Source organism: Mytilus galloprovincialis, chromosome 9 (assembly GCF_965363235.1).
Source record: "Mytilus galloprovincialis chromosome 9, xbMytGall1.hap1.1, whole genome shotgun sequence".
Lineage (NCBI taxonomy): Eukaryota > Metazoa > Mollusca > Bivalvia > Mytilida > Mytilidae > Mytilus > Mytilus galloprovincialis.
In genome coordinates this window covers 26046808-26118896 of record NC_134846.1, presented here as the reverse complement: position 1 = coordinate 26118896, position 72089 = coordinate 26046808, and the positions used below count along the sequence as shown (strand labels likewise).

At 32.8% G+C, this 72089-nt stretch overlaps 1 protein-coding gene across 1 annotated transcript; it reads right to left on the bottom strand.

Annotated features, from left to right (window-relative positions):
• Positions 1-34993: 34993 nt before the first annotated feature.
• LOC143044705 (uncharacterized) lies at positions 34994-57430 on the bottom strand. Its single transcript, XM_076216787.1, has 4 exons — positions 55803-57430; positions 54316-54404; positions 47049-47143; positions 34994-35331 (listed from the first exon to the last, which is right to left on the bottom strand). The coding sequence occupies exons 1-4, from the start codon at positions 57338-57340 to the stop codon at positions 35293-35295; spliced, it is 1761 nt and encodes a 586-aa protein (XP_076072902.1). The 5' UTR covers positions 57341-57430; the 3' UTR covers positions 34994-35292.
• Between the last annotated feature and the right edge of the window lie 14659 nt (positions 57431-72089).

Here is a 72089-nt window from a genome sequence, read left to right as displayed (position 1 = left end):
AGAAATTGACAATGAGGGTCGATTGAAAACATAAATTTACGACAAAAGAAATGATTTCAGCTTTCCAAGTGAACTTTCCATTTCTAAGTAGCAACATTCCATCAGCACCTGCATACGGGGTATATATCTCCCAATTGATTTGATATTCCCGTGCTTGCATTTCCTATCATGATTTTCATGATAAGCTCTTAAACCAAGAGTTCTAAATAGTTAAGTTGAAATCATCCCTTCGTAAATTTTACGGACGCCATCACGAGTTGGTTGACCGTTATGGAATAACCGTTTCACAAATGATATCGGATATGTTCCTTACGTCGTAAATACAATCCTCTTTCCTTTCGTGAATGTGACCCACCGAATTAAACTATTTAATGGATTTGTAATAATATAAGCAACACGACGGGTGCCACATGTGGAACAGGACCTGCTTACCCTTCCGAAGCACCTGAGATCACCCCCAGTTTTTGGTGGGGTTAGTGTTGCTTATTCTTTAGTTTTCTATGTTGTGTCATGTGTTCTATTGTTTGTCTTCTTTCCTTTGTAGCCAGAAGTTGACAGTTTATTTTCGATTTATGAGTTTGACTGTCCCTCTGGTATCTTTCGTCCCTCTTTTACATGCATGAGCTTTTGCATAATAAACGTTCGAGATAGAAGGCTTTAATTGAAAACAACATTTATCATTTATTGCTTAGGTTGGATGTCACCCGGCAAGGTAACTACTGTAACTTTAACAGAATTGATTTTGTATAATAGAACAAGTGTTTAAAAACGCCGATTTTCAGAATTAATCAATTACTGAGTATTAAGTTCCTTTTTTTTTTTTACATTATCGAGATAATTCAAAATCGATTGATTTAAAATTTAACACAAAATGCTGCTGATATCTTTCAATTTTGAAAATATAGAAAGAAAAAAAGAAAACAGTATGTTGATCTTTGACCTTAATTTATGCAAAACTGTTACCATATTTCTTGTTGACGACATCGATATTCCAAAAGTACTCATTTTTCCGAATCCAATGATATATAATATAGCCATATAGTATGTTTGACAATTAAATTTTTAAAATATTGGGTCTGGTCACCGTACTAAGATTGTTAACATCACGGATATATACTGTACATGCAATTTATAAGATGTGAGAAAAATAATATATACAAATGAACGATACTTGTTTCATGATAAAATTCAAGTGTTGATACACCATGTGCCTTGAAAGTACTTAATTTGAGTCTTTATTTTATCATGAGTTTTTAAACGTAAACACATATAACATTTTTAGCTATAAGAAATGAGTATAATCACTCGATAAAAAAAGGACACACTCGAAAAAGCCCGGACTGCTCTCGAAAAAGCCTGTACATGAAAAACTGAATTTAGTCTCAAAATGCCGTTTTCAATGCTATAACAATAGTTTTTGTGAAGTGTCTGTATATCTAAGGTATGCATTTCCGTCGACATTTGTATTTGTAAGAAAATGGCTTTATTCGGTATTTTGGAATAAAAGCATTTTAAGGCTAAATTTAACTTTTTAAACGAAAAGCAATGTTAGAATGATACTATCTTTATATCTCAAATATTAACATATCATGTATAACCTTGTATATCAAACTCAAGCTTATATATCACGTCTTGTTAGAAAAGAAGTCTGTTTGTTTACATTTTTGATCATATTCACTCGAAAAAAAGAGGCCACACTCGAAAAAGGCCGATCAAATCACTCGAAAAACCACGATCCTAGCCAGACACTATACCTACCGTGCAATTAATGTCTCTTCAGTGATGTTAGGAATCGAAAGTATTTGGATTGCCATTTAATTTACCTCAATTTAGGATAGACTCTTGAATTTTAAAGAGTCAAAATAGAATGTACGGATTATATAAACCGGAGGGAAAATATAATACAAGCCCAAACGATATAAATATAAAAATATTACACCAAACAGTGTAAAAATTAGATTTTTCTGCTCACAATTTTTTTCCCCGTCACTCAGCGGGATTCGAACTTTATTATTATGCTATTGAATGAGAAGACCTCCTTTTGTATGTCTCTTCTCTTCCTTCCATTGTAAATTAATCATCATGCCTCTGTGTCTTATAGGTACCATGCATAGTCACATTTGTTATCCTCTCTTATGCCTATTCCCTTTGTGATATGTTGGGAGATAACGAAATTTACGGTGTCAGACCACAATTTAAATATCCCTATCTGTTCAACCAAACTTTGCAATTTTCACAGCTTTCTAAATATTTTACCTTAATTTTAACTTCATAGAAACCGGGTATATCCTGAATTGTACATGTATCACATATCTGCATGCCAATTTTCAACATACATTCAAAGCCTTCTAAGAAAAAAAATGACCTTAAAAAGAGGTACTCCAAAAATAACCCCTGGTTTTCTGGAAATCTTAATTAGTATACTAGTGCATTAATCCTCTCAATTTTTAATGCAAACTCATAGAAAAGTAAATTTTGGCTCAAAATGGTTTAAATATATTTCTCTTTCACCAAAAGTTTCATTACTGCAAATTTGTTGGTTAGTTTAAGTAAACAAGGACATCAACAGCACTATTTTGTGTCAGAGTAGGACTACTTTTACGTTCTAAATTGGAGGGAGTAATTGGTGGTCTGACACCTAAAGTCCGGATATTGTTTCCGTCATCGGCCGGACTTTAAAGTCATAGACAAGACTTCCGTTTACATGGTTATAGGGAAAACGGTACTATTTATTCTGTCATAGGCGACAATATTAACATTTTCTAAATTTACCACTTTTTAAGATAAAAACCTGGATAAAACAGTTATATGTTGTGTTAGTACTTATTATTGTGTTTTAAAAATTAAAGCCAAATAGTATCATGACCAACTTCCAACGGAGCTTGTGTATGTTATCCATGCCCACCGTCATTTTGCACCAAATTTACGAAATTTTGCAAGTCTTTTCGAATAATTCTCTAGAAAATATTTCAATAGGTTTTAAAATTTAAATTGTAAATATACACACTGCAGTTATTCATAGATAAATAAAAATATATTGTACCCTTACATCCAATCACAGCGCTCCTAATTTGACTTCCTTCACCTGCCTTGGGTACACAAAAGGCCAACCTAATGCTGGGAAAATTAAATACTACCTTTTCCCTATACTGTGACATAAAGATATAAAGAATTCTTATGACATTATTAATGCAATACTGAGCTATTGTGAAAACCTTGGCTATAATAAATACTTGTATGTCCCCAGTACTTAAAGAAACATAGATCATTTTATGTCCCCGTCCCTACATGCTGGTTTACCTCATTCTCTACTTCTTTCAGAAAAGCCTTAATATACAACCTGTATCCAATCATATCTTATCTTATTTAAAAGAATGATAAATAGTTCCATTTAAACAGATAAAATGGACAGTTCCATTCAATTTGTATTTATTTTATCAAAAATTTACAACAAATGCACAAATTCAAGATTTTTCATACTAATCTCCATTCCATGCTTTCGTTTTTGCCATATTGTGGTTAAAAATTTCCGAGCTTGTTATAAAATCTATTATTCTGTCTTGAGTTGATGAAAACAAAGATATTAGACACTTTAAACATTAAATATGCAAAATACTCAGCTTTAAAGTTGCCTTTGTTGCCTGTATTAATCAATGAAAAAGCTGAATTATGTCCCTTGGGAGTATTAATTTCCACCAAAAGTCCTTTCAAACAGTAGGAAATGAAAATTATTTATGTCTGATATAATAAAAGAAAGAAACTACAAAATGAAGCACTTTTGAAATATTTGCTGCATGAATTATCAAGAATGTGAACAATTCTTTACACAGGAGAGTATAAAATCTATGTAAATTTAGCCTCAAGTGGGCCTCTTTTTTTCTTAGATGAACAATTCTAACACTGAAAATGCCTCCAATGTGACCAAATATTGCCTAATTCCATAAACAGTACAAACTAAACCAGACAATTTCCCAGTCTAATAGATTATGTTTACAGAAATACCCAAGTGATACATTTAGTGAATCACACAGCAAAAAAGGCAAACATTTCAGTAAAAAATATTTGTCGCGACTTGAATTCTGGTGTTTCCAATTGAAATAATCATTGCGAAAGGTGAAATCAAATACAAAAGAACTATAATATGGTACATTTTACACAATATAGTTAGTATTGACATCCTAGAATAAAGTTTTATATCATTACCAATCAATTTGACCTATCATGATGACTCAGCACTTTTCTCAACACAGTATTGTTCTCAGTGAAAAATTTCTATTCTTTGTGATAAAAATCAAATGTACTAATCAAAAGCTTCAAAATAGTATAAAAGAATTGAAGTCTGAGTGATTTTGATTTCCCTTTCTATCTTCAGTATACGGAAAACGGTACTATTTATTCTGCCATAGGCGACAATATTAACATTTTCTAAATTTACCACTTTTTAAGATAAAAACCTGGATAATACAGTTATATGTTGTGTTAGTACTTTATTATTGTGTTTTAAAAATTAAAGCCAAATAGTATCTTCTTCTTCTATATTCTTCCCTCCACTATCTGGAGTACCACTACTTTTGTAGTGTTTCACTGATAAGCAACTGATTGACTGTAAGCAACTGTGTGCATGTGCAGGAATATTATACAGTGCATATGATCGGTGCACAAACCAGTATTATTTCGCCTAAATATATTGTTCTAGATACTGGTATAATGGATGTCAACACAGCCTGGCGTACCCACCACCAATTTACAACGCAACGGCAGTTGGTCTTATCCAAATTGAGCTAAGGCTGCGATCCCAGCTGGGAGCTCAATTCAAACATAAAACTTTAAAATAACTTAATGTCAAATCACTTTTGTAAACGTGCAGGAAACTGTTCCATCACCATCCTATATACATTTGAACTCCATATAAATCACACATGTTATATCAATTATACACTAATCACTGTCCATCACTTTAAAAGTTCATGCAATGTGGCATATACTAAAATCTAAAATTACTTCGTGTACCACCAAATTATCAATGTTACTGTGGCAGTTTGTTACTCAGCATATAACTCAATTTTTTATTGTTCATTCTAAGTTAAACCAATATGCACAACTTTATTGGTACTTCACTCAAGTTTCCTTACACTGCACTAGTAGCCTTATATCTCCTACTTCACTAGAAAAAAACACACAACAAGTAAGTTAGGGAGAAAATCAGTAGCTTACGTAATAGTTACTTTATCACCTATTTGGGACAAAATTTTGATTATCCTAGTATAATTTCCTTATACCTTAATAGAAAAATAATTGCTTAACTTAATAGAACAACTTAGCCATTTTTAACAACCCTTAAGTTTCCTTTACAAACTTAAATATAAGTATTGCAAAAACAATATCAGAACACAAGGCTTACTTAACATTAAATTGTCATATTAAACCTTAAACTTTTGATTAATAGTAACTTAATAAATTTATTTATTTATTTTAAACTATTTTATGATTTCAAATGACTTTAAATGACTTTGCCATCCTAACTGCCAACTAAATCCAGTATAGAGCATCTTTTATGGTGTAGAGCATATACCATTCCTCTTGTTATGGCCTCAATTTTCTCCATAAATGAGAAAGTCTGTATTAATATTGGAACTTGTGGGCTAGAAACATCCAAAATCACTCTCAATAGCATTGAATTGTTTGAGAAGACAAGATTTCCTATTTCATGATTAAAGTCATAAAGCAGAGTTCTTAGCTTTGGAATAAATTGATTCCTCACAGTATCTGTACTAGCACATTGCAGCAAGAAATGTTCAGTATCTTCGATCTCATCCATACACAACGGACATATCGCACTTACTTCGTACTTGTTAAATCTACTACGATTTGATTGCAGTGTATACACTCCTGTAAGTAGTCTAGCTTTTACATTAGCTTTCATAATAGAAATAGAGTCAAGTCCTGTGTTGGCCCAAACGTTATGAACAGTTTCACAATTCATTTACATGGTGTAGAGGCATGGTGCAATGATAACAATATGTTCATCAATAAAAATAAAACAAAATATATGATTATTGGAACGAAGCAAAGAGCAATGCCACATTACAATGAGAGTTGTTTAACTATTAACAATCAAGTGATACAATCTTCCACATGCGAAAGTCTTTTAGGCATTAAAATTGACCCTTCCCTCACATGGACAACCCAAATTGACTTGATCTGCTCAAAAATATCATCTAGACTATATCTACTATTAAAGATTAAAAAATTTCTAAATCTAGACTGCAGAAAATTATTCTATAATGGTTATATCTTGCCACTTATTGATTATTGTTGTATAGTGTGGAGTAGTTGTAGCAGTGAGGGTTTAAAAAGGATATTAAAATTACAAAAGAGGGCTGCTAGATTAATACTAGAAACAGACCCATTCGCTCCTTCTGCACCCTTATTCAAACACTTAAACTGGATGACAGTTGAACAGAGAATAAAATATCATAAGTTAGTGATGACATTTAAGTGTATTAATAATGATGCCCCATCATATCTTACTAACAAGTTTCATTATGTTTCAGACAGAAATCCGTACCCCTTGAGAAATGCTGTTCAAGGAAACCTCATACTCCCTAAACCAAAAACAGAATTATTCAAAAAATCTTTTATGTATTCTGGACCATTCTTGTGGAATAATTTGCCAATACCGTTAAGAAATATTACAAATATTAATTCTTTCAAATACAAAATAACAGATCATTTATTGAAATCAACCTAGCTGTATAAATAATATAAAAAACTGATCATGTCATCATGTTTATTTTTTCATCACATTTTATCAAGTTGTATTGAACATTATTATCACACTTGACTTTTTATGCTAATGTATGTATGCAATGTACTAGTATATGTTTGTGTTTTGTTTGATTTTTCATTACGAGGGCCTCAGGGAAGATTAGTTACATAGCTAACTGTGTAACCCTCTTAAAATAAAGTATTGTTGTTGTTGTTGATGCAAAAAGCGAAGAGTAGACTTTCCTTTTGCCATATTCGTTATCTTCTGTCTCCAGAATGTTTCTATTGTCTTTTCACATAGTTTTTACAACTTAAATTTGTCTATGTAAAAACGCTTCTATTGGCATCTGGCCAGACAGAATATATATTGCTGCATCAGCGGTTCGTTCTGGCAAGTTTTGAAGAATTTTAAGTTGTGATTTGTGAAAAAAAGTTCAATTCATCCAATTCCTTTCTGGTAAGTGTTACACAGTCTAGTTCAAAAATTAATCGTGGGCGAACATATGTATTCCATAATTTGATGACTATATTTGGGTTGACTCCATTATATCCGTGCATACCTGCACCCATTAGCGAATAGCAGGTTCGTCTAGCTAATTTAATTCTTTCTGATACCAAACATTTTTCTACTGAATTTCGATTAATTCCAACATGAGTATATGAAACAACATGTTCTATAGGTTTTTCGTGTAAATAAAATTCATCCACACATTTTTCATTTCTTTTACTATTGAAAGTCATAATTTCACTTTTAGCTTCACTAATAAAATATCTATCTTTATTTGCAAAAGTTTCTTGTAAATTTAACATTGTCTGTAACGAAATAGCATCTTCCGCTAATAATACAATATCATCTGCGCATGCTGGTGAGGCAATATGTATCGTTCCAATACGGAAGCCCAAATATTTGTTTTGATACCAATCTAATAATGGATTGATATAAAGTTTATACAGAGTAGGAGACAAGATACCACCTTGCCTAACTCCCTGTTGCTCATCAAAAGCTCTTGAGAAATGTCCATCCCACTTAACCTTTGATCTCATTTACTGATACCATTTATATACTACAAACCAATCCTCATCCTTAACTCCAGACTGAAAAAGTTTTAACATTAAATAATCATGCCACACAACATCAAATGCTTTAGAAGCATCAATAAAGGCTACACATACTTTCTTTTTACGATCCTTTCCATCAGCTAGCGCCTCAGTAAGTAGTAAAGCTGCATTTGTTGGAGATACCCGTTTAGTAAAACCACGTTGCAATTTATTTTGAAGTCTATCTAAGTCTGGTGAAATTTAAGACAAATGTATAGTCTCAAAAACTTTTCCTATACTACATACTGTAATTCGCCTATAAGAATTTGGATCCTGCAAGGGTTTACCATGACTCTTGTGTATTGGAGTAATAATTCCAGACTGAAAAATTTCAGGTACATCTCTTTCTTGTAAAACACGATCAAAAAGAGCTTTTAATATTATAGGTACAATTTGTCCATCACATTTCAAATGTTCACTCATTAGATTTAACTCGTCAGGTGACTTTCCATTTTTCATTTTGCTAATAGCTGCTGTAACTTCATCTAAAGTTGCATATTGCATTCCCTTATTCCCTGAATTTTGTAGTGTCAAAATATTTTGTATATTACGCTTCACAATTTGATGCTGATGATCACAAAATGATGAACTTGTAGATAATGTACTTAATTTTTCAAAATACGATGCCCAGCCATCCCTTATTTCTTCTGAGGACTCAAGATTTATGCCATCAATAACTAATTTAGTCAGTTTCTTAACTTGCCCAGTTCTTTGTATATTAATAAGTTTGTAAAAGAGCTTCTGATTTGAAGTATATGAGTCCATTATTTCATAATACAGTTTATATCTATTATTGGCATCCAACTGCCTCTGAGCTTGTCGGAGTTTCTTTTTAGCCAATTTACAATTCACCCATAGAATGTTAGTTTCACATTTATTTCCCCCATCTTGTTTGAAAATATTATATCCTTGTTTACTGTCATGACAAAGACTTCTCAAATTCATAGGCTACGGCTTTAACTTTCGAACCCTACGTTTTTTAACCTCCTCTGATGCTTCCTCTGCACTTGTTTTAAAAATATCAGCCACATTTTGAAATTGTTCATCTAAAGTTCCAGATGCTATATCTAAGGAACTAATTTTTTTATCAAGTAACCTTTGGTACTTCAACGTATCACATTTCTCCCAATTCTATTCATCGTAGCAGTATTGACAGTTTTTTCCGTAGCATGTAAATTACATATAAAATTGGCAGTCACTGGCACATGAGATTACAAATTTAACGGCGACATACAATATATATCTGTCTTAATAAAAAAGTTACTATCATTAAAAGCTAAAATATAGTCTATTTGTGACGAAGCTTTGTCATTATGGTGAAAAAACGTATGACTAGAAGGATAATTCCTTGGTACACATAAATTTATTTCCAGTATTGATGTTAAAAACACTTTGTCTCTTGTAGTTTTCTGTTTACGAATCAATGAGGCATTTAAGTCACCTAGCACTATTATGGTGTGGTCTGCAAATTTAATAGTTAATTCACTTATCTCATCAAAACATTGCTCATATTTTCGGTCATACTCCTTACTACCAGTACAGGGCATATATACGGCCACAATACAAATTGGTTTCGGCTTAGTGTCTAAAGTTATAACACAAATACGTTCATTATCATCATCATGAATTTTCACAAATTGGTCTAGGTGTGCTCTCCATAAAATACCACAACCACCCCATCCCCGCATGCGCTGTCTATTTCTAATAGGATCATATTCGTCAGTACATTTTATAGTAGTACAAAAATCGCGTTCAGCTGCAAAAGTTTCTAATTTTGATTTTTCGAAAGACCATAACCAATGTTCCTGTATAGCTAGAATATCTACATTCCCGAGTAGCTCTGATAGGTATACGGCATTTGTTGTGAAGTTCTCAACATTGAAGGATGAAATAACGGTTGCCTTACCATTGTTGCTGGTATTTGCTGACTCACATAGTGATTGGCTAGTATGTTCAAATTTTGACTGTGAGGATACACTGGTAACCTTGCATATACTTGACTCGGTAATGTTTGTTGCATTGGCCATTGAGGTTGAAGACTGTTTACAACATGCTGTTGTTGTTTACGGGGTTTTCTCCTGTACCTTGGAGGCCTTTTTTTCTTCACAGTTTTTTCTAAAAAAGATGTATCTGATTTTGCGGTATTGTCCTGCTCAGAAATGTTACATGATGTATTTATCAAGTTGGTATCTACTGAGACCCCACTATTGACTAGATTTTGTGAAACAGTGTCCTGAGAACTAGAAATACACTCGGTCGCCTGTACGTTATATACTGGGGTATCGGACCCTTCTTGAGACAGTGCATGACGATTATTAGAGCCATAATTGTTATTATTTATAACTATACTTTTATCACTATTTAGAAATTGTCCTACTTTGCTTTCTAACAGATTAAACCTGTGTTCAAGAATTTTGAGCTATTCTTCAATTTTCTTTTCCAAAGTATATATATACGATTGTGCTGCAGCTAATTTCTTACTAGTATCATTTAATGTTCGTTCTTTTACTTTGAGAGCTGATTCTTTATTAGCTATTCACGCTCTTTAGCTTTTTTTTTTTAAATTTTGAAAGCCTTTTCGAATAATTCTCTAGAAAATATTTCAATAGGTTTTAAAATTCATATTGTAAATTTACACAATGCAGTTATTCAAAGATAATTGAACAAATATATTGCACCCTTACATCCAATCACAGCGCTACTAATTTGACTTCCTTCACATGCCTTGGATACACAAAAGGCCAACCTAATGCTTGGAAAATGTAATACCGGCTTCCAAAATTTCAAAAATTTGTTGTAAAATGACGGTGGGCATGGATAACATAAACAAGCTCCGTTGGAAATTGGTCATGATACTATTTGGCTTTAATTTTTAAAATAGAATGATAAAGTACTAACACCACACATTACTGTTTTATCCAGGTTTTTATTATAAAAAGTGGTAAATTTAGGAATTGTTAGTATTGTCGCCTATGGCAGAATAAATAGTACCGTTTTCCCTATACTCAAGATAGCAAGGGAAATCAAAATCAACCAGACTTCAGTCATATTATACTATTTTGAAGCATTTGATAAGTACTTTGAATTTTATCATAAAGAATAGAAATTTCTAACTGAGAACAATACTGTGTTGAAAAAAGTGCTGAGTCATCATAATAAGTCAAATTGATGGGTACAGATATAGAACTCTATACTAGGATTTCAATATTAAGTGTTTTGTATAAATTGAACCAAACTATTGTTCTTTTGTATTTGATTTCACCTTTCGCAATGATTTTTTCAATTGGAAACACCAGAATTCAAGTCGCGACAAATATTTTTTACTGAAATGTTTGCCTTTTTTGCTGCGTAATTCACTAAATGTTTCACTTGGGTATTTCTGTAAACATTATCTATTAAAATGGGAAATTGTCTGGTTTAGTTTGTACTGTTTATGGAATTAGGCAATATTTGGTCACACTAGAAGCATTTTCAGTGTTAGAATTGTTCATCTAAGAAAAAAGAGGCCCACTTGAGGCTAAATTTACATAGAATTTATACTCTCCTGTGTAAAGATTTGTTTACATTCTTGAAAATTCATGCAGCAAATATTGCAATAGTGCTTCATTTTGTAGTTTCTTTCTTTATTATATCAGACATAAATAATTTTTCATTTCCTACTGTTTGAAAGGACTTTTGTTGGAAATTAAAACTGCCAAGGGACATAATTCAGCTTTTTCATAGATTAATACAGGCAACAAAGGCAACTTTACAGCTGAGTATTTTGCATATTTAATGTTTAAAGTGTCTAATATCTTTGTTTTCATTATCTCAAGACAGAATAATTGATCTTATAACAAGCTCTGAAATTTTTAACCACAATATGGCATATACTAAAGCATGGAATGGAGATTAGTATGAAAAATCTTGAATTTGTGCATTTGTTGTAAATTTTTTATTTAAATGAATACAAATTGAATGGAACTGTCAATGCTATCTGTTTAAATGGAACTATTTATAATTCTTTTTATATAAGATAAGATACAGGTTGTTTATTAAGGCTTTTCTGAAAGAAGTAGAGAATGAGGTAAACCAGCAAGTAGGGGTGGGGACACAAAATGATCTATGTTTCTTTAAGTAATGGGGACATAAAAGTTTTTATTATAGCCAAGGTTTTAACAATAGCCCAGTATTGCATTAATGGTGTCATAAGAATTCTTTATATCTTTATGTCACAGTATAGGGAAAACGGTAGTATTACATTTTCCCAGCATTAGGTTGGCCTTTTGTGTACCCAAGGCAGGTGAAGGAAGTCAAATTAGGAGCGCTGTGATTGGATGTAAGGGTACAATATATTTTTTCAATTATCTATGAATAACTGCAGTGTGTAAATTTACAATATGAATTTTAAAACCTATTGAAATATTTTCTAGAGAATTATTCGAAAAGGCTTCCAAAATTTCAAAAATTTGTTGTAAAATGACGGTGGGCATGGATAACATAAACAAGCTCCGTTGAAAATTGGTCATGATACTATTTGGCTTTAATTTTTAAAATAGAATAATAAAGTACTAACACCACACATAACTGTTTTATCCAGGTTTTTATTATAAAAAGTGGTAAATTTAGGAATTGTTAGTATTGTCGCCTATGGCAGAATAAATAGTACCGTTTTCCCTATACTCAAGATAGCAAGGGAACGATTGTTTTTGTTAAAATGGTTTATTTTTGGTACCCACGACAATGCGTTTATCGAACGACAGTCGCACGACTGTGGTAAGAGACTCTCACGACAGCTACAAGACAGTGACACGACAAAAAATAGTAGAGCAAAAAAGGTCCATGTCCAATTTTCGTCCCACGACACACGACAGCGCCAAGATGCTTACAATGTCGTGCATCTGTCGTACGACGATCACAGATGAGCCACGATTCGACAAAATTTCATGTCGTGGCGCTGCATAGATGTGTCGTGGGTTCGTTGTGACCAGGGCTTTACAAATAGTTGACGCAAGCATTCGGTCTTTTGTTTCGCATATTTCTGTCATATTTTCACATCTACATGATACAGACTAATACTGAGCTGAGCATCGATACAAAAACATTAGTAGACCACACAAAGACTTTTTATGGATATTGATATGTTATAAGGAGAAAAATAAAATTAGTATTTAAACATTTAGATCTCCTCATTTCCAGGTTGAGGATAAGGAGAACAGCACGTCTAGATGTTAGGTTGAAATATATAAATGGGAATTTAAAACATTAAACTGGTACATTTAAGTAGAATGAAATTCAAAACAGTGTGGCTGTGGCCATTGATTGACACATTAAATTCATCCATTGACCGGGACAATTTACGTGAACGTTTTTCTGTAACGACCACTGTTAACGACGTACCTACGATAGACATTTAAACTGTGGGGTCACCAAAGGTTTCTTAACGCCTTTAATTATAAAATAATTCGAAAAAATAATCAGGAATAACCTTTATGTTTTGATTTATATAATTGATATAAATCAAAACATCGTGTTATTTCTGATTAATTTTTCGAATTACTTTATTAAGGTGTTGAGAACCTTTGGTGACCCCATAGTTTAAGTGTCTTTAAAAAGTACATAGTGAGCAGTGGTCGTTACATACAAACGTTCACCTAAATTGTCCCAGTCAATGGATGAATTTAATGTGTCAATCAATGGCCACAGCCACACTGTTTTGAGTTTCATTCTAGATAAACCTGTATCACCTTGTGCAAGATAAACAAAAACAAAAACAAAATGATAACTTTTACAAAAACCCTGTGCATTTTAATTTGTACAAACTTACATCTTGTTTACAATATACATATAATATATATGTTGTGTGCAAAATTAGAAAATTCATACGCATCGTTAATACAAATGTTTCCCGCTATTCGTTGAAACGCGGGAAAATGTAAGTATTACCTTAACCTTTTTTCCCCTGAATACATAGGCTATAATAAAACAAAACAATATATTCATATTGCCGATAACCCAGACAGCTAGAAAACATACAAAGAAAGGGTTGAAATATGAGTAAAAAATCTATAATCCAAGACTTTGAGATACAGAAAGTCTCTTTTCTAAAGTGTCAGCAATATAGCCGTCTTTGCTACTGTCAGACTTCCATCTGCCATGCCATTTAATGCATCGTTCATTAACTTCTGAACTAGCAGCAGCGGTCGCCCCGCCGGCACGCAAGGAATGTAAACCCAAATTCAACGTAGGTGCGATTAATTTCAGTCTTTTCAATATATTTTCTCTAGCTGCTGTGTAACTTATTTTCTCATTTTTGTAAATAAGTTTAGCTATAGACTTGTGCCTAAATATAGGTCGAAATATGTAAAAATCTGAATTCAGTTTCAATTTAGCCAAATCAATATAATTCTTGAAAATACTGACTGGACATGCTATATAGTTTTCCCTTTTGCAATCAAAATTTCATTACCCTGTCTATATTGGTCCGTTCTGCTGTGAGAAATAAATAATTTCAAAAATTCATCATACACAGTTACGTCTTTACATTTTAAAGAACTAAGCTCGTCGGAACGGAGAAATCCTGAAAAACTTAACACTATCATTGCTAAATCTCTTACAATTAATAAATCATTAGAATCTTTGAATTTTGTACATAGTTCAATAATAATGTCGATACTAACAGGTTCTTTCTTGTTGACAGGTTTTCCGTTTAACCTCTTGGCTGATTCTTGTAATGATTTAACGAAAGAATTTTCAGTAGGGTCAGCAAAACCATTCAGCTCATGTACCCATTTCAAAGAATAATTGCACTATTAATAACGTTGGGAGAACAGTTTTTGTCTATCAAATTAGTTATGTACAATGCGACGTGAATAGGAGCAGCAGGTAACGTATTAAAACCATGTTCTTTGATAAATGCGCTCCATCTGTTGAAACTTGAAAAGTATGTCTTGTTCGTATTGTTACTCCTTGAGTTGAGAAGAAATGACGACATCTTTCCGGTTAAATCATAAAGAATATGGTCTTTAGAAACTCCGCTTGCTTCCACAGCTGCTCCGACATTCTGCTTCAATCCTATTCCTGCAAAATAGAATTACCAAATCAAAAGGCTAGCCTCATAGCTATCAATCTGAATTTCAGCAACCCTGTCTTGAAAACACCATTTTTTCCTGCCCCCTTGACGATACAATTATTCTGTGGTAAATAATAAAAATTTCTCACAAAATCGAAAAATTCACCATCTCTATGTAAAATAGGCCAATAAGGGGCAGAAGTCCACTCGGGAACGATCAGTGTTCCTTTTGCACTATCTTGTTTTAATTTATTCAGAGTTTTAGTAATTAAGATAGGTGGCGGTACAAGCCAGTTTACATCATTACCCCAAAACTGAGTGAAAGCATCCACAGCTTCTGTCCCTGGACACCATACTTTTGAATTAAATCTGTCACACTGAGAGTTATAGTGTGTAGCAAATCTGTCTACCGTACAAATGTCCCATAAATGATGAATTGAGGTTTCTATTCCCCAATCGTCATGATCCATGACTCTGCTCAGATAATCTGCATCATTATTTTCAGTTCTTGGTATCCAATTAGGTGTTAAGTTAATCTTTTGAACTTCGCAAAAATCAATAATAGAAGTAGCAATTGATTGTAATTTCAATTTCTTGCTACCTACTTTCAAAATATGCTCAACATTCTTGTTATCGGAATTAATTATAATTTGTTTGTTTTCAGTGACATTTTTAAATGTCTTTAATACCCTTCTAACAGGGCCGTAACTAGGGTTCGAATTCAGGGGAGTCAGGGGTTTGGGGGCCACCGATTGAGGCCCATAAGAGAGGGTATAGGGAGCGCAGCCCCCGCCGATTTTTTTTCTCGCAGTTAAATGGCTAAAAATTACCCGTTTTCCTTAGATTTACTTACTTTAAGAAACATCAGTATTGCCGCACCCTGGAAGCAATTTTTATGCAATCAATTGTTATCTGTATTTAAAGATATTTTTGTTAGAAATCAAACTGGTAAGTTAAAAAAAAACATATAAAGCAAGATCATAGAAAGCAAGATATTTTTTTTGTCGAGGACCTGGAATTTCAATATGGTTGAAAGCTGAATAGACATGTATATAACTACAACCAGGGACTTTCAAAACTAGTATATACTTAGTTTAGAAAGTATCTGTTTCAACGAATGGGAGGGGCATTGACCATTATGTTCTCGTACGATCGGCAGGGAGACGTTAAAAAATGACCCAACAGCTGATTCAGCCGGTAACGAATTTCCGATATCAAAAGATTCACAATACAAAGGGAACTTCCTCTGCTTAATGGAGCCCCTAAATAAATGTGAATAGTTAAGTTTTATTCAAAGTTGTCAAAAGCAAAGTTTCATATGTGTTCTCGTACGAATACTGAATAACCGACGGACGGCAACACGAACAAAAAATATACTGAAACGGTTCACTTTCGATCAAAAATCCGGAAAATGACAGATATATCACCGTCACGTGTCATGATAACACTGTTAAAACTGTAAGTTTTTGTTGTTTATAATATAAATTCAAGTTCTTCGTGTACATATTGTCTATATTTCATTTTATTACTTCAAAAAAAATTTTGGTGTAGAAAATTCAGGGGAGGCAACTCCCCTGCCTCATAGGTAGTTACGGCCCTGTCTAACATATTCTAATTCTCTCCATGTAGAACTTTCACCCATTTCCGATTTAGACCAATTACCAAATGTTTCAAAATTCTCAAAATGAGACTCAGCAAAAGGTGTAATATAACCACCAAAGCCCACATCTGAAGCGTCACAAAAAATCTCACAGTCAAACAAAGTATTGACTGTGACCGTGCTTATCTTAGCACCTACTGTATTTATATTTCTACAGTGAAGATTCCATTACATTAATTCGCTTAAAGCTTCGTGTGTTATTCTTACACAAGCTTGCCAACTGGCTTTAGACATAACACAATCATAAAGAAATCTAGTATTTCTACGTACTACATTGCCAAAAACGGCGTGCATGGAAATAAGCTGACCAACAATACTTGCTATAAATCTAGCTCTGAATAAAATCTTTCCATTAGTCACTTGAAACAAAACAAAATTCAAATATTTTTCTAATATCTCTATCCTTTCTTCCTTGACAAATATGTTACCATTTTTGGTATCCCACGTGAAACCGAGCCAATCTAGTTTTTGACAAGGAAACCAGTGCGATTTTTCATGCGCTATTAAAAATCCCAAATCTTCTAATTGAAGTTTAACTTGTTTACTACACTGTAAAGCAGTGGCAAAATCTTTATCGCCCGCAAGACCATCATCTAAAAATATTATTATTCTCTTGCCTTGAGATCTGAAATCTTTAAGGTTCATGTGGACCCTATGGCTAAAATGGACGTATTTTCACCTCAAAATTTACTCCGAGTACAGACAAACCTGCGCATCTGTAAACAATTTCAGGCATAGCATGCCCTAGATAAATAAATTTCAAATATGTTTTATGTTTTAGAAAAATAAAAACTTACCAGGATTTTGCCGTGCACTTTTTTTCATTCCTCCAGAAGGTGCCAAAATAAACTAAGTTGGGAAACAGGTTTGAGAACTTCCCCACAGGTAATAATTGAAGTGAGCTGTATTGCTTGACATGGACATGAGATGGACAATAGATACCTGACAATAATTGGTTATTTAAACTGTGTACCTGAGTGGACCATATCAAGGTAAACTCAACTGTTTGTTAATTTTATCATCTTCTGCAGGGACGAAAAAAAGTGTACGGCAAAATCCAGTAAAGTTATGACTTTTCTAAATCATACAATGCATTTGAATTCTATTTATCTAGGGCATGGTATGCCTTAAAACCTTTCCAGATGCACAGGTTTGCCAAAACGAATTCGATTACGCTCTCCAATGAAACACTCACTGGCATCTTTATCATCAAATTACAGTACAGCTTAAAGGAGACCTGAAGACGATGACACTACTATTCTTAACGATTGTAAAATAGTAATTCAAAATCTCAAAAATCTTAATCTGGCTGCTGATTTACTATCTTTTATCCAATGCCATGAGAAAATAATTTTCCTTTAGACAATGTTTCTCTTCTTTTTTTCTTAGAGACGGTCAGATTTATGTCAAAAAGAATACCGGTAACATCGGAAATGTGGTATCGGGAAACAACAAAGAGGTTTTGGAAAACTTGCTACAGACTTTTTTACGTTTTTTTTTTATATTTAATGGATGGACCAATATGTATTGGACACATTACAGAAAACTTGTGTGAGCGTGAAATGGCCGATCCATGACAATGAAGTCTGATAGTATCTTTTGGCTTGGAACTGCAAAATTAATTGCTGCGTCTTCGGGATCGGCCATTCCGCGCTCACACAAGTTTTCTGTAATGTGTCCAATACATATATAATGGTCCACCCATAAAATATAAAAAAAAAAATACCGTGAAAAAGTCTAGCCAGTTTTCCAAAACCTTTTGTTGTTTCCCGATACCACTTTTCCGATGTTATCGGTATTCTTTTTGACATAAATCTGACCGTCTCTAGGAAAAGAAGAAGAGAAATATTGTCTAAAGGAAAATTATTTTCTTTTAGCATTTGGATAAAAGATAGAACATTAGCAGCCAGATTAAGTTTTTTTAAGACTTTGAATCGCTATTTTAAAATCGTTAAGAATAGCAGTGTCATCGTCTTCAGGTCTCCTTAAGCTGTCTTGTCATTTGATGATAAAGATGCCAGTGAGTGTTTCATTGGAGAGAGTGCTTTTTGCGGCGTGCACGAGTGCTTTTGAAAGGAACCTGGTGATGAACTTTGATGGAGTTTGACTGTTGATGGCTTCGGCCAAATCTTATATGGAGGTCTGCTCTGTGATTTTCCTCCATGTTTCGGTGCTTTGAGCCACAGCCGTGACTTTTTTTATTATGATAGTTATGGAAAAGGAAGAGAAATCCTTTTGCAGCTGTAAAACAAAATATTTTGAGTAATTTTTTACTTTTTATGCATTCAAAAGTATATGTCTTATAAGACTTAAAAACCGGCAAAATGAAGTTCCCTCAGTTTGATATGTGTTATTATTATATATAGTATAGTAGATGTGTTTGAATTAAAAAGTATCAGTTAAAGACCGATTTATTTGCAAATCTATTCTTTACCTATCAGAAGCCTCTACCCCTTGAGATGCAAAATCTGACACCCCGAGCGACACTTTAAATTTTGATGAAAAACTAGTTTTAAAACCAATAATTTTAACTAAGAAGCTGGTATTTGGTTAAATTCCATGATAGGAATTCAATTCTATATAAATGATACGGGGGGGGGGGGGGGGGGGGTAGTTTAAAGTAGTTTTTTTTTCCAGAAATTGCATATGAAGTCTCAAAATCTGCAACACGGAAAACTAGGGAGAGGTGTTTGAGAAGATAGAGCACTGAAAACGACTTCTTCTGCTTGCAGGAAATAGATTATGTTTCAGTTCCTTCCTTGCAGTACATGATATGGTACTAAGAATTCTAAAAAAGGAATTTTGATAGTTTTTCTTCGCTTCGAAATTGCCACCCCGTGTCAAACATAGCCGACACCCCGCATGTGGTGTTCTACACGGTGTACTTGGTTGTAGGACATTCTGGTCCACGAATTTAAGTAAGAGCAACTAGATAAAGTAAAATCAAGCTTACAATTGGTTGAAAAATTAAATAAATTGTTTTATGTTTTATGTTCTCTTCTAATTATTCGGGATTCACACGAGTAAGATACATGAGAGAATATTTGTAATGTAAAGGAAGTCAAATTAAGTTAAAAAAAAAAAAAAGACAGCACTTCAAAGATATTTCTTACGGCAGGCTGGTGTTTTGAAAGTAGCAAAAATTGAAAAAACTTATTCGCAAAGGAGATGAAATAATTTATTATTGTACAGTTGATGAACTTTACCTTTTGATAAGAACAGCAAATTCCAAAAGATGATTAAAAGATTTAGAAATTTGAGACAATGTTAATACCAGTGCAAAGAGTAGACTGAGGTCTGATGGACTGTAGAAATATTAAAGAGTTTTGCCGAAAATCGATACCAAATAGGAAAAAAAATTGTAATCATGGTTGGTTTAATGAATCGAAATCAAATCGAAAAGATTCAGAGACAATGTTAGACATACCAGAGAACACTGAGGTTAATGTCATGAAAGCAGTACAATTGATTTTCTTAACCCTCTTGATGCCAAAAAGCGACATATATGTCGTTTCAGTGTTGATGCCAAAGCGACATATACGTCGTTTGGGGGTTTGATGCCAAGGCGACATATATGTCGTTTCAACAATAGTATATATTATAAATCAAAATTTTGCAACCTATACCACACTAAATGATTAAAGCCTTATAACATTGTTGACCATAGGTCATCTAAGTGTATTTTGAAGCTATGACGTCATATCCATCAGTGGCGGATCCAGAGGGGGGGTTCCGGGGGTCCGCACCCCCCCTTTATTTTGGCCGATCAATGCATTTGAATCGGGACATATGTTTGCACCCCCCCCCTGCACCCCCCCCTTTGCCCTGGGCTAGCACCCCCCCTTTCGAAAATTCCTGCATCCGCCACTGTCCATAACGTCATTATGACGTTATAATTATGGCAGAAGTATTAAAATTGAATTTTCTTTCTCTGAAAAAAAAAACCGTCTTCCAGCGGCATACAACGACGTTGGCTTTTATATTTGCAGATCTTTGCAAACACATGACATTGGTGTTGAAGATTAAAATCTTGACATAAGAGCAAAGAGAAAAGACAAGATAATTGAACAAGAACGGCCCACCCCTTTTTTGGCATCGTAATTTATCAGAATAATAGAATTAAAAAAAACACTTTATTGACCGCGTTTCCGACATATTCGTCAGACTGTGTGCTGAAAATGCTTTAGAAAGTTTCGCATATTACGAATGTTCGAATATAAATGTTTATGTGTTAACCCTCTCAGTCCAAAATGGGAAACCGGTCCACCCATGACGAAATAATTGCCCAAGAGGACTCGGTAATTAATAAAAAAAATGTTGAGATTTGGAGTTATGAAAATTTATTTATAACGATTTTAAGCATGGAAATCAACAGAAATCCCCTAAAATTGTCGATAAAATACACACTGCCAATGCCCACATTTTCTTTTCTAAATTGAGTTCCTTTTATCCAAATTGTGTTTGATTGATAAGCGACAAATTTTATAAACACAATTTTATATTAATTAGTTTTCGCATTTAACCTACATGTTATATAATCTTTTTGGTGTTTTAAAGTGTTCTTTGTTATTGCTAGCTGAGTTCCTGCCATGAAGGAGGAAAGTGTTAATTACATTTTTTACAAACATAGGGGAAATATTTTATAAACATTTTAGGAATGAAATCGTGTCATTAAACATTATATGGTGCATTTTTGACGGACACTTTCAGTCGGCTTCACATAGTTGATAGACGAAATATTTAATTTAAATTTTAAAGCTATTTTAAATATTAACGATTTATTAATTGCATGTCATTTAGTTCAGCGACAAATATTTTATACTTATAATATACAAATAAGGGGATGTGGTTTAACTGCAAATGAGTATGATGAGACAGCAATCAACTAGATAGAAATGAAGTGGATGTTAGCAATATTGCAGGCAATAGTACAGCCTTCAACAATGAGAAAAAAACAACAAACATACCAACATACAGAAGACCCCGAAATGTAAAATGTGAAACAATTCAATTGAGAAAGTGAATGGCCTAATTCATAATAATATATTTGGCTTATTCATACTCGTGTACAAGTATACCAAATAAGTTTAATCATTTAATTGAGAAACAAAATGAAAAATTACTGAATTCAACCTTTACGAAGATGCAACGGGTTCTGTATTTCTATTTCCAATATATGATTTCAAGGAGATGGTATTGCTAGGTTATGAGCAGGGTTTATTCAACTATATTCAGCATTAGCTCAATTAACGTCCATATACAGATCCATTTTTTTACATACCGGTTCATGAAATTATTTTGGTATTTTTGGCCATGTATGCACCATCTGTATCTCCCTTGAAATTTTAAAGAGATCAGTCTTTTTTTTTTTGAAGTCTGACTGTTTCGGATTAAACAGAAGCTAGGGATTTGAATTTCACTAAACGGATACATGTACTACAGATCAGATCATAAAATATTCATTATCAAATTATAGAGAATAAACTGATGAAACAATATGTTCTCCGAGTGTTCGACATTCATTTTTGTAATTTAACTGAAAAGGATCATGTCGATAAAAGTATTTTCTATTTCTCTGTGCGATGATTCACATTAAAAAATCCAAAATGAACACACATTTTTTTGGCATTCGTAAGAAGAGAAATGAAAAGAGACATAAGAGGAGACACCTTCTACTGGCATACTTTTTATTACACAAAACCAGCAGCGATTATTACGGCCTCTAAAATCTGGATCTATTTGTAATCTATTGATTCGGTTAATGATGTAACATATACCATTTAGTAATAATATATTAAGTTGTTTTGCACGTGAAGAATACAAGGAGTATAGATACTAAAATTATTTTCGATAATAGTTACGGGCAATACTTCCTTTCATATACTGTTTTATATTTGCTATGTTTTTGAAACTGATGTGGTTCTACAGAAATTTTCACAAAAGGAATCTGGTGACCTTCAATTTAAAACAAATTGATATTGGCCTACATCAAAAGACGCAATCAATTTAAAAAAAAAAAAAAATACACGTAGAGGTCGACAAACATTCAATAAGCAATCACATCTATACGAAATGTATATAACTTCATAAGGTAAATAGTCCCGTTCATGTCGAGACGAGTTAGGACAAATCTAAGCCAGTCTTCTGAATTTATCCCTAAATATTAAATGCAAGAAATAAATGTTCTTACATGTACATTTAATACACAAAAAAAATACTGCTCACATGGTTCATGTATTCAGACAGCATAGGATAATGATGCAAGATTAAAATATCGCGACATTACTCGCCTCCTTTTGTATATTCAGTAATTGTAATATCAAAGTGTTACTTATAGAAAAAATAAAAGTTCTTGAACATGGGAAAACACATGATTATAAATGACCTTTCATTACCCTTTTAGAGAAATTATTTACGAATCCAGTGGCAGGCAGTATTTTTTACGAAATTTGGGCTATATATTACATTTTTAAAATATTTTATGAAGTTATTTCTAATTGGATTTCAATCAACCAATAGATTTTTTAACACGCATCTCTGTGTTTATCAGGTTATATTTATCATTGAACAACTATCTGTTGCTGGATATTTAAAAACACATTTTTTATCCTGAAATTTGGCATATATTTTACCAAAATTGGTTTGCAAAATATTATTATAAATGTTTACATCAGTAGAAAACAAAAACAATCGAAGATAAAATTGTGACCAAATAAACAAATGTACCTCCGACAATTCCGTGCCTTTCAAAACATGGTTTGGTAAAATCCGCCCATAAATACTCTAAAATATCTTTTTAAAAACTGTTATGATATAAAAATATATAGCCAAAAATTGTAGGCGGCAAATACGTATTGCATAATACTTTACAATATTATCTTGCAATTCAAAAAAGAACTTTTTATAATTGCACGAATTCGACAGCATCTAAAAAAAATATCAGTTAACTTTACATTTATGAATCTCATTGGTACATGTACGTTAAGATGCAAATTTGTATAAAAAGATTTTAATCAGCAAATATAGCATTATCAAAATGTTCACCAGGTCACCGCCCTTGTGAATACCGTTTGCATAGAAAAACTACTGTATAAATCAACATGAAAAAAATAACGCCAAAAAGACGACGTCAAAAGAATTCGGCATTGGTCAAATTGTTATTGCTGATTTGCAACGTCGAAACGTTGATTTTTTTAAATCTGGCATCAACAGTTATAATAATAATAATAAATTCTTTATTTAAAGAGGGTAACTCAATTAGAAATAGTCTAATTTTCATTGAGGCCCTCAAACAAAATACATGCATACAGTTAACATTCATACATTCATACATTAAATTACAATATATATTACTAGTATATACACAATTCAAACATTGAAGTATACAAAGGGTAATAAATGACATTATTTCTTATGCAGCAAAAATACTGCAATCTGATTGGTTAATTACCCCGGTGTAAATAACACCCCACCCTGGTTCACCCCGGGATAAATAAAATTTTGCCAAAAATTTCCGAATTTTTTAATTTTTTTTTTGCCAAGAAAAAAAAAAAAAAAAAAAATAAAAAATAATCAAAATAAAATGTTTTAAAAAATTTAAAAAAAAAAAAAAAAAAATTCAAAAATTTTTAAATAAAAAATATTTAAAAAAAATTTTTTTCCGGAAAACTCAAAGAACACAAAATTTTTCTGATTTTTTCCAAAAATTAAGTAAAAAGTATTTTACAATGGGCAGCAACATAGACATTGAAAAAAACGTTACACTGTAAATTTTTCATTACCATTTTTTCAATTTTACATCCTGGTTTCAAAATGAGTTAAGGAAATGTTCATAAGAAATAAATTCGTTATCTTGGTGTAATCAGGGGTGTACAGAATTTTACACCGTTGTTGAAAATTCATACACCCATTCGGCTGCGCCTCAGGGTGTATGAATTTTCAACAACGGTGTAAAATTCTGTACACCCCTGATTACACCAAGATAACTAATATTATTTCTTATGCAGCAAAAATACTGCAATCTGATTGGTTAATTACCCCGGTGTAAATAACACCCCACCCTGGTTCACCCCGGGATAAATAAAATTTTGCCAAAAATTTCCGAATTTTTTAATTTTTTTTTTGCCAAGAAAAAAAAAAAAAAAAAAAATAAAAAATAATCAAAATAAAATGTTTTAAAAAATTTAAAAAAAAAAAAAAAAAAAATTCAAAAATTTTTAAATAAAAAATATTTTAAAAAAATTTTTTTCCGGAAAACTCAAAGAACACAAAATTTTTCTGATTTTTTCCAAAAATTAAGTAAAAAGTATTTTACAATGGGCAGCAACATAGACATTGAAAAAAACGTTACACTGTAAATTTTTCATTACCATTTTTTCAATTTTACATCCTGGTTTCAAAATGAGTTAAGGAAATGTTCATAAGAAATAAATTCGTTATCTTGGTGTAATCAGGGGTGTACAGAATTTTACACCGTTGTTGAAAATTCATACACCCATTCGGCTGCGCCTCAGGGTGTATGAATTTTCAACAACGGTGTAAAATTCTGTACACCCCTGATTACACCAAGATAACTAATAATATTTGATATAGTTTTGTTAGAGGAAAACAAATTATTTGACTTGCATATAATTTTCAAGAAAATGATTATAACTATGTTTCTTGAATAATACCACATTAGGACATTTTTTTATTTCGAGTGGTAAATTATTCCATACTTTGGTTGCAGAATAATGAAAAGATTTTTTATAAAAATTTGTATTTGGTCTTGGAACAAAAAGATCATTATTAGAGACAGATCGTAAGTTGTGGCGTTGCACATCATCAATATTTAGTATTGCTAAGTAATCAGGTGTTAGCCCATTTACAAATTTATACATTAGAATTGATTGTTGGTATTTTATTCTTTTGGTAAAAGATAGCCATTTTAAAGAAGAAAACATGAAATTAGATGGAATAGAAACATCGCATTCCAGTATAATTCTTGCTACTCTTTTTTGAAGTTTTATGATTCTATCTGAATCTTTTTGTAATAAATTTCCCCAAACTGAACTACAATAGTCTATATATGGTAGAATATATGCATTATAAAATAGTTGCCTTGTGTGTATTGGCAAATATACTTTAATTTTATATAAAAGTGATACTTTAGATGAGATAATTTTACATATACGATCAACATGATCTTCCCAGCTTAAATTTTCATCAATGTCTATTCCAAGTAATTTGAAAGAATGGACATTCTCAATACATGTTTCGTTGACGGTAATACATAATTTTGATAGTTGTTTAAGTTTTTGTTTTGAACCCAATTTCATACACTTAGTTTTTTGTGCATTGATTTTCATACTCTTATTGTTACACCAAGATTGTATAGCATTTAAACCATTTTGCAATGTGCTGTTTATTTTTTCAATGTTTTTATCATGAAAATGCAATTTGAATCATCAGCATATAAATCCATATTGGCCGGATTGTTTAACATGAAGTGGTAAATCATTTATATATATTAAAAATTACAGTGGACCTAAAATAGAACCTTGATGCACTCCATACTTTACAAACGATTTATCAGATTTAATGTTAGCGTATTGGACTTCTTGTTGTCTGTCAGACAAATATGATTTTATCCAATCTATTATATGTTTTCCGATATGATAAAATTTTAACTTTTCTAAAAGTATGGCATGGTTAATAAGGTCAAAAGCCTTACTGAAATCTAAAAACACTGTACCAACTATTTCTCCATTATCTAAATATTTTAACCATTTGTCAATTAGTTTAGTTAGCGCTGTTTGGCAGGAATTACCTTGTCTGAAACCTGACTGGGCGATATGTAACAATTTTTTATTGTTAAGGAATTCATATAACTGTGTACATACATGTCTTTCGAAAATTTTAGATATGGTATTCAAAATAGAAATTGGACGATAATTTGAGGGAATATCTCTTGGTCCTCATTTATGTATAGCAGTTACTCTTGCAAGTTTTAATTTTTGCGGAAAACGATGTGAAGTTATACTTTTGTTTATTAAAAAAGTTAATGATGGGGATATTATTTCTGCACTTAGCTTTAAAAATTTGGGACCTATTCCATCTAAACTTGCGGATTTATTAATATTAAGATGTTTTAGTTGAGAACACACCTCTCCAATGGAAATGAGTTTTAAATGAAAATTTTCAGTTTTTCTTTAATTTTTCACTAGTAAAATTTTGTAGCATAGAAAAATCCATATCTGAAGTATTATTTCCAATAAGTTTTTCAGCTACGGATGAAAAATGAACATTAAGAGTATTTACAATATCTTGGTTGTTATAAACCGTTTGATTTTCATACTGCATTTTAGGTGGAAAAATATTATCCTCTTAAGGATTTAACTCTTTAATATGATTCCAAAGTTTTTTTTACTATTTTTGGAACTAGTTATGGCGTTTTGGTAATATTCCTTTTTTTTTGTCATTAAATATTAACGACGTTGTTTTATTACGCCACTTTTTAAAGTTTACCCAATCTTTTTTTGAATGATAAATATTCCTAAATTGAATGGAGTTTTTAATTTCTTCATTAAACCATTCGGCTTGTTTTTAAGTACAGCTCCATGTAAGAATCATGCAGGGGTGATTCACTGGGGTCATCAGAATTGGATAAAATTTCACCTGAAGTTGTCATGTCCCAACATGAAGCATATTTAGTTTTGAAAAATTGAATGTCAGTACCATGGTAACCATAGCAACCAAAACAGTAAAAAAGTCAATTTCTGAAATTTCATGACAATAAAACACCAAAACCGCCATTTTGGGGCCCTAATTTTGGATGATTTGTAACAATAATGACATAAAGTAAAAACATTTTTTAATAAATGTTTTAGTAAGTTTAAATTAAAATGATGGTAGGATAATTCAGTGGAAGCCGGTTTGATAGAGAAAGCAATTCAAAAAGGGGAGATAATTCATTTTGTTGATTTCTCTAAATTTTCCTATTTTTAACATTTTCAGTGGGTAAAAAATGGTAAAACCCAAAAGGAAAAATGCAAAGCTTTACTTTTAAGACAAAGTCCTATACAATTTCTTATTTTTGAGTTAAAAACATTTTTGTGTAAATATTTTCAAAATTTCCTGTTGGCCGCCTAATATTACTGACTTTTGGCTATCAAGATTTATTTAAAAATATATTATATTTAAAATAAAGTAAAATTAGACAAGTAAAGGAAGCCATATTATAGTGCTACACATATGTTATAAAGTATAACACATAGAATGCAAAGAACTGGTGGTATATTAACTTAAATGTTATATTTCATGGCAAAAGGGGAGATAATTCAATGTTTTGATGGAAAAAAAACCTTTAGTTGCGATTGGTTTTTTTTGGTATATGTGTTTTTATAAGTTTTGTGGTTTTTTTTGGAAATGTAGTAATTGATCTGAAAAACAATTTTGATATGTGTATTCCACAATCATATAGTCTAATGGAAATATTAAGAGTATCAACAAAAATGCCCCATTCTGTATGTGCCTTCCCAAGAAACGGCCCATTATTTTCGGCAGTTGTCTCATGTCAGTCATGTGAACTCTTTGTTATAAGTTATCTGTTTATAATTGGAATTACTATGTGTATTCTGAGATTTGTTGCAACTTTTTTAAATGAATAACGTTTGTTTTGGTTCCATTTAGTGCTAATGTGGTAAGGGAAGTTGGTCGTTTTGTGAAGGCAACAAGGTGACCTCTGTGTGCTGGTGTTTCCGGCCATTTTGTTTTTAATTTATTTGTCTCATTGGTACGTACTTCACATCCTTTTTTATTGATATATAGAAAAAACAAAAACAAATGGTGTTTCTATTAATATTGTATTGTATATATACATGTAATAATACATGTATTATATTTTTTTCAACTGTCCTAATGGTCTAAAGTAAGTAACATTTTCATACAATATGAATTAATTTGTAAAACATTCTGTCTTTTAAATAAGTACTGTACATGTATGATCATGTAAAGAATATAATCATAAATGAACCACATAAATATTCATGTATATGCCGGTTTCGAAAACGGCTCTGATAAATATACTCCATTTATGATGCATAGCAGTGGCGAGCAGTGGCGGATGCAGGAATTTTCGAAAGGGGGGGGGGTGCTAGCCCAGGGCAAAGGGGGGTGCAGGGGGGGTGCAAACATATGTCCCGATTCAAATGCATTGATCGGCCAAAATAAAGGGGGGGTGCGGACCCCCGGAACCCCCCCTCTGGATCCGCCACTGCATAGTTAATTTCATTTCAATGTATTCAGTATTAGAAAAAAATGTACGGTTTTGACTTTGTTTATATTGTACTTTAATTTGTAACTGTTCACACAGAAAAAAATTGGCCCATAGAACTACTTGACAAAAGAATATGAGTATACTATTCAAATATACTGAACTTAACTGCAACTTAATTCCAAAAAAAAATCTAGTTAAGAAAAAACTTGCATTAAAAAGTACTTATTAATTCAGAGTGGCAGTAAATTTCGTAGCAATCTATCAAGCCTCAAAATGAATATTGAAATGTACTGTTACTCAACATTTAGCATCCACATACAACGTTTTATTTCTGTGAACCACCTGGCATTTATTTTCAACAAATTGAAGGAAACATAAAACCATAACTTTAAACATGTTTTGTCTCATCCGTTTTTTTACTGAATTTTCACGGTCACGTGACTCTATTGTTGTTGATAAACTTGGGGTCAAACCGTGACCTGCTTTCCAACTGTTGATGCCAGATTTTAAAAAATCAACGTTTCGACGTCGCCAGTGCCGAATTCTTTTGACGTCGTCTTTTTGGCGTTATTTTTTTCATGTTGATTTATACAGTAGTTTTTTCTACGCAAACGGCATTCATAAGGGCGGTGACCTGGTGAACATTTTGATAATGCTATATTTGCTGATTAAAATCTTTTTATACAAATTTGCATCTTAACGTACATGTACCAATGAGATTCATAAATGTAAAGTTAACTGATATTTTTTTTAGATGCTGTCGAATTCGTGCAATTATAAAAAGTTCTTTTTTGAATTGCAAGATAATATTGTAAAGTATTATGCAATACGTATTTGCCGCCTACAATTTTTGGCTATATATTTTTATATCATAACAGTTTTTAAAAAGATATTTTAGAGTATTTATGGGCTGAATTTACCAAACCATGTTTTGAAAGGCACGGAATTGTCCGAAGTACATTTGTTTATTTGGTCACAATTTTATCTTCGATTTTTTTTGTTTTCTACTGATGTAAACATTTATAATAATATTTTGCAAACCAATTTTGGTAAAATATATGCCAAATTTCAGGATAAAAAATGTGTGTTTAAATATCCAGCAACAGATAGTTGTTCAATGATAATATAATCTGATAAACACAGAGATACGTGTTAAAAAAATCTATTGGTTGATTGAAAACCAATTAGAAATAACTTCATAAAATATTTTAAAAATGTAATATATAGCCCAAAGTTCGTAAAAAATACTGCCTGCCACTGGATTCGTAAATAATTTCTCTAAAAGGGTAATGAAAGGTCAGTTATAATCATGTGTTTTCCCATGTTCAAGAACTGTAAGTAACACTTTGATATTACAATTACTGAATATACAAAAGGAGGCGAGTAATGTCGCGATATTTTAACCTTGCATCATTGCTATGCTATCTGAATACATTAACCATGTGAGCAGTATTTTTTTTGTGTATTAAATGCACATGTAAGAACATTTATTTCTTGCATTTAATATTTAGGGATAAATTCAGAAGACTGGCTTAGATTTGTCCTAACTCGTCTCGACATGAACGGGACTATTTACCTTATGAAGTTATATACATTTCGTATAGATGTGATTGCTTATTGAATGTTTGTCGACCTCTACGTGTATTTTGTTTTTTTTTAAATTTATTGCGTCTTTTGATGTAGGCCAATATCAATTTGTTTTAAATTGAAGGTCACCAGATTCCTTTTGTGAAAATTTCTGTAGAACCACATCAGATTCAAAAACATAGCATATACAAAACAGTATATGAAAGGAAGTATTGCCCGTAACTATTATCGAAAATAATTTTAGTATCTATACTCCTTGTATTCTTCACGTGCAAAACAACTTAATATATTATTACTAAATGGTATATGTTACATCATTATCCGAATCAATAGATTACAAATAGATCCAGATTTTAGAGGCCGTAATAATCGCTGCTGGTTTTGTGTAATAAAAAGTATGCCAGTAGAAGGTGTCTCAGTCCTCTTATGTCTCTTGTCGTTTCTCTTTTTACGAATGCCAAAAAAATGTGTGTTCATTTTGGATTTTTTAATGTGAATTATCGCACAGAGAAATAGAGAATACTTTTATCGACATGATCCTTTTCAGTTAAATTACAAAAATGAATGTCGAACACTCGGAGAACATATTGTTTCATCAGTTTATTCTCTATAATTTGATAATGAATATTTTATGATCTGATCTGTGGTACATGTATCCGTTTAGTGAAATTCAAATCCCTAGGTTCTGTTAAATCCGAAACAGTCAGACTTCAAAAAAAAAAAAAAAAAAAAAAGACTGATCTCTTTAAAATTTCAAGGGAGATACAGATGGTGCATACATGGCCAAAAATACCAAATAATTTCATGAACCGGTATGTAAAAAAATGGATCTGTATATGGACGTTAATTGAGCTAATGCTGAATATAGTTGAATAAACCCTGCTCATAACCTAGCAATACCATCTCCTTGAAACATATTGAAAATAGAAATACAGAACCCGTTGCATCTCCGTAAAGGTTAAAATTCAGTATTTTTCATTTTGTTTCTCAATTAAATGATTAAACTAATTTTGTATACTTGTACGCGAGTATAAATAAGCCAAATATATTATTATGAATTATGCCATTCACTTTCTCAATTGAATTGTTTCACATTTTACATTTCGGGGTCTTCTGTAGGCGACTATTGTTGTTTTTTCTCATTGTTGAAGGCTGTACTATTGCCTGCAATATTGCTAACATCCACTTCATTTCTATCTAGTTGATTGCTGTCTCATCATACTCATTTGCAGTTAAACCACATCCCCTTATTTGTATATTATAAGTATTAAATATTTGTCACTGAACTAAATGACATGCAATTAATAAATCGTTAATTCAGTTTTAAAATAGCTTTAAAATTTAAATCAAATATTTCGTCTATCAACTATGTGAAGCCGACTGAAAGTGTCCGTCAAAAATGCACCATATAATGTTTAATGACACGATTTCATTCCTAAAATGTTTATAAAATATTCCCCTATGTTTGTAAAAAATGTAATTAACACTTTCCTCCTTCATGGCAGGAACTCAGCTAGCAATAATAAAGAACACTTTAAAACACCAAAAGGATTATATAACATGTAGGTTAAATGCGAAAACTAATAAATATAAAATTGTGTTTATATGGGGACGAAGTCCCCTATTACAGTAGAAAATTCAATAAAAAAAATCAAAAAAAAAATCGGGAAAATTTCCCTAATTTTTCATTGTACTAATGTACTAATGCAACTTCCAAGCAAGGACCGAAGCTCATAAACTCGGCAATCAAACGCAGGACTTCGGGAATGTCCGGAGAGCCGACAACCTTGCTTCGGAAGTTGGTACTAATGAACTCAAAATCGTTCAATTTTTTTTTGTCGTGTTTTTTAATTTCCGGATCTGCGCAGAACACATAACTCAACTTCCTTCTTCCGGTCTTGTTGTCGTGAGACTTTGATTAGTCTAGTAAAATATAGGAACTCAAGGAACACAATACAAATATTTCATTTTTAATCATTCTTTGTCTTTGGTATGAATACGCCTACCTGATGCATTGCGTTTCTTTGTTTACATTGAACATGACGTCATAACTTAAATAACGTCACAAGTAAAATCCCTAACAACAGAACCAAAATCGGAAACGTTGCGGTATTTCCGTATCTTTTTTTTTAACAAATATTTAAAATACAAAAAAATAATTTAAACAAACTTCGTCCCCATTCACAGGTAATGCCTGCCTCATAATATGAGGCAGGCATTACCAGTAAATGGGGACGAAGTCTGTATGAATTATTTTTTTGTAACTTGAATATTTGTTAAAAAAAAGAAACGGAAATACCGTAACGTTTCCGATTTTGGTTCTGTTGTTAGGGATTTTAGTATGTACGTAAATTTCTCGACCTCATCAGATATATATGAAGCTTAAAATGGGCGTATTCAATTCATATTGTAGAAAAGAATCAGTTGTAAGTCACCAATCAAATTTATTTCACTATGTAAACGACACAATTCAAACATAAGCGTAGATGATAAAATCCACACAAAAGTACCATGAGTTGTAATTCATATAACATTTTATGATATTTTAAGTTAAATTAGTTAATTAAACATCACAATTGTTCAACACTGAATTATTTCACGTGCAAAATACACGTTGTGACAGTAATAAAAACTGCATATTCAGAACAAATAAAATGCTCCTCAGGGTGCAGCTTGGTACGACCGCAGAGGTCGAACACTGAACAGTTTGGACAAGTACATGTATGGACACAACATTCAAGCTTGATACAGCTCTGAATTTGGATTGTGATTAAATGTTTGACACAACATAAGTTTCTGACACAGAATGAATGTGGTCTAAGAACTTGAAATTTTCAAATCGGACATTTACCTTTTATGGTCCAATATCCAAAATCAACATACATGGTTATATTCAGTTTTGACCTCAATGTGGACCAATTAAAATTTGAAAACGGGGCCAAAAGATCTAAATAAATGGTTCGATTCAGCATATTAAAGAACCCCATATATTCATTTTTTTTTTAAACCAAACAAAGTTAAATTTTGGACTCCGATTTGGACGAACTTGAAAACTGGACCCATTATCAAAACTCTAAATACATGTTTAGATTCAGCAAATGAAAAAAAAACCCAAGAATTCATTTGTTTTGTTAAAATCAAAATAAGTTTAATTTTGGACCTCAATCTTGACCGATTTAAAAACTGGGCCCAAAATCCAAAAACGTATTACACGGTTAAGTTAAATTTTGTAACCTTTAAACCTTAATGTAGACCATTTTGAAAACGGAACAAAAATTAAAATCTAACTTATTAGAGTTGGCATATCAAAGAACCCCAATAATTCAAATTTTGATGAAATCAAACAAAATAAAATTTGAACCCTTTGGACCTCAATGTGGACCAATTTAAAACGGGGCCAAAAACCCAAAAACTTAATACACGGTTAGATTCAGCATATCAAAGAACCCAATGTATTCAATTTTTGTTGAAATCAAACAAAGTTTAATTTTGGACCCCGATTTGAAACAACTTGAAAACTGGGCCTATAATCAAAAATCTTAATGCATGTTTAATTTCAGCTTATCAAAGAACCCCATGAGTTCAGTTGTTAATGAAATCATTTAAAGTTTAATTTTGGACCCTTTAGACCTTTTAAATGTAAACCAATTTGAAAACGGTATCAAAAATTAAAAATCTAAATACACTACTAGATTCGGAATATCAAAGAACCCCAATAATTTAATTTTCGATGAAATTAAACCAAGTTAAATTTTGGAACCTTTGGACCTCAATGTGGAATTAATTAAAAACTGGGCCCAAAATCCAAAAACTTCATACACGGTTAGATTCAGCATATCATACATGTAAAACCTTATCTATTTATTTTTTTGTTGAAATCAAACAAAGTTTAATTTTGGACCCCGATTTGGACCAACTTGAAAACTGGGCCCAAAATCGAAAATCTGAGTGCATGTTTAAATTCAGCATTTCAAAGAACCGCAAGAATTCAATTTTTATAAAAATCAAACTAAGTTTAATTCTGACGTCAATGACTGATGTGGACCAATTTAAAAAATGGGCCTTAAATCCAAAAACTTTTAAAATACACGGTTAGATTCATATCATAAAACCCCATCTATTTAATTTTTGTTGAAATCGAACAAAGTTCAATTTTGGACCCTCTGGACCTCAATGTGGACCAATGTAAAAACTGGGCCCAAAATCCAATAACTTTATACAAGGTTAGATTCGGCATATCATAAAACCCCATCTATTCAATTTTTGATGAAAACCTTGTGGTACAATTTCAGAAAGATCCATACACTTACACACAAGTTATTATCTGGAAACTAGAAAAATGCTTATTTGGACCCCTTTTAAGGTCCTTAATACCTAAACTGTTGGAACCATAACCTCCATAATCAATCCCAACCTTCCTTTTGTGGTTTCACTAAAGTTATTGTCCGGAAACTAAGTGTCTTCGGACGATGCGGACGACGCCGACGACGACGTGATACCAATATACGATCGCAAAATTATTTGCGGTCGTATAAAAAAGAGAGCGACAGACTCTATAAAAAACGCTGATGTATACAGACTAGGAAAATATAGTTTTATTAATAGATATCATATGTACAAATCAATGTTTCAAATGAATGTCTTAAAACGACAGTTGAATGAATTATAATGACAAAATAATGAATTGGTTATATTAACATTCCCACAATATCTCCAAAGAAACAAATAGCTGTAATCCAATGATGAAAGACATATTTATTTGGTTTTCTTCTGATTGCATTCACTCTGCAGATGTTGATGTTTCGTTGAAAAAACAAATGAAACGCTTATTTCTTTGTCCCCGATTAACTTTGTCCGTTGTTAATCACGTAATTAGGCGGCGTTCGGACATTTTATCTTCGTACAAGTTGCCTGAAAAAAGAAGATGTATAATCTTAAAATGTATATCTTTTCGGACTAACATCAACCATGTAATTATTTACTTTCTTTGTCTCGTTGATGTTTTCGACACATCTCTCTTTTTCGTCTTTTTAATATTAAGCTAGTTGATTTCCGTTCTCTAACTTTAAGTTGCCTCTATAAAATGTTATGAAACTTATAAACAATGCAAAGTTCCACAAAACACAGATAAAAATTAGTATGTTTGTGGCTTCACTTTAACAATTGTAGAGTTATGCCCCTTTTCATGTCGACCAATTGCTGAATTTTTCATTTCTGTTCTCCTACCTGAGTTTGCCTCAACCAAATGTTTTAAAACTTATACACAATGCTTATTATCACAAAATACTGATCAATCTTGAATTTTGGTGGTGTGACTTTAATTTTTCTAGAGTTATGTCTCTTTACAAATGGAACAAGTGCTGAAGTCTCTGGGTAAGTTAGCCTCAACCATTGAAATGTTATACAACTTATACGCAATGCTCATTACCACAGAATACAGATCAAGTTTGAATTTTTGGGATGTCACTTTTACTATTCTAGAGTTATTCCCCTTTACAAAAGGAATAAAATGCTTCGTCGAGCTCAGTCTGATACGACCACAGAGGTCGAACCATTAACAGTTGACCAGTGCAAGTTTGGACAAAGTATTCAAGCTTGATACTGTCTGAATTTGGAGTGTGATCAAATTTTTTGACATCGCATATGTTTTTGACACAAAATAAATGTGGTGAAAAACTGAAATATTTTAAATGGGTTAAAATATTTGTATTATATAAATTTTCAATTGAACATTTCTTGCTATTGTACAATGCTGTGATATTGTGCAATACTTCGCTATTGCGCAATACTGTGATATTGTATAATAGTGTGCTACTGCGTCATTATAATAATAATAATAATAATAATAATATTTTTATTCAAAGAGAGTAACTCATTTGGATTAAACCAATTTTCAATAAGGCTCTCTACATACAATGTTAACAATATGAATAAAACATAATTAATCTACTATTACACACATGTAAACAATAGACGTATATAAAGTAATATAACAACAACAACAACAAAAACACCTATGGTATACATTGTGGCTTAACTTATAAATTTAACACTTTTGAAAATAAAACGACTTGTAAGAGTTTTTGAATGCAGATATACTTTTTGATTTTTTAATTTTACTGGACAGTGAATTCCTAACTTTTGGACCACTAAAAGAAAAACTTGATTTGTATAATTCTGTATTGCAAAATACTTCCCTAACCTGGAACAGTGATGAAACGGTACAGCACATACACTGTACACTGTTGTGCGAAAGTTAATATAGATTCATTTTAGGTCAAAAGCTAATCAATAGACTATTAACTGATATTAATGTGATAAAAGTATGATGCAAGTAATATTTAAATTTCCACTTTGGTTTCCGGAAGAATGGTGTAAATATGTATTACATTTATTGTTGAGTTGCTGTCTCATTGAAATGTACTAAATCAGGTTGTATCATGACATTTTGGTAGACAATATTCAACGCATCGATATCAGATACTAATCGATACAAATATTTTCTTTTTCATTTAGAATTTATCATAGATATAGGAAGATGTGGTGTGAGTTCATTTTTCAGTTCTGAAAATCATAACACATTATTTTTCGTTGTTTTCTGTAACCAACACCGAATTAATAACATCGTAAAACGTCATATAAAAGTTTTGTGGGACCCCTTTGAGGATTCATATACTTAGTATTTTTTTGCTTAATGATATAATCAAGATTGTCCGAATGAATGCCGTTCAATTGTTTCAGATTAGGAGGCACGTTTGCTTTGTACATTAGTTCCGTTAAAAAGAGATTATATGCACAGAATAAGAAAAAAAAACAGTGCTTGAAGAATGCAGTAATAATGTAATAAGTTTTATATATAAAATAACCAACGAATTTACGAACTTTCAAGGAAATGATGTCCAAATTGTCCACCATCATCATAATACAAAGATCAAGTTATTTTCATTTATCAAACTTTTAAACAAATAACTACCGAGAAGAAAGGCCCATGTTTATATTATTCTGACAAGATATAAAAAACTAAACGAGTTGATGTTTTTAATAATAAAAAAAAATATTTGTGGACTTTAACGGTGCTTTTTTGTGGACTTTAGAGGAACTTGTTATTGTGGACTTTAACGGCGTTTTCTTGTGGACTTTAGCGGAGGTCATTTTGTGGACTTTAGCGGAAAGTTTGTGGACTTAAGCGGCGTTGTGGACTTTAGCGGAGATTTGTTGTGGACTTTAGCGCTGTTGTGGACTTTAGAGGAATTGTGGACTTTAACGGTGCCACAAGGAACAATAAAATTATCCGATGATGAAAGTCGAGTATTGTACGATCATTGTTTACTACTTGTAGGCACAATAAGATTGGATAAATATTTTGGTGCCAGTTGGTGTTTTGATTTATACATTAATAATGATTTGTGGTAAAATATTCTCTTAGTAACAGGAATAATTCCAGATTCCTTAAATAGTTCAATAGATGGTTTACGAATATCGTGTTCGTTTAAAATAATTATAGCTGCCCATTTTTGCAATTTTAGTAAACTGTCAACTAAAAACTTGTTACAGTTTCCCCATACTGAACAACAGTAATCCAAATGTGGAAGAATATACGCATTGTAAAGTAGAATTCGTGCATTGTGATTCAAGTATTTCTTGATTCTTTTTAATAAAGCTAATGAAGAATTAACTTTTTTGATTATATGATTAATTTGATCATACCAAGAAAGAGTTTTGTCAACAAAAATACCCATGTGTCATTACACATCACAGACAGTTTTTGTTTTGAACCTATACACATTGTCTTAGTTTTTGACACATTAACTAACATTTTGTTTTCATCAACCCATTGACAAATATTTTCTAATACAACATTGAGTGTCTGACTTATATACCTTTTGTCTTTTCCAATTACAGAAATAGTGCTATCATCAGCAAAAAGATCAAGATTATGATTAGGATTACACAAAGGCAAATCGTTAATGAATATTAAGAATAATATAGGACCTAAAACGGACCCTTGAGGTACACCTGCTTTTAATGTAAATACATCTGAAATAGTATTTGAAATTGATACGACTTGATGTCTATCAGCTAAATACGAAGTAAACCAATGAATTGAATTATAAGAACATTTATATTTTTGTAAGTTATTAGAGCTCAAAGTCTTGTTAATAGTACTTTTACCACAGGAGCGTACGACCCAAAACATATTCCTGATCACTCATTGATATGCTGGACATTTAATACTTTAGTTTATGATGACCAAATTATGGTTCGTCATGCTCAGTCGACCGATAACGAAACAACTGAACATGTGAAATTTGATACACGAAATGTGCCAAATGATTGGTTGTTGAAGTAGTATCTAAGTTAAACCAACTCATACTTGATCTTGAACATTCAGAAAACAATCAATTAGAAATAGACAATAAATACGACGAGCTTGTTAATATTATTCAAGATGAAATGAACTCCAAACTAGATAAGCGGAAGGTGTATTGCGCGGATGGTATCAGTAATTAGAGAAGGAAGATGAAGAAGCCTTGGTGGAATGACAACCTTACAGTACTATGGAATGAAGTGTGTGCAGCTGAACGTATTTGGCGTAAAAATCCTAGCCGTAACGAAAGGAAAAGTGCACGTCATGTATTTGTGAAGACACGTAAAACTTTTGACAAAAACTGCCAACAAGCGAAAAGACAATACTGGTATCGTAGCCAAGAAGAACTTTGTGCCGTCCAAAATGGTAACCCCCGGGAGTTCTGGAAGAAAATAGGAAGAATTGGTGTTGGGAATGAAAGACAGAAGAACATTCCAATGGAAGTGTTACATGATGACGATTCAATGTGTACTGATACTGATGTAGTTCTAAATAAATGGAAAATTTCTTTTGATAATTTATTGAATTGTAAAGATAAAGATAACTTGCCGAATGAAAGTATAACAAATAATATTTCAGATGATTTTTTAGATTGTGAAATTACTATTGATGAAGTTTTAAATGTATTGATTAAAGCAAAAAATGGCAAAGCGCCAGGTATTGATTTGATACCTATAGAATTATATAGAAATGATATACTTTTATATGTTTTACATAATTTATTTAATAAGTGTTTTAAATTTGGTAAAATCCCATCCATGTGGAGTAAAGGGATAATAACACCTATACCTAAGTGTTCTACAGCAGACATCAGGGATCCTTTGTCATATCGGGGCATTACATTGGCACCATGTAGTTATAAATTATTTTGTAGCATTTTAAATAATAGACTAGTATCTTGGTTAGAAACTAAAAATATTTTACACGATGAGCAAAACGGCTTTCGTGGTGGTAGAAGTACTATTGATCATTTGAGTACGCTAACATCGATTATTGAAACCAGAAAATTACGAAAACTATCTACGTTTGCAGTGTTTGTAGATTTTAAAAAGGCATATGACACGGTTAATAGAAATTTATTGTTTAACGATCTTAATGATCTTGGTATAAGTAAACATTTTTTGTGTGTTATTAAAGCTATTTATTCTCAAGTTGAATGTGCTATTAAATTAAATGGGCATATGACTGAATGGTTTAGTGTAAATTTAGGCCTAAAACAAGGCTGTGTTTTGTTAAAGCATTAGATATTGGTATTGATATTGATGGTGAAAAGTTGGCATTTTGTTATATGCAGACGACATTGTACTGATTGCAGAGAATGAAAGCGATTTGCAATTACTCTTAGATGTTTTAAATATATGGTGTAAAAATAAGTTATTAAATGTTAATCACGAGAAAACTAAAATTGTACATTTTAGAAATCCTTCTGTACAGCAGACAACAACATTGTTTTTATTTAATGATAAGCAGATATGTATTGTACAATGCTATCAATATCTGGGTTTACTATTAACTGAATTTTTAAATTATGATGTAATGGCTAAAGCTGTTGCCAAATCAGCGAACAGGGCATTAAGTTTGATTATTGTAAAGAGTAAGGCCCATGGAGGTTTCCAGTACAGTACATTTACTAAATTATTTGATAGCCTGGTCTGGCCAGTAATAAGTTATGGTGCAGCCATTTGGGGCACCAGAGATTTTTCATGTATAAATGCTGTCCAGAACAGAGCTATCAGGTCTTTTATGGGTGTGGGTAAATATACCCCAAACGATGCAATTCAAGGGGATATGGGCTGGAGACCTCCAAGTGTTAAGCAGTGGACTTGTGTTTTTCGACACTGGGCTAGGTGTAACATAATATGCACAGATAGATTAAATTATAGAATATTTAAATGGGGTTATAGAAATGCTCTTAATAAGAGAAGAAATTGGTGTTTTAGGATTATGTCTAAGTTTAAAGAATGTAATTTAGATTTGTATACTGATTTAAATAATGTACTGTGTAAACAAAATATTATGCAGATAGAAGAATTTTTACTTGATAAGTATATAGAAAACTGGCAAAATAGAATATTAACACAAGATGTTGGTAAAAAATTGCGGACTTATAAATTGTTTAAAGACAGTTATGGAAGTGAATTATATTTATCTAAAAAATTATCTTATAGATATAGAAGTGCTTTTGCTAAATTTAGATGCGGAGTAGCTCCGTTGAGAATTGAAACAGGGCGGTATGAAAATAAACATGTAGACGAAAGAGTATGTTTTATGTGTAATGATAACATAGAAGGCGAAAAACATGTAATACTATCATGTCCTTTATATGCAGATTTGCGCTTTTGTTTATATAGCGAAGCTATGAAATATAATGTAGATTTTAATGATTTGTCTGATGATGATAAATTTGTTTATTTATTTAAAAACATTAATTGTTATGATATGGTTGCTAAAACCTGCTTTGATATTTTAAGTAGAAGAAATACCTTTTTATATTCTTAAAATGAAATTATTTTAATAATCGTATGTATTTTAACTAGTTTTATATAGAAATTTTTGTATAGTCTCTCATAATTCTTAATAGAATGGTACTTGTAATTTATATTTGTGTATTGTCTGTTTTATAGTGTGTATATACTCTGTATGTACTGTATATTTATGTATTGCAAGTAGTGAGACTTTAATAAAATATTGAATCTGAATCTGAATCTGTAATTTTTGAAGGAGCAGTTTGTGATTTAGAAGATCAAAAGCTTTACACAGATCTAAAAATACTGCCCCTACTAAATTTCCTTCATCAACGGCTTTTAACCATTTATCTAACAAAGAAGTCATAGCAGTTTGACAGGAATGGTTTACACGAAAGCCTGATTGCATGACATACAATAAATTATATTTGTTTAGAAAATTCATCAAATGAGTTTTTACGTGTCGCTCAAGGATCTTAGATAGTAATGGTAAAATTGCAATAGTTCTATAGTTGAAAACATCATTTTTTGAACCTTTATTTTTAAAAACTGGTAGAACTTTAGCCAGTTTGAATAACGATGGGTATACTGATTTTCTGATGCTTATATTAAAAATGTGGCATAATGGAACTGAAATTAGGTGTGATGACATTTTTAAAAACTTTGCACTGATATTATCAAGACCTGTTGCTTTTTTCTCATCAAGTGTGATTAATTGATGGAGAACAAATTCATCAGTTATTTGTGGTATGGTAGAACAGACATTTTCTGGTACACGATATGAAATATAATTATCAAGTTTTCCAGAACAACTGGTGCTTGAGTTTGAATTAAGATTAACATTTTCAGTAATATTTGTAAAATAATTATTGAAAGTATCAGCAATGCTTTTAGGGTTTGTAATTGGTTTATTGCTACAGTCATTTAAGATTACATGGTCATGATGAGTTTCACTACCATTTACATTTTGCAAGTGTTTCCATAATTTACTGCTATTTCCTTTTTCTTGTTCTAATATTTCAGTATAAAAATTTTGTTTTGAATTTTCTATGAGGTATTTAACCTTGTTTCATGCCCTCCTTAATTTCATCATTTATCCACTGATTTTGATAAACATGTTTAACTCGCTTTTAAATGAGAGGAGCATGATGATTTAACACTTCAGTAAAAATATTTATAAAACTTAGTAGCGCTTCATCTCTAGTATACTGTCAAAGGGAAATGAGATAAATGGTGAATAAAATCAGTCTCGTTGAAATATTTTGTAGATCTATAAGTTATATAATCATGAATTTGCTTTTTCGTTTTGAACCCTCTTTTATGAGAAAAACATACTGGATAGTGATCACTGATTGAATATTTTGGAACTGCGATATAATTAATATTTTCTGGCAGATTACAATACACATTAAAGTAGATGAAGTTTTAGTTACTCTAGTAGGTTCTGTAAACATTTGCACATGCTGAAAATATTTTTGATGTGTGACCACTTAGCATGCTTTTTTCTTGACATTATATCAATATTAAAATCTCCCATAATAATAGTTTCCTTTTCTTCAGTGTCAACTTTTATCATCATGGTTTCAAACTTAGTAACCCAGTCAGCATTAATGTTAGGTGGTCTATATACATAACCTAGTAAAATAGGCTTTTGATGAATATTAATAACTTCTATCCACATTGACTCAATTTCTTGCATTATCAAATCGTCCCTTCTAAGCGTATTTATTTGTTTTGAAGTATAAAGTAAAAGCCCACCCCCAGATTTATCAATTCTGTCTTTTCTATGTAAATTGTACCCTAGAATATTGATCTCTTTATTTTTGACACTATTTGACAAAAATGTTTCACTCAAACATAAAATATGCGTGTTTGATTTTGATTCCGAAATTAAGTATTGTATTTCAGCAAATTTTGGTAAAACATGGTTTATATTTAAGTGACAAATGTTAAGGGATTTGTGTGGGAATATAAAAGGATTGATCTGGGTATACTTGGAGCATTCTGATTTTTGCTCAAGAAGAAAAATAGCAATACACACATATACAATGAGAATAACTATAGAATGATATAAAATACAATCGTGTGCTTGACTTGAGCAGAATTCAAAAGTTTCTTCTAATTCCAGACGTTTGGACGAAATGAATGTGGATGCTGATAATCTTGATTGGTTGTCTCTAATGGCGCATATCTCCTCCCTGTTATCCTCTCCGAATAAAAATTTTGTTCAAATTGTGAATTTGAATCGTACAATCTAAGCATTGTGTTAACACAAGAAATGATGTTAAGGCTTAGAACTTTAGCACAATACTGTGATATTGTGTAATATTGTGCTACTGCGCAATACTTTGCGATAGAAGATTTGTTGCTTTTGCGCAATACTGAGCCATTGAATTTCTTGTAATTGCGCAATACTCTGCAATTGGATATTTCTTGCTATTGCGCAATACTCTGCAATTGAAGATTTTTTGCTATTGCGCAATGATATGCACCATGAAAGTTAAACATCCTATGATAAAAGTTTTGCACATTATTTATGGAAACCGTATACATGTACTTCCGTCCAATTGTTCCTTCCTACGTTACTTGCGATAGCAAGCACTGCATTTTTAGGTGAAATAACTTAAAAGGGAAACATTATTAAATCGCTGTTCCTACAACCCCCATGATTTAAAACAGAATCTTCGAAATTTCCTCCGCAAAACAAAATAAAATGTTAACAAACACTAACCGCTATAAAAACTAATTCAGTATTATGTTTTCCTTTATGTTCTTATAGCTCTTGTTGATATGTATAGTAATATCTAGTATATTTGAGGATTGAAACAACAAAGCTATGTGAAAAAACTGATGTCCAACGTTACATTTTTAAACAACTGTTTTATCTCTTATGTATAGTGATCCTATTTCTTATTCTCTGATCTTCCAGAAACTTGACAGATGCAACGCAGTGTGTCAGTTCTCGGTCAAATTAAAGCCGTTCTTTTGTCGAATTTCGTTTGACTCGGTGGCTGCATATTAAGCTGGAATAAGAAAAATGTCCAATGACGTTTTTCGTTGACTTAACGGCTGAAAGGTAGTTTTATAAGTAGAAATAGCTAAAAATGTTTAAAAAATGTGCGATAACTATAACATCTACCGAAAAAACAAACATTTGCCTCATTGTTATAGAGTTCAAAAATTGTAGATTCTATAAAACCATCTCTACACAGTCGTTTTTCAAGCGGTAGCCATTTTGTCCAAGTTGATATTTCATTTGTCCAAGCAATAAATCCGGGTTTTTTACTTGATATTTCAATAAGTAATTTATAATTTACCAAAACAAAAGTTAGATACACTAAAAGTACATAAAGTCTAGATTCTTTTTTTATTAACGGCATGTTTGGGTCTTACAGGAATAAAATGCTACGAAACATTACAAAACGGTAGCCATTTTGTTCAAACGTCGAAAAATCCAAACAAACGCTTTTTTTTTCGACGTTACATGTGCAAAATTTGTTCCATCGTATATTCCTGATACTTAAAATGAATCGCGTTGTGAAATTTAAAAAAAAAAAATGCTGGTTGTCGAAAAAACCCACGGTGCATGTTGTGCATGAAACGGAGGTAACTGAAAGACTTATCGCAAACAGCGACAAAAACAGTTTCATTGAATTAATGGAATCCCGTATTATACGGACGATTAAGGAGAAGATTAGTACATTTAAAAAGCAAGCAACTTCAAATGACTGCATGGGAAAATAATTTTCAAGATCGGGTTATAGTAATTTTATTTAATCATGTTAATGGTTGTATTTCGACAAGTAATGTGTCAAGCAAATTTTTAATACAATTCAATTCAAATTAATCAAGGGTAAATATGTTTTTATTTTCTTGCAGAGTGTCGGATATATTTGTATTAGGGTTGAATCAAGATATGAAAAATTTACAATGACAGATGATATGCACCATACAATTTTAGCAACCTGCGATTAAAGTTTTGTTATAATTCATTTATTGAATACCGTATACTTCTGTACCATTTTTCCTTCCTTCAAGTTCATTACTTACGACAATACAACATTTTAAGGTGAATTAAGGGTAAAAATTATGTAATCGATTTCCACAACTTGAGGTAAATAAATTCATGGTAAATAGACATCACAAAATTAATAGAGACAGATTTAGAATCAAACAACTACATAAAAAAAGTAAATGTACGTCAAAAGTTTCAGAAAACTCTCTTTGACGTCGTGGTGGTGTAACGTCGTGTTGTAGGAACATCGTGCGAAACGTTAATACTGTGCAATGGAAGATTTCTTGCTATTGGGCAATACTATGAAATCAAAGATAATCATTTTTTGCTATTGCACAAAACTGTGCTATTGAACAATACTTAATACATTTATAATAATTTACACATCATGTTTGGTGTGTATCTCCTGCAATATCATTTTATATATAAATCAGAAATAATCTATGTAAAAATGGATAATTTTAAGGAAAAATACTACCAAAATAGGGGGAAAAAATACTCCCACCCCAATTATTTTAACCCCCTTGGAGTAATTACTCCCAAACTCAAAAACTTTATATGATATGCAAGCGCTGGCGTCATCTGTGTCCCATGGACATATTCACCATTTATGTCTTTTTTTTTAAATATTTTCCATTGTTTATTAATTTCTCTTTTTGTTACATTAAATTATTTTCTCCTACACCTTCGATACAAATAAAGATACGTATGATAAATTTCTGGTGTAGACTTGTTAGAGGAAATGAAACAAAATTTTCATCCTTATTATATAAATTGTTATACATGTTTACTACACAGATTATGGTTATGAATCTAAGTGGTTAAAGTTTATAAAGAATATTTTAGATGATTGTGGTATGTCAAATGTTTGACAAAACCAAACTGTTTTTTCGTCATTATGGATTTCAAAGTGTATTGAACAGAAACTTAAGGATCAATTTATACAATTTTGGTATTCAGAAATGTTCAAGTCTCCTAAGGCATTGTGCTATAGATTATTTAAAACTCATTTTTGTTTTGAAAAATACATCTCAGAGTTATCACCCTATTATATGTACATCCTTTGTAAATTTAGATGTGGTAGTCACAGATTACCAGTCGAGACCGGGAGATGGCGCAATTTGCCAAGAAGCGAAAGAGTGTGCTCTCTGTGTGACTCTATGGATATCGGTGATGAATACCACTATATAATGACATGTAGCTACTTTATCAATGAAAGAATAAATCTGCTTCTTCCTATTTGTCACGAAAATGTTAACATTTATAAGTTTGAACAGCTATTTGCTTCCAAAAATGTAATTGTATTAGAAAAACTATGTAAATTTATTTAAAACGTCTAAGAGAAGGTCGTTCCTCCAGGTTAGAACTTCTTAGTATCACTTTATATATCTATAATATGTAATTCACACATGCTATATAAATTTGTATATTGTTAATATGTATATGTTCTCTGTAACAATTGTTTTAAGAGAATAAAGTATTCATTCCTTTTTTTCCTTTTTCGTTTTTATGTTAACTTTTATTCCATGAATGGAAATCAGGTATTATAGACATATCGCTCTGGTAAGGGAACGACAATTTAACTTCAAGGTAGAGGGTTATTGTTTTTTCCTTTAAAAAAATCTGATAGTTTGATAAAAAAAAATATTGTAGCCAAACAGATGACAAAAAATTGCCTGAGTACAGCGGTGTCTACCCGTAAAGGTCGTCATTAGTCCAAAGGGTCATATCTTTTAACAAGAATTTCAAGGAAAATATGGAATAAATTGAATTGACTCACCACGCCATCATCTCTTTCACAAGCACAGTGATTGCCACACCTGTCAACTGGTATCACAAAATTTTTACGTATGAACCAGTCGTTATACATACATCCTGTAAAATATATATATGATGTTCAAACGCATTAAAATAGTTTTTGTAGTATAAGCATTTGCCTTAAATAAAAATTGACTCGTGATAACTTTTGAACTAAGTCCTGTAAAATGAGTCAAAGTATATGGATACGTTGTTGAACTAATGTATAATCCTAAAGTTTATTAATTTTACTTACTAATTGGTTATATATGTACTCCAAGAAAGCATGACTTTCTATGACAAACACAAATTACCTTTTAACAGTTAACACAGCTATGAAATGACAATAAATAAAATGAACTTTTGATATGTCTCCTAGTGATTCCTTAAAGGGTAACCAAAAAGGGTTCTTTTATACGTGTGTCACACTTTTAAAATAAAGAATCAGATTTAACGCCCCTATTTCGACAGGTCCCAGCTTAGTAATAATACGTATGAGTGTATGGACAGCTTTTAAACAACAAACTTAAAAATCAAGACAGCAAAAGCAGATTTAAAATCCTACAAGTTTAAACTTTCTAAAAAACTGAGGACTGCTTTGCTCTATTCTCAGTGTGCATGTGGTTGCTGATTTAGTATTAGAAATGTGGTATTTTTAGATATTGATTGATATTAATTAGATTTACTTTAAGAGTGTGCGTTGTACACTCATGCTTTTAAGAAAAGTAAAACATTTACAAATACTAGTAGACACGAATCTGGAGGTGTGCCTAGATTGGCAGAAGTTATGAAATACAGATAATGCATGTTTAGTGTTCTGGAACTCATTCATCATTTATTCTTCATGTGATCATCATTTTATAATATTTATGTTTAATTGCGTACATCGCTTTATTTACTCCAGTTTTAGGAGTTTTATACAGGACAGTGTAGGAATCCGTGTTACTTTCCCCTCTCTTCTCAGTGACGAAACTTCTCAGCAGGCCGTGTGCACAACTGCAAAGAACATTCAGCGGACACGTTGTCCAAAGGAACAATTCGTGGCTAACCACAGCGTGAGTTACCTTTAAAACATTACAAATTATGTATTTACATCAGCGATGAACTGTTTTAATATATTTTCCTATGTTATTAGGAAATTATGAACATTTTACCGTTCAAACTGTTCGTATCTGCGATAAAACGACAGAATCCGACGTGTGCAAGAATATTTATCTATTTGTCATTATAAAGAACATTAACACCTTTATACATCTACGAACTGTTTTATATCCGTATTTTAATGGGCTTTAATTATCATTGAACACATTGTAAAATTGTATTTTATTTGTATTTTCAGTTTTTCACCATTTGGATTGGTAGTGAAATAAAAGTCAGCTCCTGATTGTTTTATCTTTACTTAAACCCAGTCGTCTTGGTTACACTCACAGGTCAGGCCAGTACAGTGAAAAAGCTACAACTTGCCTGTTGTTTTTCTTGGATAACGTACGCCACTCCACGACAGTCAACAGACCAACAACGTAGTTTCAAGGAGAACGTTTCGTGCTAGTAAATTGACAACAACTTGTCTACACATCTATCTCCTGATCAGGAAATACAACGGAACATCGTTCGTAGCTGTTACATCGACACTACACAACACAGCTTGTGCGTCCTAGGCAGCAAACCAACAACGTTGAACAAACATTGCCAATTTACATCATGGATCCCAGTCACGCGGAACAGCAAGAAGAGGTTCAGCCCCCTGAGGGAAATGTCCCAGATCTAGAACTACTACAAAATCCGTCTAACACAACACCTTCAGATGAAAATGTCGAGACTAGGCGAGTGTGTGACCTCACAGAAAAAGGTAAAGGAGTTTACACAGAAAAACGTTACAAGTTCTGTGAGGAACTAGAGGCCCTTTGGTCAGATATAACAACCCAGTTATTGGAAATCACCACACCTTCCAATGAACTTCAGCAAGTCTTAACAATTCAGGACAATCTTGTAAAAAGGACAAGAACTTTTTACAGTCAAAAAGACATAGACGCATGTAACCTCACATTGGATCTTCGTCTGTCCAAAGTGAAACTGGCCATGGAATCTCTACACGAGCATCGCCTTGCCCTCACTCAGGCTAAATCAACTAAAACAAGGACCTCAGGCTCTAAGGGTAAGAAAAGCTCGCACAGCGATAGCTCTAACGTTTCAAACATGTCAAGTCTGGCACGGAGGAAGCGCGCCAAAGCAGAGGCCGCTAAATCATAAATAGCCTTTGTTGGACAACATTCCCTTATCTTACAACAAGAAGCAATGTTAGAGGAACAAATCAAACAAGAGTCTGCAAGTGTAAGCCGAGAAAAATCCGAGCTGAAGGTCAAGTTAAACCTTCTAGAAGCACACAAAGAAGCTGCAGCCGCAGAAGCCGAGGCTCGTATCCTGGAATACGATGACAGCCAAGCGTTTAGCGATCTCCCTGACGAAAAGGAAGACCCGCTCCAGCGTGTGCAAGATTTCGTCAATAAACTTCCTGTATCAACTGCTGTAAAGGAAGTAGCAGGACCTCAAAAGAAAAAACAAATTCCTGTTAAGATTGAGCTGAGTCATGAAGCACCAGCGTTCGTGCCATCCGTGGCACTGAACTTACTGTCACAGACATCTGCTGTCTTGCCTTCCGATACTAAGTCACCGGAAGTTACCTTAATCCCAGATCTGGGATTAGTAACCGGCTTACAAAAACTAGACCTTTCAGATGAGATCCCTGCTGAACACCAAAAACAGGGTGTTAAAGAAGCGATCCCTGTCTTACGCACAAAACAAGACGTTATAGAAGAGATCCCTGCTTCAAACCAAAAACAAGGGGTAATAGAAGAGACCCCTGTTGCATACCAGCAACAAATTAATCCTACGTCGGAGATAACTAGATTTCTTCTTCGCAAAGACCTATTATTCTCCAGGCTAACAAATTTTAATGACCAGGCAGAATCCTTCCATACATGGAAATCTAGCTTCAAAAACGTCATAGACGAATTACAAGTTTCTGACTCGGAACAAATAGACTTACTAATTAAGTGGCTAGGGCCAGAGTCTGGTAAACATGCCATAAGTATTAGGGCATCAAATGCCAACAACCCTACTAGAGGCCTACAGAGGTTATGGCAAAGATTGGATGAGCGATATGGTGCTCCAGAAATGTTGGAAGCCTCTCTCAGGAGTAAACTTGACAAATTCCCAACCTTGACGAATAAGGACAACGCACGTCTCTATGAACTGTCTGACATTCTATCAGAAATAGAATACCATAAGGAAAATCCCAAGCTGGGATGTCTGCTAGCTTATTTTGATTCACCGACCGGAATAAACCCTGTCATGGAAAAACTACCCTATGGACTTCAAGAAAAGTGGATTACAAGGGAGTCTAGATAAAATACTTACCACGGCGTTGCCTTTCCTCCTTTTACAGAGTTATCTGCATTCATCAGTGAAATCAGAAGAATTAAAAACGATCCTGGATTCATTTTTGGGTCGGGAGTCACACCAAGTACAAAAAGTGCTGCGCCAAGGTTCACACCTCAGCCTGGAACGAAAATCAACGTTCACAAGACAGCAATCGAACAACGATCTGGAGAGACTGCACATCAACAAAATCTGTGCATAATACACAATACCGAACATTCGCTAAATGAATGTCGTGGGTTTAGAGCTAAAACTATAGAGGAACGCAAGGAACTGTTGAGGCAAAACAATCTTTGCTACAAATGCTGTGATTCGACTATGCACAGAAGTCGTGATTGCAACGCGAGTATCAGTTGCAATGAATGCGGAAGTAAACACACCACCGCATTACACACAAATCGAGTGTACCAACCCAAAGGTGTACCGCCTTCACCGCCTAGATCAGTCGACGGCGGGGAGCAACTTGAGTTAGCTGAAACCAAGCTAACCTCTGTTAGTTCAACTTGCACATATATCTACAAAGACTGCAACAGTAGTAAATCTTGTGCCAAGATACTTCCTGTGAATGTCTTTCACAAAGATAATCAGGACAAAGTAATTCGCATGTATGCAATTATTGACGACCAAAGCAACCGGTCTCTCGTGGCTCCTGAATTCCTCAGCCTATTCAACGTACAGGCAGAAACAAAAGACTATTTGTTATCCACATGCCCCGGCAGCAAGGTTACTTCCGGTAAACGAGTAAACGGCTTTGTCGTGAAGTCTGTACCAGACAATACTAGATTCAATCTGCCTAAACTGATTGAATGCGATAACATTCCCAATAATCGGAACGAACTTGCTACACCTGAGGATATATTGCAATATCAACACTTGCAAGAACTACAAAAAGATATTCTCCCGATTGATGGAAAATGCAAAATCCTATTGCTCATTGGAAGAGACCTTATAGAGGCACATCATGTCCTTGATCAACGTCTAGGACCACCAAAGGCTACATTTGCGCAAAAGTTAAACCAGGGTTGGATTATCGTTGGAGAAATACGCTCCGATAAGCAACATGTTCACCTTGAACTCACTACAAGGGAAACAAATCCAACTTGCAGTGTTGTGAAACCACATACAAAGAAATTACCTGAGTGTAATAAAACCAACACCCAGTCAAATGAAATTCAAACTGATTCATTCAAACATTATCCCCGTTTACATGGGCAACCGAAAACGAAATCAGCGACTTCTATTGTCAGATTTGCAGAAGCCGAAAAGTTCACTTCGGAAACAACGCCGACAAAGAAAAGTACATCCGAAAACATTCAATTCCCAAGGAAAGCTTCAATTCGCCTTTGGATACGCAAGGACAAGAGGAAAGCATAATAGACAATTCCAACTTAAGTCACAGAGAAAAGGAACATGGTACCGGATGGTCTACTGTACGCCGTAAACGTAAAGGAAAGCATCCGTCTCTCAAGACGTCCTCGTTAGATCGCATTTCCGTGTCGAAAGGAGATTCTTCCATCAGAACCACAGCCATGGAGTTGGATCTTAGATCGCCGCGATCTCGTCGGAAACACCGCCTTATCTAGGATAGAAGCTGTGAAATACCCAACCTCCCGATGGACTACTTCTAAGTGAATATTTGTACTGTTGTTATAAATTTAACAGTTTTAAATTATTTGTTTTCGATAATGGAATAGTGATGTCAGATAGACCTCAGACGGGGAGTGTTCTAGAACTCATTCATCATTTATTCTTCATGTGATCATCATTTTATAATATTTATGTTTAATTGCGTACATCGCTTTATTTGCTCCAGTTTTGGGAGTTTTATACAGGACAGTGTAGGAATCCGTGTTACTTTCCCCTCTCTTCCCAGTGACGAAACTTCTCAGCAGGCCGTGTGCACAACTGCAAAGAACATTCAGCGGACACGTTGTCCAAAGGAACAATTCGTGACTAACCACAGCGTGAGTTACCTTTAAAACATTACAAATTATGTATTTACATCAGCGATGAACTGTTTTAATATATTTTCCTATGTTATAAAGAAATTATGATCATTTTACCGTTCAAACTGTTCGTATCTGCGATAAAACAACTTTATTCCAGACAGAATCCGACGTGTGCAAGAATATTTATCTATTTGTCATTAAAAAGAACATTAACACCTTTATACATCTACGAACTGTTTTATATCCGTATTTTAATGGACTTTAATTATCATTGAACACATTGTAAAATTGTATTTTATTTGTATTTTCAGTTTTTCACCATTTGGATTGGTAGTGAAATAAAAGTCAGCTCCTGATTGTTTTATCCTTACTTAAACCCAGTCGTCTTGGTTACACTCACTGGTCAGGCCAGTACATTTAGCAAAACAATGGTGCAAATTAACAAAGCAAATAAACACGTATTAATAATTGATATGTCAATATTGAATTTCAGAATGCAATATATGTGTAATAAAACGACATGAAATAATGACAGTTGATCGGAAATGTTATACACATAGTTAATTTTCCGGCATTTGATGTCTTATCCTAAGAATAGAAAAGTCTGTAATTCTTTATCCGATTTAAGCCAATAGCTGTTGCTGTATCTCAGCCGCATCATAAAGCAACCAATCAGAATCTGTTTGTGACGAGTAATTATTTCAAGATGGCGTGTATGTCGACTGAAACTAAAAGCTCCGCACCGTGATGCGAGGAAAAAATTTGAAAGATTATCAGACGCGTATTAGTTAGATGAAAAAGGCTCTGTTTTACGGAACATCAGTCTACTTTAAAATCTTTTTTTTTTCAATTGTTAATTATAATTTACTATTTAATATCGACGGCAACAAATTGGTAATAACTTGAAATAAGGTCAAAAGTACATTTTAAGAACTACGAACGAATATAGTCAGTTCATTTAGACCAGTTAGTTTGATTTATATGTTTCGTCAAACTCCTACAAAGATGGGAGTATGAACTGTCAGGTCAAATGTTATGGCCGGTTGCGACAATTAAACTGTCAGTTAAAGATTCTGATGACCATATTTATTAAGTATATTTAGCTACCATGGTCATTAACTTCGCAAATTCCTATAGGTTAATGGCTTCTATCTTCTAACAATGTTGTAATTTGATCACGGAGAAGAAAGAAAAGAAAAGTCATAAGAGAAACACCTTTTTTCGCGTGAAGGGATTTTTCTTTGGTCCAGTTATTATTTGCCTAGTTTTTACGTGGGAACGATGTCAAACAAGCCAGTGATTAAAACTAGTAAACATTTTTCAAAATTTTCGATTTAAACTCCTAACTTTGAAGATTTGTAAGTAAAACATAATGTTATTAATGCGTAAGAAGTTAATTTCAGTATAAAACAGGATGATAGCAAACCGTGATATAAGTATTCAGTTTGTTGGTTTGCCTTAACCGGAAGAAAGAGTTATAGTTTTTATCAACAGCTCTTTTAGAATGTTTTCATCATTCAGTCTTTGGGGAGAGATATAAGGCGTTTTTCCTGGGTACGAAAGTGGACTCCACGGAATGACACAAAATTTACGAAACGTAATCGATGAAATTGTTTACACCAAATTAATTTTATTACACATTGTTAATTTACATGCATATTCCTCTTGTGTCGTATTTTATACGTTCTCAAATTAAGATTTGTCAGACAATTTTTTTCAATTAGTATTGCCTAATGACAGAGTATTATACTGTCGATTCTTTAAGTTTAAATGTATAATATATAAATTCACTTTCATTATCTCTTTGAAATAGGATTTGATATTTGTTTAGATATGTTTAGCAATTAAATGATCTATTATTACCTGCTAAACATTTACACTGTAATAGAGGAATCCATTTTGGACATCTGTATTTCTCATCATAGACACAAGCCTGTCCTTTGCCACATTTACTGAAAAAAAGAAAAAAAATATTCAGTTAAGAGCAATTTTGCTTTAATTTTATTAGCTATATTAAAACATCGTATCATTGATTAACTGATTAATTGATAGCGACTTAACATCTAGACAAATATAGCCCTTGCATGTTCAAGGCGAATGTTATGAAATATGATTATACCCTGCTTATGACTCCGACTCGGCTATTCCTCGTTTTTTTTCCTCATTCCTTTATGTCAATAAAAATATACTTGGTGGGGAAGCAGCAAAGCTTTTTTAAGATTTGTTGTTAGACGTAGCCAAAGATCGAACCCATAGTATGTTTCTTTTAGACGAGCTCTTCACCGGAATACTACCGAGGCGAGCATGCCACCATCGATGCAAGCATGCGAGCACAAATCTACTGAGACAAAAATGACGTAACAAGTGCAAAGATGCAATTTCATCTCGTGTGTCATTGCGCGAAATAAATTTCTATATTTCAGTAACGGATAGTAACCGTTCATGCGATGCACATTGTCACTTCGAGGCAATGTAGGTATGTATGTGAACATTTGTAGTCATAATTACTTACGGCCGAAAGGAAAATTTGACATTTGTCTTAAAGGAAAGTTATTCATACATGCAAGTAAGAGGTTGAGCTAGCTATAAAACCAGGTCTAATTCACCATTTTCTACATAAGGAAATACCTGTACCAAGTCACGAATGTGACAGTTGTTATCCATGCATTTGTTTGATGTGTTTGAGCTTTTGATTTTGCCATTTGATTAGGGACTTTCCGTTTTGAATTCCTCAGAGTTCGGTATGTTTGTGATTTTACTTTTTGTGCACTTTTATTTTATTTCTTTTCAATTTAAAAAATCGTTTGCTTTTTTTACCATTTCATATGAATTATTTCGGAAGTCCTTTTTAAAGTTACCACATCATTACACTTTTCTTAAAATGCATGTATTAAGATGAATTTACCAAAATGTAAGTATTTTTATACTTCTAATTCACCAGACACGGAACAAAATTCATTAGGTACATTGTAACAACATTCGTAGTGAACTTAGGTTTCAACGGTATTGGTTCACAGCTGTCTGTTGTATTTGTTGCAACATCGACAAAAACACAACAGTAATTATGATTATTTATAAAGCATTTGAAGTATATATAGTGATATATACCACTTTTTATCAAAAGCGGCTCTTGATTCTATGTCACTGAATTGTAATGTAATAAAGTAAAGTTAAGCAATCTAAGAAACATAATTAAATATAGTACACATCACTATAATTGTTTGATGTATGGTTAGTTAATTAGTGTACACTTTCGGATAATTTTAAGTGTAATTTAATTTTCTTTTCTATTTTTTTAATCTTAATTCTCTGAAAAAGTTTAGTTAGTTTCTAAGTTCTGAGCACCTTACCTATGTTGACAACTATATTCGGCAACTGTGGTCGTTGAAGGTGGAGCCATTGTTGTAAATCGAGTAGACAAAGTTAAACCTGGAGCTAGTGTATTGATAATATCGGGAATTGATGTCGGTTGAGGCTGACCCGGAAAAATGTCTGTAAAACCTTGTTGGCCAAAATCTCTGAAAATTGTGTTAGCTCTTTGAGGAAGAGTATTTAATAAAACATCTGTTAAAAATAATCCAACAGTAGGGTCCATAGGATGTGTCAATGTAACGTTTAAATCATTCGCTTGTAGAATGGCACGCGTATTTGAGCTTCGAATATCATTATCATTAGCAAATTCAGACCTTGGAACATTGTTAAATTGATTGCCGATAAATTGTGGAGGAGGTGGATCAAACCGACTCAACTGTGAGTTTTGTCCAGGAAACCCGACATTAGGTCCTCTAAATTGATTGTTGATATTTCCTGTAACCTGTCCTTGATTTTGAAACTGATTCTGTTGTGGAAATATACTGTTTTGAGATGGTAGCTGAAAATTTTGATTGACTTGAAATTGTCCTTGTTGATTCTGCACACCGGGATTAGATACATCCTGAACCGCATTATTAGTAGTTGGATCTATCAAATTAAAACGCTCGTCAAAAGTATTTGATCCACTTATAGAATTTACTGCATTTACAACTCCGTCTTGTGTGTTTGGTGTTCCTGTTGGAAGTGCTCTCTGAAATTGTTGGTTTCCTTGAATTTGTTGAAACTGGTTTCCTTGATTTTGCTGAAACTGGTTTCCTTGATTTTGCTGAAAAGTATTACCTTGTAACACCGGATTTCCTTGCATTTGAAACTGGTTTGCAGACATGGGTAGATTTCCTTGAATGTTTCCCATAGGTAATCGCTGGCCTATATTGACTTGGTTGCTAGGTATAGCTGTTGGTAAGGGATTTCCAGGAATTCCTGATATGATAGCATTCACTAATCGACCTGACGGGGAATTAGGCGGTCCAAGAAATGGATTTGTATTTGGAATTGGAGCCATAAGAGTTGCAACAGGAAGCTGTATACCAGGAAACGGATTCCCGAATCCACCCCCTGTCTGAACAAATCGTACCTCTTGATTTTGGTTATTAAATAATCCACCTGGTTGGGTAATAAATGCTTGTTGTCCACCTCCTTGTAGATTAGGTAGGAAACCCTGCTGTCCACCTCTTTGCAGGTTAGGCAAAAATACTTGTTGCCCAAAATTTTGTCTCTGCCCTCCTTGTTCATTTTGCTGTCCTCCTTCTTGAAGTATTATTCTGTTTCCATCTCTAACTGTTGTTTCTAATAACTGCACTCCTGCAGAACCGTCAGGAGGACTTAACGTGAAAGATCCCGTTTGTTCTAAATCTATAGTTTGGTCCACTGGTCGAGGAAAATTTTGAGGGACGAAAATGTTTCCCCCTCCAAATGGCGAAGGCGGCTGTGCTCCAAATCCTAACCTTTGACCTAGCGCTCCAAATAATTTCGAAAAACATAGAACACAAAGAAATATCAATTTAACGGATCTCATTTTAAAGATTTTTGATTCCAAACAATCGAAATGAATACGGAGATCTGAAAAGTGTGTATTGTATCAGAACGGTCGTACGCTCTACTGACCATTTCTATTAAAGGTATGGAACGACAAACAAGATGTTTACGATGACAGGGTGTCAGATATGACAACTTTTATTGCTTCATTAATAGTTATCATGTCTATACAACTCGAATACATAAACAAGAGGTGGGAAGAAAACGCTTAATTAAAATAAAGTCGTATTTCATTTTTAACATCAATAGAAGTTGTTTTAATAGCCTAATCAAGTGAGACAATGTTTTGATTGGCTTTATTTTGATAAATTATAACCGTAATATAGGATACAAAGAAGGTGATAGATCATATAAATGCGAATATTTTTATGTCGTTATATCTAATAGTAATAATTTTAAAAGACGAAGAATTAATATTATTTGGAAAATTATGTATATTTAAAAACCACCCGTTAGAATACTCTAGTTCAGGGAAATAATGCGCATGTGCAAGATCGGTCGTGATTTTGCGTTATCGACTAATTAGATACGAGATTTTATGAACTGGGGGCATTATCAGTTTATTGATTTATCAGATCGGCATCGTTATTACTGTAGTCAGATTAATGAATATTTTATTTCCAAGAAGCATATACATGCTATGGCGAACGAAAATATATACAATTAGAATGAAATTCAAAACAGTGTAGCTGTGTTCATTGATTGACACATTAAAATCATCCATTGACTGGGACAATTTACAGTTTGTCTGTAACGACCACGTACCTACGATAGACATTTTAAAAACTGTGGGGTCACCAAAGGTTTCTTAACGCCTTTAATTATAAAATAATTCGAAGAATTAATCAGGAATAACCTTTGTGTTTTGATTTATATAATTGATATAAATCAAAATATCGTGTTATTTCTGATTAATTTTTCGAATTACTTTATTTAGGGTTTGAGAACCTTTGGTGACCCCATAGTTTAAGTGTCTTTAAAAAGTAAATAGTGAGCATTGGTCGTTACATACAAACGTTCACCTACATTGTCCCAGTCAATGGATGATTTTAATGTGTCAATCAATGGCCACAGCTACACTGTTTTGAATTTCATTATATATGACATACGTTTCTCTGTTACCAATATAGTCCATTAAGAAATTACTAACTGTTCTAAATGCTTGTTTGCTAGTTATGTTTACTTAAAGTTACCCCGATAGGCATGTTGTCTTTGTGCTTATTAATCTTGTTATGGTTATCAATATACTTTACAATTGATTTATCAAATTTACGTAGCACGAGGATCTATAAAAATTCAACAAAAAACATTAATGATTTCAAATACACATTTATATCAAATCTATCAAACTTGAAAAAAGATCTGGTTAGCCGGTTACCTGTTTTTGGTATTGGATATTCGGTCCTTCCGACGGTTAACCGATTACTGTCGTTTATAGCAAATTGGTGCAGCTTGTTGTCATGGATACACCAAAAATGAAATGATATTGTTTTAGCAGGTTTTGATGTTACATGCTTGCAAGAATTAAATCTGAAGTTTAAACCGCTGTTTGAAATGGTTCCCTTTTTGCAAATTTCCTAGTTAACCAAGACTTTATTTGCTATTCACAACAACAATGACATAAACTAATATCAGAAAAGAAGTTTTCTTATGTATTTATATAATTATTTTTGATTTTGATCTTGGGAGGTGATGGCAGATCTTTGATAGTTTAATTTATTTTGTTTTGTCAGACACGGAACGATTTAGAACTAACTTTAGTGTATAATAAACTGTCCATCAAAGAGCTTTCCACCTCAAAACAAATGACGGTGATATAAACAACGACATGCCTTCAACAGTAAGCAAAACCTATACCGTATAATGTCTTCAACAGTAAGCAAAACCTTTACCGTATAATGCCTTCAACAGTAAGCAAAACCTCTACCGTATAATGTCTTCAACAGTTAGCAAAACTTATACCGTATAATGCCTTCAACAGTAAGCGAAACCTATACCGTATAATGCCTTCAACAGTAAGCAAAACCTTTACCGTATAATGCCTTCAACAGTAAGCAAAACCTATACCGTATAATGCCTTCAACAGTTAGCAAAACATATACCGTATAATGCCTTCAACAGTAAGCAAAACCTATACCGTATAATGCCTTCAACAGTAAGCAAAACCTATACCGTATAATGCCTTCAACAGTAAGCAAAACCTTTACCGTACAATGCCTTCAACAGTAAGCAAAACCTATACCGTATAATGCCTTCAACAGTTAGCAAAACATATACCGTATAATGCCTTCAACAGTAAGCAAAACCTATACCGTATAATGCCTTCAACAGTAAGCAAAACCTTTACCGTATTATGCCTTCAACAGTAAGCAAAACCTACACCGTATAATGCCTTCAACGGTAAGCAAAACTTATACCGTATAATGCCTTCAACAGTAAGCAAAACTTATACCGTATACTGTATAATGCCTTCAACAGTAAGCAAAACCTATACCGTATAATGCCTTTAACAGTAAGCAAAACCTATACCGTATAGTAAGCTAAAAAAAACCCAGATCTAATTAGAGAAAAACCAATGACCTGATGTATGCTAAACACATTTCACGCAATGAAAAACAATTACGACAGACAGCAAGCAAGCATGTCCGAGACCACAATTGTCGTCCCTTGACAAATATAGTCCATAGTGTTGACAGCGGATTACTTGCCAATATTTTTTATACCCCTTCCAAATTTATTTCTCCATGTTTCATGCCTCAAATTGTTAGTAGGGGGTGAAATTACACTGTTAAAAAAAGTTGGGTTCAGAATTTTAAAGGAAAGTAGTGATTTGGTCCTGCTGAAAAAGGTTAAAAATAAGCACTTGGGAAGCTGTCAAAAGATTTCAAGACGCCCTAAACATAAAATTGTCCATATTTTGAGCTAGAGCCGATGAAGTTTTCTATAATTTTGATATAATTTGTCCCAAAAGTAGTACAACACACTGTAAAAATTTCATTGAGAAAGAGCAGGTGGGATTTTTTTAATTTTCTTTATGTTCTAAAAGAAATGCACTACGAATTAATTGTGGTCTCGGACCAGCAACGGTAACTATTGGAATACAGGATTTAGACAGGCACGTAATAAACTTTATTAATGTGGTATCAGCACTCGTGTTAGATCAGGTATAATTGACAATAATTACATATGTAAGTCCTTGCTAAATATCATTCATTTGGTAATAAATAAGGTCATATACAGGTCACTTATAAAGATACAGAATTCTTATGTGCTCCTTATTTGTCACATATATCTCAGCATGGTGACAATTAATTAACTTATTAATGTGTCTTTAGATATATTTTTGGGACATTAATCATGCAGACACAATTTTACAAATCGCATTACAACTATTAAATATATTACATATCTAGGAAAGATGATAAATATAATAAAGGATGGGATGATAAGATCAAAACAAGTATGAACAATACTTTAAATGTTTAAATGACTAGAGAAATTGAAAAAACAAAAAAATACTAGTTATTATTTTATTTTGTAGTTAGTATTGCTTAATGTCTAATAATAAAACGTACAAACTTGAAAGAAAAGACATTACATTTAGGTATGGTATATCGTGTTTCTATCCTGAGTATATTAGATATTTTGTATTCTTGAGTATTGAATTTGTCATTAGCCATCCATTCTGAGTGTTCAAAGAAAGATTTAATATACAAAAAATTAAAACAAAGTGGAATATTATTGTAAGACTTCTGACTGATTTTAAATCGTGATTTGACATTCGAAAATAAGTTGTCTCGGGGCAATATAAGTGCCCCGCCAGCCGCCTAATTGTTAAGCGTACTTTATCTGTATATAAAAAAAAGTCCGGACAAGCACAAATTTTAAAGAAACTAACTTGATAGTTATTTTGGTGTTAAGGCCATCTGAAACGGAACGCAGGAGTATACATTGCAGGTAAATTATTTTCAAGAAAGTTTTTTTATTGATCTAACTGTCAAAATGTAAAATATAAATGGAAAATCTTGCTTGTATATTCAATAATACAAGTATACCACTATGAAACGGAAGGAAACTAACATTTTCCTCTATTTGCAGTCTATCTTCTGGCTCCTTGCGTTCGAGTATTATGACTTTTTATGATTAATCTGTTGAATACTGCTTTGAATGTTTACAAATATGAAATAAGAAGAACCATTTATTAATGATATCAAATGATGGATAATTTCCTAGATGAGAGGAAGTCGTATTGTTTATGATATGTGGTATATTGCTAGTTCTACAAGAATGAAAGCTTTGTTTATAAGATTAATGTGCAGGAAACATTCTTGTATACTGTAAATTATGACCTATCAAATAACATTTTAGTTTCCGATCTTGAATTTGTCGAGATAACACGAATAGTTTATTGATCTATAAAGCACTGCTAGGAGGAAGGATAGTGCAACTAAAATGGAACTATAAGTATATCGAGGAAGACATGAGATATTCATCAATAGAAAAAAGGTGTACAAATATACATGTAAAGCTCTTAACGTTCATGTGTCTCGAAAATACAACAAAAACTATGAAAATCTGCCATCAACTCCGAATTCCCAAAGTAAAATCCATTTGTTCTAAAGACAAGCAAATACATATACGACAAGTTTTGTTTCTGTATTCTCAATAACAATACAGGCAAATCAGAACCCTTTTGTACCGTCTAAATGGAAATGACTATGTTCATATTGTTTTATATACACATGGAAAAAAGTATTGCAACACCTTGGTTTTTTAAACCTTGAAAAATCAGCCTCTTTTTTTGGGATAGTATATGATTAAATATTTGTAAAACAATAATAAAATGATAACATTGGCATTAAAACGAAAAAAAAAATGTTTTATCAAATTGAAGTATTTTTTGTACAAAAAAATGCATTTTACAACTTTTACTGTAGTCGAACTTTACAATGTCAGACATTTCAAAAGTAATCTTAAAATGATTGTTGACATCATGGTTGATCGTTATACGACAAAGAATTAGTACTTGGTACAGCCTCCATTCAAACGGATAACCGCCTCTTAAGGGCATACGATACAGTATTGAACCTGTATTTACAAGTTGATGAAAATTTGCATATAGGCTATTTTTTACCTCATTAAATCAAATATGTAATAAAATATATACCTTCATGTGCTACTTTTTGAGTAAAATGAGTTCGAAATTTTGTATATCTGCTCAAAATTCAGATTTATGTCCGTATTTTCTTTTTCAAAAGAAAGACATAACTTTTTTGTTTTAAAAGATAAACACAAAATGGTTTTTGTTAAATAATCAGTAATTTCTGTATTTTATAAGTATCATTAAAAATTATGCAATTTTTATTCCGAAATAACTCTATATTTATCAAATGTTCATGAATAGAGGAAAAAACGTCATTTTTTGCTGCATGTTTATCAAAACTAAAAAAATTGCGCTATTTACAGTTTTATAAAATTTGGGTCACATAATCTCCTTGCAATATGAAACAAATTGCTGTTTTAAAAAATAGGGGTCCATGCACTCGTTTTCAAATTAAATCAGTTTGAATGATAAAAATCAGTCGAAAAATGCATCTTTTCCCGATATGTCAGAGTTTGACGTCGCGAAAATAACATTTTACGTTAGCAACGTCATTGCATTCCCTGTAACTGTATCGTATGCCCTTAACGTCTTTTGATTCCTACCACCAGTCGACTAATTTGTTGCTGAGGTAACCGCAACCATTCCTGATGAAAGGCATTGTTTATTGCATGAAGTGTTTGAACTGGGGGTGTCCTTTCGCGCACTTTACGCCCAATAGTGTCCCATTTATGTTCGATATGGTTCAAATCCGGGCTCCGATCGGGCCAAGGAAGATAAACCGAATTTCCTCCACGATGCTAAGGTAGCAATAAACAGTTAGGAAAAAATATTAAAATTTGCCCTTATAAATTTTACCATCCCCTTTTCATTGCTTTCTTGCAATATCAAGCTTACTGTTTGTGTCATGTATGGGCATATGTATGTAATCAGAATCTGCCATAGATTTTATATCCAGTATATAAAATGGTAAAATATAATTTATTTTGGGTGTATCCATGGCAACAATCTGCATTTATTTGTTTTAAAATATTGCAAAAAGGGGGAAAAGATGTCACATCTTTCCCCAAAATTTGGCTAAAAGTAGAATTTCAATCGCTTGAAGTAATACCTTTTCTGAAACTGTGTACATATATCATTCAGCAAATCCAATGAAAATCATATGTCTTTCATTTCATTTTTTTGTAAAATTGCGTCAAAAACTTTGTGTAGAAAAATAGTGTTTGTAAACATTACATTAAGTTTTGGACCGATGGCCGGTCTAGCTATGAAAATACGGATTGTCAAACAGAAAACAGCCCATAAAACATGTAAAAAATAATCTTGATGCTCTTATAAACCATCTTTGAAGGCTAAATTAGCACTCAGCTGTCTAAAAATGAATTTTATTACACAATAACTTTCCTATTTGAAAAATCCACAGGGGCCAAAATGCGAAACTAAGCTCCTAACTGTGTATTGCTACCTAATTTCCAACTTTGGCGAGCTCTGCACTACATTGGATACGGGCCACTGTATGTCTGTTCGTAAGCAAAGGTCACCGAAATGGTCTTATCGCACGATAACCATTAGCGATGAGTCAATCTCGAACAGTTCTTGTTTAAAGTCTCCAATATGGCAACCACTCTCTTTTTAGGATTGTATTGTTTGCAATGGGTTTCCTTCTGACCAACCTTCATTATGCTTGAGTTTCCTTAGCAGATGTTATAGAGGGTCTTCTTGATCTCGGAAGGTCTTTAACGTCGTTTGTTGCCTGATTTTTATTCAAAATGACTTAGAGTGGAATGGTGATGACCAATAATACGTGCAATTGTCACAGCGACATACCTGCTTCTCTCATGCTGATAATCTGCCATCTTGCTGCAGTTAGGAGTTGTGGAGGACCCATTACAAGTTGTCAATCACATAACTTTATAAACTTGGTTATTTAAAGTGTTGAGAACAATAAGGATAAAAACATCTGTTTTATTGTTTACGGGTACAGTAGCTGCATGTGCTTATAAGAACTTATCGAGTCTATATTTATTGATTAAACTCAGGTGAGATTTAAATAATGTTTAACTAGTTCTATTTCAAAAAATTATATCACAAAAAAATGAAGATTGGTTTTTTTTTTAATTTTAATTTTAATTCGGTGTTGCAATACTTTTTTTCCATGTGTATATATAATGCACCGATAGATATTGTTAATGCGATTAAAAAGAATGAAATATAAAATAACTATAGTCTTCATTCAATGTGTGATTAATGTTTAAATGGAAATAGAAAACAAAATTCGAAAATATTAATGTTTACAACACAGTTTTTAATATAACATAAGAAAAAACACTGCAAGATTCAATACCTTAAAGTTTGTAAGACACAGTAATTCATTTACGCTTATAGTCTAACTAAAAATCACTGACGCAGACACCATCGCTTTCAATTGACAGAAAAAAACTATTTGTATTATTTTTCACGATTTTGAATTTACTGAATGCAACTTTTCACATAATTTTTAGCTGCTAGCAAAAGATATAGCAAAAGATGTGGACTTATAGTTGTCCCGGCATAAACCGTTTACCTTTCTGAATCACCTATGTTCTTCCTCTGCATGAATTTGGTGCAGTTCGTGTTGATTTTTCTATTTTCAGTTTTGACTGTTTTGTGGACTTTTTGGCCATATGGTAAATCTGTTTTTCGATTCAATCTTTTTTTTTTCGCTCCTTGGTATGTCCAAGTCAAGAGGCGCCTGTAATTCAGTGGTTGCTGTGGAATTGACAAATCATGGATTATTGTTACACATGTATTTCAATAATTCATTGTCAAATCCTATCCCAGCTACCCAACTCCATAGATCACAAGGTGTTTCGAACATATATTAACACCAATTAGAATAAACAAATTGGCCAAGGCCTTGTCTATCGTCAGGAGCCCAAGCCATTGCATGTTGACACTTATTTAAAACATACTGTGATTTATATAAGGGACTCGACACCTCGTGATCTGTTTGACTTATACTTTTCTTTACTCTTTTTCTTTTTTTTCTTCATTTTTATCAATTTAACAAACATAGTATAGATTTTTTTTCATTATTTGCAACATGTTAATTATCCAGAGTAGATATCACTGTGTCTTTCAAGTTTTTATGCCTACGGTAAGCGAAAAGAGGTCTTTTATCAAATAAAAGTTTTGCCTCTTCGTTATCTTTTAATTTATCCCAGTGTTTTAAAATATTGTTCTTTATGTGTGTTTTCTGTCTTGAAAACACTATGGAGAATACCAAGGGAAGCGGCTGTAATGCAGATTTGGGTTTTACCATTAATGTATTTATTTTTTGTTTTTCAGTCACTTCCTGCATAACAGTTTTAATTTCATTTGTTTTATATCCCTTCTTGATAAGGCGTTTAGAAAATAACGCATATTGTGTATGCAAATCTACTGGATCGTTCGTACATCTCTCAACGCGAAGCATTTCTCCTTTAATTATTCCTCTGAAAGTAGTGGATTGATGGCACGATGATCTCTCTAAATACTGATAATTTTCAGTTTTTTCCCAAAATGTCGTGAGGTCTAAGGTTCCTGTTTCTCTAAATCTTTGGCCTTTGAATTCGAACACATGATCAAAGGTTACACATCTAAAAACTGCATTCTAGTTTGTAATTTCTCGAATGTAATTTTTAGTAGTGCATGGTGCCTGTTAGCATGTTCAAACAATTGTGCTAAAATGCATTTCATCATCTGTACCTTCGTTGTAAATAAAAAAGCCATCGTCCAATAAACATATAGAGGTTCGTTATTTTCTGTTTATGTTGGAAAGTCCTTAACATAACTAAAAGACTTCATAAACTCCTAGATCGGTTAGTTCAGGTGATAAACTATTTCCCATTGGAACTGCAGTTGAAGTTTTTTAATTTTTTTTATCATTAAACATAAATTCATTATCAGGCGACGGACAAACTTTGCGGCCTCTGCCACGCCCTCTACGACCCCTTCATCTGCCTCTGGTCCTCATTAGAACGGTCTGGTTTGAAACGTGACACTTGAAAGATAAATAATATACCGGTAGGAGAGAAATTGAAATCCAAACGACAATGTGCAACGTAAAAAATTTCAAGCAACTTACATAAAAGGGAAAGCATTGACAAGGTTCACACCAAGGCTTTGAAATTTTTCTTGACTGATGTATCCTCTCAACAAAAATGATATCTGAAAAAACATCAAAACAAAAAACATCTTGCTTTGAGTTAAAAAAAAAAAACTCAAAATATTTAGACCATAAGATAGGAACAAACTAAGCTAATTGAAATGACAGATGTATTAATATTAATAAAGTGAACCTCTGTTGAAGTCTCTTGATTTTCTGGAGTTACTTCCTCTCTGCATCTCCGTCTTTTATGAATTTTATTAGTTAATGACGGCGTTTCATATGTCAATGATGGCAGCGTAGTGACACGTGATACTGCGTAGAACAAACCTGCAAAACCGTAGGAAAACGTACTTCAACAGTAGAGAACCGAATAAGAAAGTACTGAACCCTTGTAATACGTACTGAAACATTATAAAACGTAGTTTATACGTAATGAAACGTTATAAAACGTAGTTTATATGCAATAAAACGTTATAAAACGTAGTTTATACGTAACGAAACGTATTAAAACCAAGTAGAACACGTGACCTGTGTATTTATCGAAAAACCTAACAAAACGTAACAAAATGTAAAAGAACGTACCAAAACGTGGCGTAAACCTAGTAAAAAATGACAAAAAAATGACACACAAACGTAGCATTTCTAAACGTACAAAAACCTAGCTGTCGAGACGTGACAGTGTGACTGGGGCTTAAGACCGTTAGTTTCTCGTGTGAATTGTTTTATATTGGTGATTCCGGGGCCCTTTGAAAGCCGTACGATGACCTATAATCGTTAATTTCTGTGTTATTTAGTCTCATTCGCAACCATACCACATCTTCTCTTTTTTTTTTTTATCTTTCTCTTTTAAGGATGTCTGCTGGTCATGTTTTTGAATTCTTGTCATATTTTCGATTTTCTCAGGTTTTATCCATACAAATGTATTAAAAAAAATTTTACACGAGACCCCACTTTTGTCTTCATAAATCTGTTCAATAGATCATTTATGACCATTTGAATTTTTGTCATGAAATCCTTGTTATTTTTTCTTGGTTTAAAGGGTAAAAAACAATTCCAATGTTAACAAATAGTAAAGTCTGAAGAAAACCCTTTTCCCGCCATCTTCTAATTGTCTCGTATTTTGAAAACTACACACGAGACTATCGATTTTATTACTTTATTTTGTTTAAATATCAAAGTTGTTTTCATTTTAAGCAATCACATGAAATCCTTGTTATTTTAAATTAGAGCAGCAGACATCCTTAATAGTTGAAAAATTCGATAGCCCCACGGTACATATTTAATTTTAAATTAAAATGGCGAGCAATGCTACGAATATTATAGACAGCTATGTACACATGCAGAAATAAAAGAATAGTAAAAGAACTATAAAATAATGACCTTAATTTCAAGATCAAAAGGAAGACATATTAGTTAATGATGGTTGTTGTATTGTTAGGATTATTAGAATTTTTTTTTTTTAAGTCTAATGCACAGGAAACATTTCAAAATAGAAACTGAGGATAATGTAATAAAAGTCAAGTTGTATGTATACTATACACTTTATTAATAACAAATAAGTCCGTCTAATCGGTAAACAAATTGTAGGTTTGATGATAAAAGAACCAAATTTGGCATGGTAATAGTTCTGGGTGTTCCAAAATAAATATTAGCTATGGACCCACCTTGCAATTTTAATATGGCAGCTTTTTCAAAGATGGCCGCCATACGATATCAACATCCACACATTAACATTATATATGGTTACAAAGTGTTTTGTTTTGACGTACCATTAGTAATACTTAGTGCCCTTTTATACTAATACCAAGTTTCTGCAACTTTTTAATATTTAAGCCAAACAACATTAAAAGATTTGTGAAGAAATTATAGATAATTGTAACTGCGGTACCATTCTTGCAGAAATGTAGTCAACAACAAGGGATGACATGTAGAAAGTGGCGTTATTGCAGTACTTTAAGGTAGACTTAACTAGAATGAAAACTTCTCGACTCGAACATGTCCTTTATAATTAGGTGCAAGAGGACATTGTAATAATCTACCAAACAAAATTGCAGTATAAATCTGATGCTTGGTATGCCATTACTACTTGTGTTTAATGATTATTTGTTGGTGCAATTAAACAGGCAACCGCAACATATTTGTATGACAACGACACGTGAATAAGCTACGCATACAGATAGCTCAAAAAGACATACTGGTGGTTTTACAACAGCAGCCATGGACAATATTGACAACAGCTACGACTTAAGAATCGTCACATAGGAAAACAGTTCCATATTCAGCATTTTTCAGTCTAACTTGGATAATTCGTCATAACCAAAATGCTTTGAAATATATGCATTCCTCTTACACATGTTATATTCTGTGATACTTTAACCAATATATTAGACTCCAGCACAATTATTGCTATAATTTAGTAACTAATAACATTAGTATAGACTAAGAAATATCCTAGCACTAACCAAATATAACTATGCGTTTTATACATGCATCTAGTAAAACCGTTTTATGGACATGTACTCTGTCAATTGTCTTGCCAGAAATACATGTATGCGAACCTGGTGAAACTTTACATGGTAAACACAAGTCAACAAAATGATAGCATAGATGGGTTGAAGTAGATAACAATCAAAATATTAATTATGAACAAGAATGTGTCCTCAGTACACGAATGCCCCACTCGCACTATCATTTTCTATGTTCAGTGGACCGTGAAATTGGGGTAAAATCTCTAATTTGGCATTAAAATTAGAAAGATCATATCATAGGGAACATGTGTACCAAGTTTGAAGTCGATTGGACTTCAACTTCATCAAAAACTACCTCGACCAAAAACTTTAACCTGAAGCGGGACAGACGGACGAACGGACGAACGAACGGACGGACGGACGAACGGACGCACAGACCAGAAAATATAATGCCCCTCTACTATCGTAGGTGGGGCATAAAAAGAAGATGTGGTATGATTTCCAATTAGACAACTCTCCACAAGAGACCAACATGACACAGAAATTAACAACTATAGGTCACCGTACGGCCTTTAACAATGAGAAAAGCCCATACAGCATAGTAAGCTATAAAAGGCCCCGAAATGACAATGTAAAACAATTCAAACGAAAAAAACTAACGGGCTTAATCATGTTAAAAAAATGAACGAAAAACAAATATGTTACACATAAAAAAACGACAAACACTGAATAACATGCTCGTGACTTGAGGCAGGCACATATAGTGAATATGGTGGGGTTAAACATATGTTAGCGGGATCTCAACCCTCCCCCTTACCTGGGAAAGTGGTGTAACAGTACACCTTGAGAACGAACTTTAAAAATCAGTTGAAGAGGGCTAAACTCATCAGATGGATTACAAGAATGTGTCCATAGTACACGGATGCCCCACTTGCACTTTCATTTTCCATGTTCAGTGGACCGTGAAATTGGAGTAAAAACTTTTATTTGGCATTTTAATTAGAAAGATCACATCATAGGGAATATGTGTACTAAGTTTCAAGTCTATTGGACTTCAACTACATCAAAAACTACCTGGACCAAAAACTTTAACCTGAACTTCACACTATAATTTTCTATGTTCAGTTACCCGCGAAATTGGGGTCAAAACTTAAATTTGGCACTTAAATTAGAAATATTATATCATGGGGAACATGTGTACTTAGTTTCAAGTTGATTGGACTTCAACTTCATCAAAAACTACCTTAACCAAAAACTTTAACCTGAACCGGGTCAGACGGACGTATGGACGGACGGACACACAGACCAGAAAACATAATGCCACTCTACTATCGTAGATGGGGCATACAAATACAAATACTACAGATACAAGTGGACGTGGCCGGGTACTTGTAAGTATGTCTGGACATCATTCCACGCATTGAAGCCATAAATGGCCATCTGCCATACCAGTCCGCATTGAACAATGTTTTCAGGAAGGGATCAAATCTGTCACTACGAATCGACATACTCTGAATACAATCCAACAATGTGTTAATGTTTTCCTAGACATGTACCAATAATAACTTGTGACCAATCTTCTCAAGTTCTTGTGCCAAATCGGAACAGTTGAACATGGTTATTCTATTTTAGCTCTAGAAAGAGGAGTCTTGCTCTAGATATAGGAATGGCATTGTTGATCACGAGACCCTTACGTGATTGGTTAAAAAGCTGTAATTAAATAAGTGTTCAATTAAGAAAACATAGTTCTTCGTGAACAGCAGATTATTTTAATAGTCAAAGAATGAAGTTATAAGGAGAAATTGAGTCCACTTAACCTCTACTGATCTGCAACATTAATGATTGAACTAGACATTTTGATGTGAGAATTTATTGAAAGAGAATGTTCCGCCTGGTGTATACAGGTGTAATTCAACTACTTATTTGGTGGTTCTAATCATTTTCTCATCCTAACTATCATAGTGCCCATGTGCAATAGTATGCATTGTACATTTATCACAAAGATATTCGCATTTGAGTATGAGCTTATAAAATGTGGTTGAAAAATATTAAAACGATAGATAAAAACGTGCGAGGACAATATTGTTACATTGCTGTTTCAAATGTGGTGAATAGTTGTGCATAGACTAAATGGTACAAAATTTTGAAACTCCTGTGATAATATTTGTTGTTTGAATGATAAAGAAAATGAGGTAGAAACCAGGAGCAACTGAGCAACACCAACCCTCTCATAAAACTGGGGATGATCTCAGGTGCTTGAGGAGGCCAGCATTTAAATAGCTTGATAAGTCATATCCAGTGTTATAAAATTAAAAACATTTTGGTATATGTAAAATAGTTTACATATGACCAAATGTGAAAGTTTAAAATGAAATAAGGTTTCCCATGGCTGTACAATGGATACAAACTGCTTTAAAACCTTATCGGTTGACAACACAGATATGAAAAGTAAAGAACAAATCACACAACATTGACAACATAAACAACATGAGTCCCTTTGAGTCAAAACTAAGGGTCAACGCAGGTGGTCCAGGAGGTGGTGTAGTTTCTGTCCATATGTTACCAATAGTTGTGTAACTCATTGCAAGTAGAAAAATGGTATTGAGTCGTACTTTTAATCATTTTGATCCATATTTTGTGAAAAAGATACTAGGAATCTGACAAGGAGAAGTTGAGAATGTGGTATGTGCCTTTCTCATTGTCAAAGGCCGTACGGTAACCTATATAGCTGTTAATTTCTGTGTCATTTTGTCATTTCTGGAGAATTGTCTCATTAGCAATCATACCACATCATCATTTTTTAAATTATCATTTGTGACTCAGATGGTACATAGTTTAATAAATCCTAGAGACATCACGAAAACGTTCGAATGTTTCCATTTATGGGATTTTTATTTGAAGTGTCTTTCAAGCCATATATCATGGAAACACAAGAACGTAGTATGAACTGCAAATAGCAATTCGAAGAAAGAAATTAATATCAGCAGAGCCTTATATTATTAATTAAAGGGAAACTTCGCAAAAAAATCAA

Excerpts from the sequence above, each read along its gene's own strand:
- LOC143044705 (XM_076216787.1), bottom strand. The coding sequence starts at position 57,340 with ATGAGATCCGTTAAATTGATATTTCTTTGTGTTCTATGTTTTTCGAAA. Across the intron at positions 54,405-55,802 it reads GAATATAGTTGTCAACATAG|TAAATGTGGCAAAGGACAGG; the intron begins GTAAGGTGCTCA and ends TCTTTTTTTCAG. Across the intron at positions 35,332-47,048 it reads GTGAAAGAGATGATGGCGTG|GCAACTTGTACGAAGATAAA; the intron begins GTGAGTCAATTC and ends TTCTTTTTTCAG.